Genomic DNA, 72,089 nt, shown 5'->3' with positions numbered 1-72,089 from the left:
CCTAAAAATTAGTGTTTTCCCATACACCACGTACACCATGCATACTTCATGTATGCCTTACGTATGTGGGTGAATCCTGTTGAATTAGGTGTCTAAGCCCATAACTATAAATGGGATGTACTTGACCCAATAGTAGCATGATCCTTTTGGGTTGCCTTCACATTGGTGACTAGACAAGATGACTGTTGAGTAGAGAGGTTGATTTATTATTAAGAATAATAAATTAGGGCATAAATATGATTTGTTTATATATTATATGAATAATATATTAATTTGGAATTATATTATTAATTAGTATTTAATCAGAAATTAATTTGGAATTAATTTTGGGATTAAAGGAACTGATTAAAAGTACAGGGGTTGTTTTGTAATTATTTGATAGTTGAGGCTTTAGGCCATTGGATCACCCTTGTTAGGGCTTGGCCGAAAATCCTAAAAGTATCTAGGAGTTTTTGTCCAAGGCCTAATGTATGGAGGTCCATGGACTTGCTTAGTGAAGGGATGTGTGGAAGAATAGATGAGAGGGTGAGATAAGTTAGTAAAAGGTTGTGAGAAATAATAAGATGTGACTTGTTGTGTTGTGACCAAATTACTATCGTGTTGCTGTGCTCATCCAAAGTACTATTATATTGTTGTGCTAACCCAAACTAGTATTGTACTGTTGTGCCTAGTCATCTAGGAAAACATTAGTTAGAAAAAGGTTGTTTGAGATAATGAGTTGTGACATGTTATGCTATGACCAAAGTACTATGGTACTACTGTGTTGTGCCCAAAGTAATATAGTATTGATGTGCCTAGATGTTTAAGGAATAATAGACGATGAACATTGTTGATAAAAGATCCTTAGGAAAGATCCCTCGAGATCATTATTTAAGGATTAGGAAGTGAGGATAACGGGAATGGATAACTGAGTTATTTGTTGTTGAAAAATATATTGTTAAAGATTATAATATTGTGGGTTGAAAATCCTATGTACTCCCTAGGTTTCCCAACTTGACTCACTCGGTTTCTGTATCACAGATAGCAGTACGAATGTATTTAATGTTTGGATTTGATGAGAGATTCGAGGAAATGAAGGCGATTATATTTTATAAGGCCAATAATGACTATGTTTATGCTTATGTCTTTTGTATCGGTTATAACATTCCAAGTTTCTAACAATCAATGAAAATTTTCATTGGAAATACTTTTATGGGAAAATTTTCATAATATAAAACATACTCTATTTAAAAATAAACATAAATAAAAAGGTCTTTCCTGACCATAAAAATAGGGATGTCACAATCAAACTGGTTGTCTTATTTCATTGATTATGTATATCATTGCTTAACTCTTCAAACACAATAGTGTTTCTTAAGATTATAGTTGCTTAGTGATGTTTAAAATACTTATTCACATGACTAATTAAGTGTTCTTTCCCATTCAATTTTGCATATTTGTAGGATATGACGTGCCCAGCTATTGAAAGCTCTTTATATACCTTTTTTTTCTTTGGATGCCCTCTTATACACTTCACTTCCAAGGTTTCTAGTGAAGGGTCTAGTTTATGGTTTGGGCTAGGCTATCTGATGTGTAGGTCTTAATGGTTCTTTTGTCATGTAATAGAGTTGTTTGGCTGTGTTTACGGCCAAATGTCTGTTTACGGTCGTAAACCTGTTTACGACCAATCTTTCCCCTATATAACGGGTGTGTCAGAGTCTGTCAGTGTTTTGTTCTTAGTCTATAGAGTTTACGTCCATTGTCCAAGTTGTACATGACATTTATTTGTTACAAACGTCTGCAAAGCTTGGTTTAATATTCTTCTACTCCATTTTTATCTTGTTTGATTGTTAGTTGCTTGATCGCTGGTTAAGATCCTTTTTTCAAGGGCCGTACAATTGGTATCAGAGCACGTACGGTGTCAAATCATCTTACAATCAAGTTCACGGTCAAAGGAGCTTAGTTTTGTCATTGTTCGATGCCTGATTTGGTGTCTTCGTAGCAAAAGGGGATCATATCTGCTAAAAATTCGTGTTTTCATCACAATCTGGGTATTTACGGTCAAGAGTTCACGGCCGTAAACTCCTATTCACGGCCGTAAACTAGCAATCTTCAATAACCATATACTGTGTATCTTCGGAAACCGTAAAAAGGCAATCTTCAAAGACCGTAAACTCGACTGTAAATTCAACCGTAATCAGCCAACCGTAAACTGTGTTTACGGTCATAAACTAGTGGGCCGTAAACTAGTCTTTTGGTATTAAAGTTTGTTTTTCAATTTAAAATTAAAAAAAAACAAAATAAAAAAACAAAACAAAAAAAGGATTCTCAAAGCACAACAATTCATCATGAATTGGATTCAATCATGGGAACAACCACTCGCATTCCATGCTTGTTATCTTTAGAAGGGTTCCCAAAATGGATATACCGGATCGAGAAATACAACAAGATGAAAGACTTTAAGGTTTGGTGAATCATTCTCAGAGGACCAGTCAAAATCACTACTGCTCTTGTGAATGGAAAAATAGTTGACAAAGTGTATGTTGATTACACTGATGCAGACTTCAAAAAGGTTAAGGAACATGAAAGAGCATTGGCTACTTTAACTATGGCTTTATCTCCTGATATTGCTCAAGGATTCAGAGAGTATGATTCAGCCAAGGCATTGTGGGAAGCTTTAATTGACGTCTATGAGGGTAATGAAGACATGAAATAGAATCACCAAGACATGTTAAGACATAAATTCAACATGTTTAATTATGTTCTTGGAGAAACTCTAGAAGCCCAGTTGCAACATTTTACCACACTCACCACTGAAATGAGTTCAACTGGGATTTAAATGACTAAGTCTGAGATAAACAAAAAGCTGCTGAATTCACTTCCGAAGGCATGAGATATGAACGTGGCTGTCATCAAGAAGACGAAAGATCTCAATCGTATTAGTCTTGCTGAAACTATGGCAATCATCAAAGCTTGTGATCTTGATGATAAGCAAAGAAAGATCAATCATGTGAATTCCAACTCGACTGCAAATCTTGGGATTTCTTAAAATAATGCCTTTTCATCTTTTACCTCCTCTCCAAGTCAAGCTTTTTCCATTCAACAACCTCAGAATCAAACCTTTGTTGCTCCATTAGTTGCACCATTTGTTGCTTCATCATCTGTGTCTCATCCACAAAGTCAGTCTTTTGTTGTTCCACAAGTTGTTTCCTCCTCCAAAGCACCAGTTATGGTTCCTGCTCCCAATCCCAAAGAAAGTGATGAAAACTTGGCTCTTGCCACTGGACTTGTCAATTGCTACAATGCTTTTGTAGCTGGATAGCTTCCACCTCAACTCTCATTTGCTGATCTGGATCAAATTCATCCAGAAGATGTGGAAGAAATGGATATTACTTGGCAGATAGCAATGGCAGTGTTCAGGGCAAAGCAATTTGCAAAGAAGACGGGAAAGAACAACTGGGGAATGAATACCGACAAGAAGGTTGGATATAACAAGGGCAAGCTTCGGTGTTACAATTGCCACGAGCCAGGTCATTTTCCTCATGAGTGTCCGAAGCCAGACATAACGGTAAACAATGATTGAACAATGGATCCAGTGGGAAATAGTCATGGAATTGCTGCTATCAACAGTGAGACTACTAATCTGGCAGTGGTTGCTCAGTCCTTTGACTGGGAGGACCAGATTCAAGCACTGAATATTTCAGAACCTGAGAGTGCTCAGTTTGCTCAAATCGATGATGCTCCAGAAGAGAAAGCTAAGGTTGATCCTGAAGAAGAGATGATGGAGTTGTAGTTTTCCTTTATGGTATCTTCTACTCTAGAACCTGAGAAGAAAGAGGTAAGTCGGTCTTCCTGTTCTCAAACATGCATTGATAATGTCAAAATTTTACTTGAGCATATAGAATTATTGCATAGAGAGAACGAGGACCTAAAATATGAAGGATATCAACTTAGAAAAGGACATAAACCTCTAAAAGCACAATTAGAAGCAAAAACAAATGACTTTAGGAAACTTCAGGAAGAGTATAGCAATAAGTGTGCAAATTATAGATATGTGACTGAACAACTTGCTGAGTTAACTGCTGAGCTTGACACATTGAAAAACTAATTTGAAAATGCAGATTTTAATTTCAGAAAATTTGATGTGTCAAGTGAAGTAGTTGCATCCATGATCGAACATAGTTTGCAATTTCAAAGTAACCAGCAAAAGGGTCTAGGATATGATAAAGTGCCTCCTCCTTTTAATCATAATTATCAGTTTAAGCCATTGACTGAAGAAGTGATGGACAGAGAGCCAGTTCTTAAATATGGATTTGTGTCAGGAGGTAGTATTAATGTTGAAAATACTATTGTTTCTACTTCCCATGTAGATCAATCTTTAAGTCAATCAAAGCAAGAAGCTGAAGGATGTGTTTCTGAAAATAAAAAAGTTTCTGAACCTGTTGTTTCTATTTCAAATGATAACACTTTTGTTTCTGATGTTAAAATAAATGATGTATCTTGTGATGATTCTACATCACAAAATGTTAACTCAAACTTTTTCGATATATTTGATGATTTGTTTGACAATATCGATGTTTCTGTTTCAAGCACATCCACTTCACCAATCATACAACCTGGTTCATCCTCACCTATCACACAATTTGATTCTTGCACATTTTCTTGTGGGAAAAATAAGGGTGTCAGTAAAGAAAGTAAATTAGACAAAGGCAGTACCAGTTACAATAATAATAAGCAAAGTTGTTTTAACTATGGCGGTCACATCGCTAGGAATTGTCCTAATAGGGCATTTGTGCATTCTTTGTCTCAAAGAGGAGAGAACGAGTCTCGAGGAAGGTCTTTAACTAGAAAGTCCTCGAGATCTCTCCCTCAAGATGATGATTGGAAGGCTAATCAAAACAAGAAAAGGGCAGTTTTTCAAAAGAACAAACTAGTTTTCAATAATAAAGTCACGAATAGTTTGCCAAAAATCGAAGAAGGCTAAGCTGAGATCGGTTTCGTCTAAGAGCAAATCTGGATATTCAACCAATTCTAGTCGAAAATCAAAATGCTCAAAGCAAAAAGGAAAGAACAATGTTTCAAAATCACCCTTGATTTTTAAAAAACCTAAATACCGGTGGGTGCCCAAATATACTTCCAACCAGTCATCATCATCCTCTAAAAGTATTTTCAATGATTATTCAAAATCAAAAAGTTTAAAAGATAAATCTGTGATTGTAAAGGGTCAACCTAGGATAGTAATGACATGGGTCCCCAAATATAAATGATCCCACTCATTTTGCAGGGACAGTTGCGGAGGAATGTCGTCAGACCTTGGTATGTCGACAGCGGCTGCTCCCGACATATAACAGGAGACATCTCCCAGTTGAATAGAATTCAAACTTTTAATGGGGGATATGTTTCCTTTGCGGGCGGAGAAGGTGGAAAAATCACTCAGAAAGGAACTGTGTCAAATGGAGTGCTGAGTTTCAAGAACGTCAACTATGCTCTCGAGTTAAAGCATAGCCTGTTGAGCATCTCCCAGATTTGTGACAAGGGTTATTCAACGCATTTCACTGATAAAGAGTGTTTGATCCTGAAGCCAGCCATTGTCATCTCAGATGAGTGGATTCTTGTTAAATCAAAGCGGGATGGAAATGCATACATCATCGACATGAATAGCAACATTCCTAAACAAGTTACCTGCTTCTTTTCAAAAGTCTCAGAACAAAATGCTATGATGTGGCACCGACGACTCGGTCATGTGAACGCTAAGAATCTGAATCGTCTTGGTAAAAATGAAATGGTGTGTGGCCTATCTGTTAGAGACTTCATAACATTTGAAAAGTGTGTGTCATATGCCTAGGGAAAACATCAAAGAAAACCACACCTGCCAAAACAGGTCAATTCAATTAGCCAGGTTCTCCAATTATTGCATGTGGACTTATTTGGTCCGGTCAATGTCCTAAGCATCAACAACAGATATTCATACTGTCTTGTTGTGATCGATGACTTCTCACGTTTCACGTGGGTATTCTTCTTATCCAACAAAGTTGGGGTATCTGATTTGATTAAGAAGTTCATTATAATGATAAAGAACCAATCTAATAACCGGGTGAAGGCGTTTCGAGCTGATAATGGAACAGAATTCAATAATATGGTTCTTGATCACTTTTTCACAGAAAAGGGAATCATGCGTCAATATAGTTCCATTCGCACGCCTCAACAAAACGGTGTTGTTGAACGGAGGAATCAAACATTGCAAGACGCTGCAAGAACGATGTTGTGTGACTCAAAGCTGGCAGTTTTCTTTTGGGCTGAGGCAATCAACATAGCATGTTATGTTCAAAATCGTGTTCTAATCAACAAAGCTCAGATGAAGACTCCGTACGAAATTCTATATGGTCACAAGCCATTTGTTAGTCACTTTCGCGTATTTGGCTTCCCTTGTACCCTTCTTCACCTGGAGTCCAACCCGAAGTTCAATGCCAAAGCTGATAACTACTATTTTATGGGGTATGCTGCTCACACTGTGTACAGGGTCTACAATAAAAGAACAAAGCAAATCCTAGAATCCTTCGATGTGCGCTGGTTGGTGGAGAATGAAACGGGTGCTAGAGTGGGTCCTGATTGGCTGTTTGATTACACATCTTTGTTCAAATCGTTCAATGTGTGTTCAGATAGTTTATGTGGTTCTACTTCTGGTTCGAAGAATGTACCTGAAGAAAAAGCCGAAGAAGTTGTTTACAGACCGCCGATAGTGTCTTCTGCAATTCCTATGGTGGAGTCATCTGTTCCAATTACTTGTCTAGAATCTCCAAGACAACAAAACGCTCCAGATGCTGATGCCCCACCTCTTACTCCTGTTGAAAGAGAGTTCATGTCTAGAGATGTTTCCATTGCTACTCAAACTTTTATGGAACTTCTCTTTCCTGAGCAAATTGCTAATGAGTTTTTGGCAGATCCTTCTAACGAGACAGGTTCGTCTGAAGTGAATCATTCGACAAATGATGGAGTTATCAACATTCACAATCTTCTCGTTTCAATCAATGACATCAGCCAACAGATACCTTCCCGTATTCAACACGATCATCCAATCGAAAATGTCATTGGCCAGCTGGGTGATGGTGTTAGAACAAGGAGTCAGAGTGGAGATGTTAAAACATGTCTCTATTCTTGCTTTATCTCTCAAATTGAGCCAAAGAATGTTGAAATGGCTTTGAATGAGCCCAGCTAGGTATATGCTATGCACGAAGAGTTAAATCAATTTGAAAAGCTCAGGGTTTTGACGCTGGTTGAAGTACCTAAGGGTAAAAAGTCTCTTGACACATGTTGGGTATATTGCAATAAGCAAGATGATTCCGGAGTCATAGTGTGTAATATGGCAAGATTGGTGGTTCGTGGGTTTAGACAGATCGAGGGTCTTGACTACACCGAGGTTTATGCTCCGGTGGCTCGCTTGGAGGCTATCTGTATCTTCATTGCATACTCTTCCTACATGAACTTCACGGTTTACCAGATGGATTTCAAGACAATGTTCTTGTATGGCGCGGTGAAGGAAGAAATCTACATTGACAAACCCCCTGGGTTTGTTAACTCGAAGTTTCCCAATCATGTCTACAAGTTGGACAAGGCGTTGTATGGGTTACATCAAGCTCCTCGAGCGTGGTATGCAACTCTCACAAAGCACTTACTCGAACATGGATATTCTCGTGGCACTATCGATCAAACCTTGTTCATCAAGCATGTGGGTAATAATCAGATTCTAGTTCAGATCTATGTTGACGACATTATCTTCGGGTCTACAAGTCCGCAACTATGCAAGGAGTTTGAAGGCGTTATGAAAAAGAGGTTTGAGATGAGTTCGTTGGGTGAAATGACCATGTTTTTGGGGCTTCAGTTCCAACAAAGATCAATCAGAATCCTGCTCCAACAACCAAAGTATGTGGAGGATATGCTAGAGAAGTTCGGGTTCCGAAACACTAAACCTGCACTCACACTGATGGCCGAAAGACCCCTGTTAACTCTAGATACTGATGGCAAATTCGTAGATCAAATTCACTACAAATCGATGATCGGTTCGTTGATGTATCTAACTGCAAGCAGACTAGACATTATGTTTGTAGTTTGTCAATGCCCACGCTATCAGACTAATCCTAAACTTTCACATCTTATTGCTGTCAAAAGAATCTTTCGGTATATCAAAGGTAGCCCATAATTGGGTCTTTGGTATCCGAAAAATTCTGAATTTGATTTAAATGCTTTTCCTGACAGTAATTATGGAGGCTGTGAGCTTGACAGGAAATCTACATCAGGTAGGTGTCAATTTCTTGGTGAGCGGCTGGTGTCGTGGCAGTGCAAGAAACAACACACCGTCTCAACCTTAACAGCAGAAGCTGAATATGTTGATGTGTAACATCCCCCTCTGGCACGTATCACAATATTGTCCGCTTTGGGCCACTCGACACGAGGAATTCCCAGTGGGTTAGATCTGATCCCACATCGGTTGGGAAGGAGAACTATGCACTCCTTATAAGGGGTGTGGATACCTTACCTATCACAACGCATTATAAAGTCGTGAGGGCAGCAGATCCTATAAGAACTCTGCAGTTAAGCATGCTTGGGCGGGAGTAGTACCAGGATAGGTGACCCCCTGGGAAGTCCTCGTGCCGAGTGGCCCAAAGTGGACAATATTGTGATACGTGCCAGAGGGGGATGTTACGTGATGTCTCTGCTTGTTGTTCTCAAGTTATCTGGATCCAACATCAGCTGTTGGATTACGGTTTGAACTATCTAGAAACCCTTATTTTTTTTGATAATGAGGATGCAATTCAGATTGCTTAAAACCCAGTGCAACATTCGAAAACCAAGGACATTGATATCAAAATTCATTTCATCAGAGATTGTTATGAGCGTTTGCTCATTCGGCTGGAACATGTTCCCACTGCAAATAATGTGGTGGATCTATTCACAAAGCCGTTTAACAATGCTCGATTCGATGTGCTTGTGAGCTTTTAGAAAATGATACGTTTTGAGGACAATTTTTTGCTTTAGGTTAGTTTAAATTTGTGCATTTTAATTTCATTCTCACCCATGCACAAATTTAGGGGGAGAAATAAGCAAAAACCAAACAAAAATTTAAATTCTCAAAACCCAAAAACATTAGAAAATTAGAAAATCAAAAACTATGTTGCCGATAGTTTCTGTTTGTAGGTAATGTGTTGCGAAGTGATATAATCATGTGATAACAGGCAATCTGAATCTGCGTAAGGTACTAAAGTTGAATTGTCTAAGCTCTGTGTTCGATGCGCTGGTAGGCACGGAAGTTTTTAAAATGGACTTGACTAGGATCAGATGAACTTAAGGAATCTAGAGACCTGACAAATCTTAACCTAGATAGTTCCATTTTGTGACATCCCCAATTTCACGGCCAGAAAAGACTGATTTGTTTATGCTTTGTTTTATAAATCAGAGTAATCGTTTAAAGAAAACGGTTGCGGAATTTGTTCCCAAAACAAGATATGATAATAACTTATCAAAACATTTCTCAAAGAGAATGTATTTTTATTTAATAATAAACATCGGGATGTCATGTTCCGATACAGACACATAAGCATAAACATATCATACGTTCATTTACACTAGTGATTTACATCTCTTTTAATCTCTCAGTGAAATGGGTCTTCGCATCGAAACCTGTGATACAAAGAAAACTGGGTGGATCAGGCTTGGGAGCCTGGTGAGCATATAGGGTTTTCAACCAACAATAATACATCTATTATTCAATCATCAAACAATCAACCCAAATACCCATCCTCATATCTCCTTTATTTCTTAAAGATTTACCCTAAGAACCAATTATCCTTCATTCATTCATTCCTAAGGATTTACCTAAGGAATTGACACGAAGTCCATTGCTGCCAAAAATTTATCCATTAGATACTAAATCCATAGCTATCCGATGCTAACTCCATAGTCACCAAGGTTTACTCAACAAGCACGAAGTTACATCGTCACCAAGGTTTATCAAATAGGCACGAAGTCACATCGTTACCAAAGCTTACTCAATAGGCATGAAGTCACATCGTCACCAAGGTTTATCAAATAGGCACGAAGTCGCATCGTCACCAAAGCTTACTCAATAGGCACGAAGTCACATCGTCACATCGTCACCAAGGTTTAGCAAATAGGCACGAAGTTGCATCGTTACCAAAGCTTACTCAATAGACACTACGTCTCATAGTCGCCACTATTTCATCTACCCATGTTCTACCCAATATATTTGTAGATATAAAATACATATACAGTTTAAATTATTTAACACCCGTATAAAAACATCAATTCCAAGCCCATCTCAAATAGACAAATAATATATAACACATAACACGTATTTCATAGCTAATACTTTATATTTATGTGTTAGAAGAACATAACCACACACTTACTTGATCAGAAGATGATCGGACAACACTACGGATTGTAGAAGTAGTATTCTTCAGTGAAACTGGAAGATCTTCACAAAAACCGGGCTTCTCGCGGGCAGAGCTTCGGCTCGGGAATTTTACTTCTCGGGATCTTCGGGGCTTCGGTACTTGCTTTGGATCTCGGGAATAATACCGGGGCTTCGGGATAATTCTGGCATGAAAAATGAGGTAAAACGGGAGAGAGAGAAAAGAAAATGAGCAAGAAGGCCGGCTTCCCTCGCAAAGTATTTATAGGGCTGAACCCTCGCATTATGCTGGGCGTAATGCTTAGCTACGTGGGGTGTAGTGCCAAAAAAATGTCATTGCTTACGTATGCGAGGCACTCGAGTCCGAGGGGTTCATGCACCGGGGTACGCTGGGCGTACGCCAGTACACTGGGCGTACTTCGGATAAGATCAATGACTCCTTCGGATATACATTCGAATTAAAGATTAAATATATATTTTAATTATTTAATAAACTTTAAAAATTCATATCTTCCTCATACAAACTCCGTTTTCGACGTTTTTTATATCCACGCGTAGGTGAGACTATTTTCTACAACTTTCGTTTAGACTCCGTCGGCTAATTTTGATTTTATTTTTATTATTTATTTTTATTGGCCGGGATAGGAAAACTCCATTATAAATTCATAACTTCTTCATCCGACGTCCATTTTCGTCTGTCTTTTTTATCATTGTACTGCTAATGACGAGATCTTCGATTCTCATTTAGATTGCTTCGGCTAGAAATCACTCGATCTCGAATTCGAGTTTCGGGTTGCATACTACTAAGCTGAAACTTAGAATAATCATAACTTCCTCATATGAAATCAGATTTGGGCGTTCTTTATATGTACGGAATCCTTGTAACATATAATACAACTTATTTAAGATTATTCCTTCAAAATAATCTTCCATCAAAAAGTCATTTTTGACGCTTATTATCCTTAAATTAACTAGGTTGAGCAGAGAGATATACACGAGAATCTTCGGATACATTAAATAATCTGTATTTAGAATTGTGGATTAACTTTTCCTCGATATGCGGACTTTGTCCTTAATTCCGGTATTAACGGGGCAACTGGGGAATTTCGATAAATTATGTCTGTAGAAAATTATTTTCTTTCTTTCTATCTGTTAGTCATATGTTGCTTCCTCTGCTAATTGCAAGAGATCCGACCTCGAATGCAACATATGCAACTCTGTCTCTTTGCGTCTTCTTCTATACTATTCTTCCTACCTTTATTAGCCATATGTTGTCTCCTTTGTGTTATTAACAATCCGACCTGGTACACAACATATGTAATCTTCTACTTCTCAATCCCTATAAACTCTAGTTAGTCATATGTTTCACTTTCTGCGTGATTGGAAGAGATCCAAACTGAGTGTACAACATATGCATTCAAAATCTGACTTCTTCCTTAATAATTGTCTGCTCATTTGAAGTAAGGAGTATTCTAGAAGACCTTGATTATTGGGGTATATCAGGAAGAGGGAAACACGTTCTAATACAATTAAAATCATTTTATAGGTTGTCTGTAGATCTCGTTGCTCAATTTAGGTGGACAACAATATCTTTGGTCGTCGTCAGTTGAATGGTCTTTTAGGAATATTATCTAAGTTCATAGGATCTAATGTATTGTCACTTATAGTACGTATGTCCTAAATTTGTCACAACCTTTCATGTTTAAGTGGACCACAATACCGACGATTGACCAGATATAGATATTAAGGTATAGGTATCGGTAAGTGGATTAAGGCTGTCTAACAACTTTGATCACAATATCACAAAAATATTATTAGCGTTAGTTGAGGTGAAATTAGTGTTAATTCATTTTAATTTCAATTTTATTTATTTTAATTTTTAATTTTTAATTTAATTTTATTTTTTTCATATATTAAAAAAAATAATAGTATTTTAGTTTGTTTTTTTTTAATTTGTTTCATTTCATTTTTATTTTTATTTTTTATTTTTAAGTCCTCAAAATGTTTTATTTTTAAATTTTTTGGGTATTGGGCTTTATTTTTAAAGCATTATGGGTTGCATCCTATAGTTTTTGGACCGAGTATATAAAGCTTTCAGGTCCAACCGAAAACTCTTTACCTCCTCATTTTGTTCCTCTCGGCCATAAAAACAGATTTTCTCTCTCTCTCTCTCTCTATAAAAAAAATTCGTGATTTTTCGTGAAATTGACTGATTGTACGTGTAGGTATTCTATTTTCGATCCTCATAATGCCATTCTCGCATCGAATTGACCTGTATTGAGGGTGTAATCATTTTTGGAGTTTACAGCCAGGAGCTTACGACCATGAGTTTACGGCAATGAGTTTACGGCTGTGAACTCCCTTTGACCGTAAACTTAGTTTTGGTCAACAAAATTTGATTTTTCTTCATTTGTTTCACTTAATAGCCTAATTAAACTGCAACATGAGTAAAACATCAATTTTAAATGTTTAAATAAATTGTTTTCTCACTTGGTTTGGTTTGTGCAGGTTGAAATGGCAAATCTAAAATTCGCTGACAGTCACAACTTGACAATTCTTTTGGCTGATCCTCCTGTTGCTCATGGAAAGTTCAAGTCAATGATACATGGATTAAGGGAATGTTGCCTGACCACTGCTCTTACTGTGAATCCAAAAATTTATCAAGGCATAATCAAAATATTCTGGAGGTCAGCTGACGTAAAGAAAGGAGAAGATGGATCTGTATTTGTTGAAGCTACTTTAAAGGGTTGCAAAATCATCATAACATAACAATTCATTAGGGACATTCTGAAAATCGTCGATCATTCTACCATCCCTATTGAGATTGAAACCGATTTAGTTCCGGAACTTCTCAACAAGATGGGCTATGAAAGCGAATTTCCTCCGACAATAAAGAAGCTGCTACCACCTTACTGGAGGTTCTTAGCTCATGTCTTTGTGAGCTGCATATCAGGAAGAAGATCGGGTGCATATGAGATTTCATTAAGAAACACATGAGCCATTGTTTCCCTTTCTGCTAGATTTGACTTCAACTTCTCCAAGTTCATCCTTGACAAGCTGATTGTAAACATCAAAGGAAAAACAAGGGACAAGTTCTTGATGTATCCGAGGTTCATTCAAGTGTTCATCAGCGAGCAATTTCATGCGATGGTTAAAGAAGGAGAAACTATAGACATGAAGTCTCTTGGGCAAAACACTGTCGGGCAAATCAAGCAAAACCAAAAGGGAAAAGTTACTTTTCAAGGAAAGTATCCCTTAGTGAAGTTTGGTATGTTTGCCGATTCAAGTGAGGTATCTGAGTCTCATGATTCTTCAAACCACGTAACTTCTGAAGACGATGTCATTTCCGAAGAAGACGTTATTCCTGTATCAGATCACGAAGATAATGTAGTTACACCTGTTGCTATAGTGGCTGAAGAGCATAACTTGCAATTTGTGCATGTTGAGAGTGACTACAATGAGGGAACAATGGAGGATGCAACTGAAAATAAAGGAGATGATGATGATTCTTTTATTGATATTGATCTTTCAAGTTATGACAAGGATGACATTTCTTTGGATTTTGGAGGCAATGATAACCTCCTGTCCAATGAAGACCTTGACTCGTTTTTTGACAGTATCTGTGACAACCGTCAAATTCTGGTCAAGTCAAAGTCAATTAAAGTCAACAAGTCAAACCGGTCGACTCAATTAACCCTTTGGTACTAGGGCTTACGTTAGGTAATTACTAAACAACTCGATATTCCAATGAGAAATCATTAATAGAAAAGTTCGTATATCTAGATTTCATTAACCTAAAACTGCGTTAAGTAATGAACCAAACCGATAAAACAATGTTGCGTACTCATCGGCAGTGTGTAAGATTCTTAAACATAGCTTAACAGGGTTTACGGACCTTGCGTTGCGAAGCCGGACACTCACAAATGTCACACACGAAACCTCTCTCAATCATTTTCACTCTATGTCTCTCTATTTAGAATCTCTCCCAAATCTCTCTAAGTATGTGAAATCTCTCCCAAATCTCTCTAAGTATGAGAAATCTCTCTAAGTATGTGAAATCTCTCCCAAATCTCTCTAAGTATGAGAAATCTCTCTAAGTATGTGAAATCTCTCCCAAATCTCTCTAAGTATGTGAAATCTCTCCCAAATCTCTCTAAGTATGTGAAATCTCTCCAAGAATGTGAAATCTCTCCCAAATCTCTCTCTGTATGAGAAATCTCTCCAAGAATGTGAAATCTCTCCCAAATCTCTCTCTATATAAGAAATCTCTCCAAGTATGTGAAATCTCTCCCAAATCTCTCTGTATGAGAAATCTGTCCAAGTATGTGAAATCTCTCCCAAATCTCTCTCAACTTCTTAAAATCACTCGGGGCATCTCGACTCTTAATTTAGTCGAAAACCGCTCGAAAACGGAAGTCTACGCGAAAAACGGCCTTAAGGAGCTGAAACCCCTCTTAGGAGCCGAAACTCCTCTTAGGAACCGAACCTCTTAGGAGCCGAACCTCTTAGAGCCGAACCTCCTGAGAACCGAAACCCTCTCAACCGAAATGGACCGAGCACTCAGTCTATTTTGGTCCCCTGATCATTTCGAACCAAGACTCTGCCCTTCCCACCTTCGGCCCGAGAGGGCTTGACCTTCGGTCCGAGGACCTGACTCTCGGTCCCTTCTGATGAGCATGTCTGCGAGACCTCTCGGCTCCCATGCATCCGAGCCTCACCTTCGGTCCGAGAGGCGACCTACGCAGCCGAACCCTCCTCTCTCGGTTTCTTCTCCTGCTCTTGGTTCTAAGCTCCTAAGGAGCCGAACCTTCGCATCCTCGGCCCAAATTTCAGAATTTGGCAGTTTTTGCCCGATTTTCAATATTTTTAGCATTTTGAGCCCGTTTTTCGAGATTTTAACGCGAGATTTTTACCCAAACTCGTATTTTAACATAATAAACCCCAAATATTCATATTTTAATTATATTTTGGGGAAAAATCCTTGCCTAAGAATAAAACCTAGTAGGTAAGATTTATGGGTGGAGTGTTGACTTTGCCTTAGTGTATGACACAAGCAACCTCCCCATACCTTCATAGTACATCCCCTAGTCACTATTCACCCATACCTAGTCGATCATTATCCTTTTCCCACTCTTTTTCAGCCATAATGTTAAACAAAAGCTGGAAAACCCTCCTCTCTCCTCACATTACTCCATTTTTCCACCAAGTGACAGCTTCATTTTCTCTCACTCCCTCTCTCTAAGATTTCGAGATTCAAGGCTTGTTTCCAAGCTTTTCTTCTATATTTGGTAAGTGTCTTCCTCTTACACTTTGATATTCTACTATCTTTCATCCAAATCATAGATTGCTTACACAAACATCGTCATATTTGTGTTAGATCTTCAAATCTTCAAGCACCTCTCAAGTGTCCTTGAGTTAAACACTTCTTTTCTCCATCATCCATCTACTGAAATCACTCAAGGTGAGTTCATACTCCTATCTTTTCATGTTTTTCTTAAGTTTTAAGGAGGGGGGGGGGGGGGGGATACACGTTAAAACACCAAGAACATAACTAACTCATCCAACAGCTTTCATCATAAAAGTTTAACTCCATTCACAAAATGTTTTGGCCAACTTAAACATTTTAGTTTTCGAAACTGTATTAGGTGCAAGTAGTTCCAGTATATACCTTTAAAATGATTACTTGCACACCTCCATACGTTTTTTCTACAATTTATGGAGATTTTTACAAAACTGCCTATCATCTTAAGAGAAAATCCGGACCAGTCTGTGATTATGGACTTTTTCACACAAGTTGGAGGTCATTAAAAATTATAAAAAAATTTATGAACAAACTAGACTCATTTTCCAAACTCTCAGAATTTACGGATTTTCATTTGGACCTTTGATGATTTTTCTATAAATTTTCTAAGAACAGTGAAAGAAAATGTTAACAACAAAAAAATGCTATCAATTTCATTTCACCTTGTAACATGTTGAGCAAGGTGTATATCATTATGTGAATATATGTTTTTGCAAATAGATGACATTTTGTCTTAGTATATAGTCACACATCAGAAAACAAATGCATTTTTACCTACAAAAGTATGGTAATTAATTAGTTGTTATATTACATGTTGCTTCACTTTAGTAAAAGGTATATATACATATCGGTAAGCAAAAAGGTTTTTACCTTCACAAATACAATAGTTAACCATAATAAACAAAGTTATAACTATTACATTTAAACGTTTTGATAAACCGTAATACGTATGATTTATGTTTCCATTAACACAACAAACACATTTCGGAATGTTTTATTCCCACAGAAAAAGGTTTTACACTCACGCACACCACACATAAACTTGTTAACTTAAATTGTGAGATATTCTTCTCAGTACTCCTAGAGTATGGGTTAAAATTCCTGATAGTTATAACCAGAGTCTCTTGTAGGGAGAACGTGATAGTTGTGTATAGATCTATATTGGGTTTGACACCCCACACCTTGTTGCTAGCTACAGTAGGACCTGCAGGTCTACGGGTGACAAGTGTCATATCAGTTTTCGACGCTTGAGAAATGTCGTGGCAGGTTCATTCAGTCATAGTATGGTTATAGCAACTCACATAGGAAGTTAACAACTCATAAAGTTTACGGGAATTTTTATAAATCAAAAGGGGTTTTATGTCAATTTAAAATCACTTTCTATATCAATAAGTACGGATATTATTGTACACTTTCGGTCTTGGTATTTAAGACTACACGTCATTCATTACGGGATTTTTCCTCAAATCTAAAAGGGTTTTATGCCGATTTAAAACCACGGTTATATCATTAAGTATGGAAAATACTTGTTTATTCTTGGTCCTGGGATTTAGGACCACATAACTTTTATAAGGAAAATATTGGATTTTTCTTGGTGACACACAACACATTACAAAGAACGGTTGCCAAACTCTTTATCTCAAAAAAACTTATGAACTCACCAACTTAATTGTTGACACTTTTTCAAAACTAATTGTATTTTCAGGAAATCAACGAAACCAAGTAACCACAAGCTTTTGAGGATGGAACGCTACGACGTGGAACAACTATTTTTATATCATGTCGTGATCAATAATTGAAATATGTAATACTTGAAACCATGCAATTCTTTTTTGATTATATTTATGATTGGTTGTATTTACTTTGAGCGCTATTATACTCGTTGTTGTGATACTATACATGAAGTCCTCCACCCCCGGAGGTTTTCGCCATCCTTGGTTTGGGGGTGTGACAGTATCCGTGGTATTGGTCATCCAACAACGGAGATAAGGGATACAGAAGATGTTCTTGAAACAACGCCTCCTACTTCCAACCAAATGGCTGATACTACAACACCTATGGAGATAACTTCAGGCATTCCTCCCCTTGAGGATGTTATTCCTACTACTGATCCATCTGTGAGTGAGCCGTTGATGACTCAGACCTCCCAGCCTCCGTTGAAAAGGAGAAGACATGATCCGAGGCAATGAGAATTCATTCCAGAATAATCTCAAGGCCATCCGACTCAACAACAAATACTCCAACAACTACTTTTGCTGTTGATTCATCTGTACCATCCCACGAAGGACCAAGCACCATTTTGAAGATGGTGGTTCATCAGCCTCCCCCCCCCCCCCCCCGGGGATCAGCTCCTCCTAGGCCTTTTCATGATGCAGCCTCTGAGAGGCTTGCTATGCATCTGGCCCAACCATAAAGCTCAGTTCCTTCCTCCCGCACTAAAGGAATTTCTATAGAGGAAAACCACTCAGGAGAGAATGATTCCACCATGCACGAACTTAGAAAGGAGACCGACATGCTAAACCAGAAAAACAATAAGCTTGATATTCATGTAGCTGATCTTGAAGCCGAAAAAGCTCAACTTAACATTTGTGTTGCAGATCTTGAAGCATATAAGATTCTGAAATCAAAGCAAATCTCTGATCTGCAAACACACCTGGGAACCATAACTGCATGCTATTTTGACTTGAAGAAGAAACTGGCAGAGGAACTTGGCGACAAGTTCAAATCATCCGTTCAAGAATTTAGTGCTGGCCAGTCATCTCAAGATCCCCCTGTTGACCTGCCCGCTAAAAGAAATCGAATCGTTGATCGTTTTGAAAAAGAACCAGTTCAAGCACCCAAAGTTGTTGCACTAAAACGCGCCAAATTAGCAGCATCCGCTAAGAAAAAGCAACTATTGTTCAAGAAGAGCTCAGATCAGAACGCTCCTGGAGATCAACCCAAAGTCACCGTCACTGATCTTGAAAAGAAAAGATTTGAACACAAGTACGGTGATAGAACAGGAATTGCCTCATGGGGTTTACATGACAGGTTAAACAAGTGGATAGTGTGACGCAAAAGCTCAAACGTGGAGTATTACAAAGACTTCCATGATTTCAGTTCATGGACAAGGGTTGATCTTTCAGAACTATCCAATGCTCCCTTTGCAAATCCATCAGGTGATCCACGGGCAACTCATTTCAAGCTTTTCTTGGAAGACCAAGTAAAGAAGGGATTTCCTAGCATGAAGACTGCTGAGTCCTTCATTAAAAGATTCCCTAAAGTACTGGATCCCAAGACAAATCAGCCTTTCCAGACTGTGATGTGGCCACCGACTAACCAAGTTAGGTAGAATCCTGTGTTGCAGAACATCTGTGATGGATCTCTTGCGAATATGCTTTACTGGGTGTATTATGAAACCACTGCGACTGCTATCATTAAGTTTCAAGATGGTTGCTTTCGCCTGTTCGACAAAAGAGACCTACTTCAATTCGGAAAGTGGGATATTCATCATTTGGCACATCATCAGATCAAAGTGGCTGAGGAGATCTTCGAGCATGCTGCTAAAGAATACACGGCAATGGTTGTAGAGATCATCGCAAAAGAGATGTGGCGTGGTGCGATTGGGGGGGGGGGGGGGGTCCGATGTGCTTATCGTTGAAAAACACTATGTCAAAGCTAGCCTCAAACCAAGGGGGAGATTGAAGGGTCTTGTTTATGGTTTGGGCTAGGCTATCTAATGTATAGGTCTTAATGGTCTTTTGTCATGTAATATAGTTGTTTGGATGTGTTTACAGCCAAATGTCTGTTTACAGCCGTGAACAGGTTTACGTAAACCTATTTACGGCCAGTCTTTCCCCTATATAATGGGCGTGTCAGAGTCTGTCAATGTTTTGTTGTTAGTCGATAGAGTTTACGGCCATTGTCCAAGTGTACCTTGACGTTTCTTTGTTATAAACGTGTGCAAAGCTTGGTTTAATCTTTTTCTACTCCATTCTTATCTTGTTTGATTGTTAGTTGCTTGATCACCGGTTAAGATCCTTGTTTCAAGGGCCTTACATCCAGTTTCTTTGTTTATCCTAAAATAGGCAAAAGAAACTCAATTTCATATCGTATAGCTTATCAAAACTGTTTTGTAATGTATGTCCTAAACTTTTCACAGATGATTATATTGAAAATGGCCAAATGTTGCTTTGATTATGAAGAAAACAAATTTAAAGGTATGTAAACAAATTATTTATTTCTTTCATAAATTTGCTAGATTTTATTTTCTGTCAAGTTCCACTTAAATCCTATGTATTAGTAATTTGTACTCTTTCAAGACATCCTTTACCCGTTAACAACTATTTTAGGCCAAACAAAAGTATGTCGCAACATAGTTTCTTCTGATGTGTCATCTGATTTTGCAGCTTCTCAAGTACAAGTTGAAACAACATATCGAAATGTGCCCATCTCATGGGCGTTCCGCACCAAATGATCCTAAGTAGCAGATTGTTGCGGTTGGCATCTTTAATGACATTGGAGGTAAAGTTACATGTAAATGAAATTACACAAAGTAGAATAGATCTATGATACTATTTCTTCGTTTTAGCCCTTTTGGGTTAAATGCACGAAAGAACAATGTACTCCAGACATTTGACTTAATTGTTAGCGGTAATCAATACATAGAATCACATACTACTTTCACCGGTTTATCTATTTGCCTCGAAAATTATATTTTTGTTATACACTTTTGAGAATTTGATATCTTAATAGTACGAATCATCAATTTTGGGCATGATTACAAGAATTTAAAACTCTCTGACTTTCGTTATTACCTAAAAAATATGATGGTACCAAGTGACAAGGTTTCTTTATTACCTAAAAAACATTAGATATCCTTTTGAAGACCCACCGAATCGTTGAATTTTTTAACAAAAAGTCAGTAAAAAAAACCCAGAAAATGATTGTATGTGAATTCATCCCCAATTTTCGATATATGTGTTTACATAGGTGTGTTTTCAAGAATATGAATTTGTTAATATGAAATTGTTTCAAGAATGTGTGTGTATGTGTGAATCTAAAATCGTTCTCCTGTCCTCCGGTCACCTATGGAGCTCAGTCATTTGTTGCGATTTCTGGTGAGGTGGCCCCCGATGAGGTAGCTAGCATAGGCGGTGGGTGTGCAAGGAAGAGTAAGTACAGCGGCTATGAGGGTGAGAACGAACCACTTGCAGGTCAAACATGATGGTGGCGTCTAGGAGGGTGAGAACAACAAACTTGTAGGTCAAAAATGGTGGCTACTTGCTGGTCGTTATTTTGATGAAGATGGCGGAGAACGAAGTTTATTTTCTACCGAGTAAATTATATGAATGGTCCTTATGGTTTGGCGTAGCTTTTGTATTTGATCCCTAATTTATTTTTGTAACTCGAAAGGGCTCTATTATATCCTTTTGTTACGTATTAGTCCCTTCCACACAGTAAAAGACTATATTGCCCTCGTCTATTTTTTTAATTAAATTATTATTAAAAATTCTACTTATTTACTATTTAAACAATAAAATAAATAAAATAGCCTTAGTCCCAAACTCACATTTACCACCATCCAAACCTATAATCTCTCTCTCTCTCTCTCTCTCTCTCTCTCATACACACACAAAAGAGCAACAGTCAACCAACGGACATAGGTTTCGGTAACCACCGGATGTCACTGAACATCGGACCCCAAACGCCGAAAACAACCTATGTTGCCTGAAACCTTCGTACGTCGTTGATCTGACCGGATGTTGTCGAACGACCAGACCAAACAACGAAAACAGCCTTGTACTCTAAAGCCTTTAGAAAACGCAGGACGTTGTCGAACCTCTACATCATAGACACTTGAAACCTCCATGAGTTGTCAATCTGTTTTTAAAGCCTCCGGAAATCCTCGAACTTCATCGCTCTAGACTCAAAAGTCGCCGATCTACATCATCGACCTTTTGCTTAGCTGATATGCACCATCTCAGCCTATTTACACCTCTGCCTTTGTATCTTTGTATCTGACGTCAGTACATTCATCGTCGCAGACACACCGACGAATAGAAACATCCTCTTTCTTGTCATCTGAATTTGTGGTTTAATTTCTGATTAGGATTTTTTTAATTTGATTTTTGTTTGAATGGATTTATGGGTTCAGTGTGGTGTTTTCTGGTGGGAAATATGATGATGATTTACTCCGGTGGTGATTAAATCTGATAGCACGAATGAGGTGGCGCTTTACTCCTGGCAGCACATGAATGGGTAGAAGTATGGAAAGAATTATTGGGTAGCTCATAAACAAAGGCACATAAACAAATAAAAATAAATTATAAAAGAAAAAAAATATAGAAATAACAAATAATTAAAAAATAGATAAACTAATATAGTCTTTTTATATATGATAGGGTCGGAGACGTAACAAACTCACATTGTAGGGACCGTTGATTTAAAAAAATAACTTAGGATCCAAACCGTACAAATTATCCCAAACAACAATGATTCATGTAATTTACACTTTTCTCCAAATGATTTCTTTGTAACAAATGAAAAAAAATGAATACTTAAATCCTACCCTAAATTAAATTCCTAACCTTAGACAACATCCTACTTTAAATCATCGTTTTGAGGTTCATTTCCCATTCAGAGATTTTTGCAAATAAGTTCGCCATAATAATGTTCCCTGTACGATTTGGATTTTTTGCTTCTTTTTTTTTTCTCTTTTTTTTTTGAAAGTAAAACTATTTTAGAGAGAAAGGTGGGTATGTGGTCCTTTTTGTATTTTTACTAACAACAAGATATTTTAGAAACGAAAGAAAAATAAAAAAATAAATACTATAATAAAGGTAAAATAGTCGATTTTAATTTTGGGATCAAACACACAACAAAGATGTTGAAAATGACAATTTATCCAAATTTAACAAGGTTTGGATGAATTTGATAACAACAATGCAAATGGTAGGGACCATTTTTGCAGGATATATAACTTCATATTGAAAAAAAATCAAAACTAATGGTTCCTCGGTTTTTTTCTACTGATTATCAGCGATTATCAAATATATAATTTAATTTAAAAAATAATCAAAACTAACCTTATTTATTAGGAAATGTATCAAAATGGAAAACTAATTTGAATATGAAAGTAACAAATTAACTCTATAAATTAAATCAAACCTTCAAAGAAATAGCAAACTAATTGTTATCTTAAACTTTCAAATACAAAACCCTAAATACTATTGTCACCCTCAGCAGCATCTAGGCAACTCACCAAAGTTCTTGAATCCCGACGAAAAAGAAGATTTCGGGTAGTTCTTCTCGGATTTGAAAGCATAATTTTTTCACCATCGTATAACTCACCAAAATACTTGATCTCTCTTCTTGCCGTTTTCATTCACCTCATGTCTTCTAGCTTTTTGTCTCTCTCTCTCTCTCTACCAAGTCATCAGGCTGGCAATACATTATTGTTGCCTTCACCGTTCCAACTCTCCTCTCTGTTTGCGCCCGAGTGTAGGTACTCTATATCTCTTTTTTTTTGTCACTCAAAATTACCATTCCCTTAGTATATATCGATAAGTCTTCATTTATATAAAGTGACACTCTTAAGACTATTGGTAATACAAAAAGTGAGGAAAATTTATGTGTGGGGTAATAAAGACAAGCAAGTATGCAGTAACTAAGAGTATGATTAAACCAAAATGAAAACAATTATTTATTATTATTGTTATTATTTATAAAAAGACATTTTTTACTTGTACCACATGCATTGGAAACCTTTATAACTTTTCAATTTCTTTCTAATAATTAATATAAATTGGTTAATAATATTAAATTAATGTAAAAAATTAAATTCAAATCATAAATTAACTAAACTACAATATTAAAATATCATATATTACTTTTATTTATAAAATTATGACTTTAACTTTTTAACATATTATAGTCAACTTATTAGTTTAAATATGTTATCGTATGTGAGCAATTATCATTTTAAAGTTATAACTTTTGTATAATTAATGATTTTATACAAAGTACTTAAGTTATTAATTTCAATATAATTTTAAACGATTAACTTAAATCAAAATTTCAGTTAAACTTGAAAAAAATCGAGGAATAGTTTTATAAAGAATTAAAAGTTATAAATTATAGTGTTAAACCTACATTGTAATCCTAAATTAAAAAAAAACCATGAAACGCTTTTTATAATCATTAGTAATTTTCAAATAATTAGCTTAAAAATAACTTATAATAAGAATAGATCAAATTAATATTATATAAAAAAATATAATATTAGCTTTAAAAACAAAAACAATTTTTGTTGTTTTAAATAATTATAATTAAAGAAACTAACAATATTCATTAAATAATTTTTAAATAAGTTAAAATTTTGAAAACTAAATTAAAATAATTAAGAGTTTCCAAATATGTTATTATAGATAACTTATAGCAATAATAGTTAAAAATAACATTATATACAAAAATTATATTAATAACTTTAATAAAACAAAAACAATGTTTGATGTTTTCAATTATTACAATGATAAAAATTAAAATCTTAAGGAAATCTCTTTCAAAAAAGATATTAAGCAAATAAACTTTTTAAAATTAATCATAACAACTATAAATATTATTAAATCATATATTATATTTAATTTTATTCATAAGTAACCTACAGATAGAAACCATTGAGACAATTGAAATTATAGAATTTTAAAAAATGTCTTTGTTGTCATATAATTCAAAACAAACAATGTTTATACCAACTTATTATAAGATTCTTTTATATAAGAACTAACAACAACGTTATTGATATATTTAAAAAACATATATTTATAATGATTTCAAATATATTGTTGTATTATATACAACACCTATTTATTCGCCTTGTGTGTGTGTATATATATATATATATATATATATATATATATATATATATATATATATATATATATATATATATATATATATATAGTTAGAAACTTATAAATAAATATTATACATACTAATTATTAGTTTGTTATTGTATTTGTATTCTTTCAGTTCATTTTTTTGCCATAATATTTTGATTAACGGTATTTTGTTATTGTATTTTGGCTTCGTTTTATAATTTTTTGTTTCAGTCCCCCTAGTTCCATTGATTCTGTTCTGCTCCTGGCCATTTTGGTAAAAAAGCGGCATTTCAAATAACGACCAAGTGGCCAACAAGTGATGAATTTGTTCCGGTCCACTAACTTAAATTATGTCTGCTTCAAATAGCCAACAAGTGGCGAATTTGAGCCATCAAAAATTATTCCAATGATTTTTCAAATTCTTCAACGATTATGTATATGTACGAAGCATTGTATCACCCAAAACACAATACTTCGATGATTATTAATTATCAGACAAAACAAGTACATATATAAAATATAACCGGACTGAAGTTCATTTTATTTTTGCTGAACCATGAACATGACACACCGTCTATATAGTATTGATCAATAAGCTTGAGGATTTGCATGGATAAAACCCTCAATAGCCTTAAAAGTTTTCTTAAATCCTTCTTTTGTCATATTGACAGCTTCCTCGGGAAGCTTAGTTTCACCTTTACACTTATGCACAATGGTGGACTTGTATACACATCCTCCATTAGGCGAAGGTATAAACTGCACATGATGAGTCATTGAATCTAGTTGTCCCATCAACACGTCTCCTTCAAAGATTGTGTAAACAATAGTGAAGTTGTTGGTATCAACAATATCAAGTTTCGACTTTCCGCTTGTAAATGGAAGACCTATGTTATATATCCCACAGTAAATTGGATAAAAAAAACAAAATATAAGTCAAATATACTAAAATAATTTAAAAGAGTACATATAAAAATTTATTTAGATCTACTAACCATCGCCAAAAGTGATTTCCCTTATAGTTCCAACGCCTCCGTCACCTTCGATGGTCACTAGGGTTTTGTATGTTTCTGGATCGACTTTTGGTGCAATGTTGTTAAAGTCACTATAGGCATTGAAAATTTTGGAAGCTGGAAGGGAAGAAGGGATCTCGAACTCAGAAGTAATGACAGCCATGATATTAAATCACTCCTTAAAATTTATTATTTTTGCTTCTTTGAAATGTGGTATTTTGCTTCTTTGAAATGTAGTATTTATAGAATTATGGGTTGCACTTGGATGGATAATGGTGTATTATTTTAATTTTAATTTATCAGATGACAAATATGGGGTAGTTGCATTAATTTTGTGAGTCAACATCTGTTTGAAAATTTCCACGTTCCATGACGGTGTACTGTTTAATTTAACAAATATCGAGTAATTGCATTTTTTGTGTCGACATTTGTTTGAACATTTCGAGAGTCCATTGTCGACGATTTTCTAAATAAATAAATAAAGGTTTTTTTTTGCCAAATGTCAATCTCTCATGAGTTTTGATACTTGTTATTTTGTGGTATCTTTGAAATAAATATTATTCACTTGTTAATTTTTGATTTATTTGAATTTTTAAAATTAAAGTCATTTACTTATATATGTAAAGTATTAAATATCATATATATGATATTAAATTGCAATAAATAAATTTCTTCATTTCTTATTTTAAAATTATACATTAAAAAATATTTTATGTTTACATTTTAATTTAATTTTTAATATTTTTTTAAATCAACTCGTGTAACACACGGGTTTCACACCTAGTGTATTAATAGTTCATATTTCTTTTTTGGTTTGTCTAGAATAATAGTCTATATTTCTAAAAATAAATATTTTTTTTTACCAAAATACATTTCATTTTTAGTAAATTTAGCATGAAATTAAATATAACAAAATGATGGAATTAAATGCAACAAAGCATATAATTGTCATTTCATTTAATTAGTGATAATTAATGTTTCTTTAATTTGTCTATTTTTCGTCTATCGACAATATTTTGGGACAGAGGGAGCATTACCTTACCACATCGTTAACCATTTCTTAAATAAAAAACCGTATAATATTCAATCAAGTATATACGTTGATAAAAATAATTTACAATAAAGGATAATAAAGGATATGTGAGGAAAAGGTAACACAGAAACTAAATCCTGTTTTTAGATGTTCGGAGATAAAGGATATGCTTGGTAACAAAATTTTGAAAGTTTTTAGAATTTAAAAAAGTAAATAAAAAAATAGTAATAATTCTGTGAAAATACGAATCTAAAACATTTTACTTTAAATAAATAAAGTTATAACATAAAAGTTAATTCAAATAGTTTTTTAAAACTTTTACCTTTTATATTTATTTCATTTTACATTTTTCTCTTTCAAAAGTTTAAACTAATTTTGTCTAGCAATTCTACATATGTAACAGTTATAACTTCAAACTTTTAGCCTGAACTAATTTTGTAAAAACATACCCAAAATTTTGTCAAAACATACCCAAAATATTGCACATGATATCTTTCCTTCTTAATAAAAGAGTTGTAACTATTACATATAGCATTTTCTCATAATTTTGATTTTTCTTTATTTTATTTTCAAAAAATGATATGTTTAATTTTCTATGATTTTATTTTCAAATTAAATAAAATGATATTGATTAGCATTTACAGAACAAATCAAATTCATAATCCCTAATTAATTGGTATTAATTTTAATTAATTCTTTAAAATCAGTCGTTTGACAATTATCGCATTCTATTCAATTTCAAAACTCAAACCAATCCATAAATCTCGCTTACCTTATTGCATTCCTTCAACGAAGATTCATCTAGGTACACAATTGAATCTAATACCTTACTTTATCATCCATATTTATACTAGGAAAGAGCAACATGAAATAGAAGTTATGGAGTAGAAGAAAAATCATCAGTTTCACCCATCATGTTCTACTTCGTATTCTTTTCCATCTTGATTTTAGTTTTTTCATTGGGTTCCTAGTAGATCTGCAAATCAAATCAATTTCAAATGAATCCTCATCTATGTTTTTCTAAAAAAAATATGTCTTATATAGAACGAGCATTTGCCGATTCTTAGAACTTCTCTATGAAGTCTGAATCATTGAGTTTGTATCTTCGTATCTGTCAGTTTTATATTTTCATTTCTATATATATATATATATATATATATATATATATATATATATATATATATATATATATATATTAAAAATCAATTTTTCTAGTTCTTTTTTTTTTACTTCTTATAACTTTCTTTTGTTTTATGGTTTTACTAGTTGTGAGACTCATGTATTACATGGGTTAATTTAAAAAAAAAAAGTTAAATATAAAGTCAAAATATTTGAGAACGTTGAATTTATAAGAAAATAAGAAAAATAATGAATTATTATAATTGAAATGTTTTTTATCTTTAAATTTAAATAAATAAACAAAAGAAACTAATGAGCTTTAATTTTGGGAATTTAGAAATTAAAAGGTAAGTTCATTAATGACATTGATATCAATTTATTACAATTATTATATTAAAATATTATATAGAATTTAATAAATAGAAAAACTCATAAAATAACACGTGGAAAAAAAAATTAATTCAAAATAACCACAAAAATGACATTTATCAAATTGAAAGATAGCATGACAAGTGTCAAAAAAAATTTTCATTTATTACAGAAGACATGTCTTTGGGAAGCTTCATATTTTCAAATCGTGATGTTTATTGCTATTAAATAACCAACGCCGCTTATGTGATTGGTCTTTTGTTGTATGATTTTTTTTCAAAATGTAAGCTCTTATTTCCTTTTTTATAGACCTGGTGTGTAAGGACTTTCCATGTTTCTATTTTGGGTTTGTTGTGGTACCACTCTTTGTATATACAATCCTTGTGAAATTAATATATATATATATATATATATATATATATATATATATATATATATATATATATATATACCCTTGTATTGATAATCTTATAGTTCTATATGTGTGCGATTGTTTAGGGGCAATTCCAAAACGATTTGAAAGGGTTGATGTTTGACAACAAAACTCTTTGAGTGTTCCTCTATCCAACAAATGCAGATTAGCCCCCATTTTTCCTTTCATTTTCGTCTGTAGTTAATTTAAATGTGAAATGTGACCTTAACTATATTTTAACTGAAATACTAATTACTTTATTATTTCAAGTAGATGATCAAATGAGCCTCCTAGCTTAATCTTATGACTTTGTTGTGTTTCAGGCATGAAATTTGCATTCCTTGAAGTAATTCAGATTTTTTATTGAAAGAAAGTTTGAGAAGGTTGTGCATATTTACTTCATTTTCGTTTGCATCTATATATGTTTGACTTTTAATGAATTTTTTTTATTAGATGGTTTGCAATTAAGATTCCATACTTAAAGGGATGGTTCATAAGCTATTACAACGTTTGTTTTATTTTTTAGGAAAATGATGAGTATGTTATGTACAAGTCCAATTAGTTCACAACATTATAGTGTTAGTCAGTTTCCTGTTTCTTTTCTAATTTGATTCTTACATATCATTGATTTGGAGTTTTTGTTCCTTTTTTAATACATATAGAAAAACGATGTTTATATTTTTTGTTCTTTTTGGTTTTTTATTAATTTTTGGTGTGGATTATGTGCTAACAATTTACAGATTTATGTAGGAGTTTTCGTTTATGATTAAAGATATAAATTGTTGTCTTTTTAGTTTTAATAGTGTGAGAATCATCAACATTTGGGGATGTCAAAGAGAGAGGAACATATCTGAAAATATTACCATCAAAGCACATAGATCTAGAAACTCGAGCTCCCCGTTTAACAAACAACTTTCCCTTTTAATCTTCAACACATGTTATGTACCCATACATTTGCATAAACAGAAAAATCTTCTAAGAACCAGCGAATAACAGTTAAAATATGGAATATTGAACCACTTGATAAAAAGCTTTAACCGATGGGTAATAAAACTGACTACAACCCACTATGATCGGTAGGAACACGTCGCAACAAAAACATGTGTATGGATCGAAACACGTTTGGATCTTTTCGGGACGGTTCATCCATTACGAATCATTATGATCCATTAATTACGATCCATTACAATCAATTAGAACACGCCGCAACAAAAAACAACATGTGTTCGCATCGGAATACATTTGGATCAGAATGCCATTGTGACTTACTCCAATCCACTCTGATGCCCTATGATGCATTTTGATGCACTCTGATCGATCGCAACGGATCATATTTAAACAATAACCTTCAAGAACAAAAACTTAAACATATTCCTTTTGGTTTTTTTGGGTTTTTCTGAAGCGAAAACAAAAAATAAAAAGATATATTTTTGGATTTTCGATTTCCTATGGCTTCAAAAATAAAAGAAAGAACAAAAACATATTTTTTGATTTTCATGTTTTTCAGGATCAAAGAAAAAGAAAAGATAATAAACGAAAATAAGAAGTGCTTTTGAGTGTTTTAGACTAAGAAAAAGTTAAGAAATAAACATAAGAAAAAGTTTTATGAGAGTTTCAAGAGATAACCAAACTCAAAAATCCAACCTCCAAACAACAAACTCGAAACTTGAAAGTCTGATGAGGTTCGATAGATTCGACACTCGCAACCTCTCGCAAAAAAAATTACCTCATATGTGTGAAATAATCAAACTTATGGAATTCCATTTGCATCAGAAATTGAGGATAAGTTGTGAGACTAATAGGTGCGACAAAAATGCTTTGCTTCCAAACACTTTCGTTGCAAACGGGCTCCGAAACTTCTCATTTTGCGAACATGTTTTTTATCCCAGAGGCGATATCTGATGACACACATTTCAGAACAAGTTACCATTAGTGTTGGCTATCACATACTTTTTGTCCTTGCTTCAATTCATTTTCGATCAGATAAAGATTAACATATTCTATTAAAACAAGTGAAATACACTTTAATGTTGCAAGTCAACACCCATTTGAATTAATATTGCGAACAACATTTTACCTTGACCCCAACTACATGTATTTTTCCAATAATAAGATTTCCCCTTCAAAATAGGCTTCAGTAATTATCATGAAAATTTAGGGGCCCATTTAAGTTGAGATAAACTATGTCAATAAAAGTTTCTCAATGATCAGTTTGATGTCAATTTATACTCACCTGATGTTTTAAATGGTCTTAAAGTCTCATGTATGCCTAATCATAAGTTAGTTTTGAAATTCGGGGTTCCAGAGAAACATTGATCAGAAAAATGGCTTATGTAATGACACTAAACTACACGTGATGTCTTAACAAACATGTTATCGAGATAGTTATCATATATGGAAGTAATATTGGAAACCAGACCTTTATTCCAAGAATGACATTAACTCCATTTGAAAAAAAATCTCATTTAAATTCCGAAGAAGGCAGTTTTCATTGGCCATTTGTTTTGCAATAACAATTAACAAAATCCTTAGTTTGAGTTCAGATAAACCCGAGACTCCGAGAGTATGTCTGAATCCTTCAAACCAAGGCGTTGATACCAACTTGTAACGTCCCATAAATAATGACATAATTTTTTCATTTTAGATTAATAAATCGTTAATACATAACACTTCCATAAAACCAAGTTAATCGAGATTTATCAAAACATCATCAAATCAAAGTAAATTACAGAATGCAGAAAGATGTGGTGTGTGCTCTGCAATCATCCCGAACTCCCTCTTTTGAAAACAGAAGTACATGAAACATAAATTGAAAAACATAAAAACAAAGCTTAGTGAGCTCCCCAAATTACCTCATACTATATATACACAAGTAAACACATAACGGGCCCCGCCCGGTATCGAGCCTCGCTCGGTATACAAATCTGTAAGTCGTCAGGCCCCGCCCAGTATACATATAAAACATATAAACATATCAAAACATAACATATGCGATAATCACAGAGATACATATCATACAGAATGGTCATCGGACCCTGCCCAACATCGGGTCGTACCTGGTAATCATAAAAAAAACACATACATATAACTAGCATACATTATACTCATCGGGCCCTACCTGGCATTGGGTCCTGCCCGGTAAACATAAACACATAACACATGCAAGATTCATGCAGACAACAAGTATACTAAGCATAATAAACCATGGGTTGACATTGGTCCAATGAATCCCCAAGCTAATCAATACCAAAACAACACCCAATTAACATTTGGGTTCCAATCCATAACCATAGGTCCAATAATCCATACTTGGGGTAAAAAGACCATTTTACCCCTTACCTAGTTTGGTCCACTACTAAGGCCTAAACTCACAATCTAAAAGTCCCAAAATCCAAATAATTAGCTAAGGCCCAAATATGGCCCATTTTTCCAAATTAAGCCCAAACCCTTACATGGGCCTTACCCTAAAGCCCATACATGTAACACCCCGATTCTCAGGGATTAATATTATGACTTCATTTTTTTTACGTTCAAGGTCTACTCGACGAGTCGGATGCCCTGACTCGTCGAGTAGCAGCGGGATTGGGCCACATAGTTAAGTGACCAGCTCGCCCGAGTCGGATGAGTGACTCGACGAGTTGGAGTTGGCAGATGAAACCCTAATTTTCGGGGTTTTGCTCCCTATTTCAGGGATCATTAGCACCCCCCCCCCCCTCAGTCCCCTACAACCCCTTAAGAGCCCATAAAACCCTATTTCGTGTGTGAAGCTTCATTTGAGTGTGTTTGAGCTTTGAAAGGTGAAGTTGGTGAAGGAAGCTTGAAGATCAAGCAGCTAGAAGCAAGAAACTCAGGTGGATCTACAAAACCCGCCTCCTCTAGTTTCATTTTGAGGTATCAATTCGTGAACTTAGCCTTATTTCCTTCTAGATCTCACTTGGGTGAAGTTAGGGCCTTTTTACCTTGATTATGGAGCTATAATTGGTGCATGAGCTAGATCTGAAGTTACAACTTCAGATCTGGACCCTCCTTGGGTTCTAAGTTCATAAAGTTCTGAGCCTTGCTATGTATGAACCCTTCCTAAGGAATTAAACCCCATTTCAATCTTCAATATTGCCTTTTGAGTCTTTAAAGCCATGCAAGCACGTAAAGGTGGCAACTTTACGTTGATATCACACCCTCTGAACTCAGATCTACTGTTTGGATCGATGGGTTAGCTCAGAATCGTTTGATTATGGGTATAGATTGCATGGACTCGGCGAGTTGGATAATTCGACTCAACGATTCAATGAAGGATTCGCGGTCATGGGTTATGATTGGACTCGGCGAGTCTGGGAAATGACTCGGTGAGTCTTCTGAGGCTTCCCGACTGATTAGATACACTGGACTCGGCGAGTTAGAAGTTACACTCGACGAGTCGGGTCAACATAAACGGTTGACCGTTGACTTTGACCAAAGGAAGGACCAATACCTTGAGAGGGCCATTTGGGTAAATTGGAATTTATTATGGCAATTATTGGTGGAATAGGTGTTGGTGTTCGAGAGTGTGACTTGGAGGAGTTTGATATTGTATCTTCGATCCACTTGCAAGGTGAGTTGTCCTCACTATACTAAGGGGTCCAAGGCACCAAGGCCGGCCTAATATGATATGTTATCCTAGCAGTGTTAGATGATGAGTATGAGTTAGTGTTGCATGCTAGTGGTTATGCCAGTTAGGTAGATCTGTAGGACTACCTGTGTTGTTATATGATTATCTGCATGCTCAGTAGATGTATTATATGTTGATATGTTATGTGGGATGTGTTGAGGTGATACTGCTCCGTGCAGTAACCAACAAACTCGGGAGCATACCAGATACGGGCTAAGGGAGACTCGTACTATGGGCTCGGTGGCAAGCCAGATGTGAGCTGTGGGCCCGAAAGGCAATCCAGACTCACACTGTGGGCCCAGGCGTAATCCAGTCGGAAGAGCATTCTAGATACGAGCTGAGGGAGACTCGTACTGTGGGCTCGGTGGCAAGCCAGATGTGAGCTGCGGGCCCGGAAGGCAATCCAGACTCACACTGTAGGCCCAGGGGTAATCCGGTCTGTAAAGTTGTGGACCCAGTACATACTGTTATTTATGTGTATGTGTTGTGTGCAGTTTATTGGTATTTTGGGGGAACTCACTAAGCTTTCGGGCTTACAATTTCAATTTATTGTTTCAGGTACATCAGGGGTTCGCGGCAAGGCGAAGGTGTGATCGTACAACTCCTCATGTTTTGCTTATGTTTCTGGGAAAACTCTGATATTAAACATTTTTAAAACAAGATTGTAATGTTTTGATGATTTTGAAATGTTTTTAAAAGTTCAAATTTTGCTTGATTTTATGGGTGTTACAATACAAAGCCCATTCCAAAAGAGTCCAGGTCCAAAAAGCCCAAAATGTCAACCGGCCAGACATACGCATGGTGTACGTCACACGTCCAAAAGATGGGTCTCAACCCAAGTACGCATGACGTACTAGCAAGGTACGCAAAACGTACAAAACAGTCACCCAAAACTCATTCCAATCCTCTTAATCCCTTAAGCCATGACGTCTAAAATTTAGAATAACATAATCTCATAGACTTAATCCATAAAGTCAAAGGCTTTAAGCCTTTTCATGGCTCAACAGGTCCAATCATGATTTCAAGCACTTAAAATTCACAAAGTCACCAATAACTCAAGCATAGGGGAAATTAATGCATCAAGACTCCAACTTTATATCAAATCCAACTCAGAAAAGGCAAGATCTAAAATCCTAGGCTCTTAGAGAGACTAAAACTCACAAAGAGCTCTCAAAAGACCATAACATGCATAGTTCAAGCCCTAACTTAGATCTTAGGATGTAGAAGGATCAATATGAGAACTTTATACCTTTAGTAGCTTGTAATTGTGATGAAGAATCTGCATCTAGAAGCTCAACTCCAATCAAGAGTTGATTACTAAGTTTCTACTTCTTCAAGGTACAAAACTTAACAAGTCAAGACCCAAGCAAATCTATATGAGAATACCATCAAGGTTGCAACTTTACACCTCCAAATGCTAGATCTATCTGAATAAAGCTTAATTGGATCCAAAAGCTCCAAGCCAATCAATGACTCTTCAAGAAGCTCCTTCTTCTTCCTCAAACACCAAATCACACTTAAGCCACTATGAAGCTCAAGAATCACTCAAATTGAGGCTAGGGTTTCATTCTTAGGGTTAAAGAGGATGGAGGGTGAAGGAAATAAGGGTTGGAGGTGAGTTAAGGATGGAGGCCCGAACCAACGCCTTTATTGATACCCTTGGTCTCTAAAACACAACCCAAACCCTTTCATTAGATAATCAACATCACCCACATCTAAATGGGTCTAAACATTTCTTCCCCATGGTTTGAAGCCTCCTGGTAACAGATATTCGGGTCGTGGTCCCAAATTATGAATCGACTTAAAACAGGATGTTACACTATAATTATCAATTATTTAGGATAAAAAGACCATTTTACCCCTTACCTAGTTTGGTCCAAGACTAAAGGCCCAAACCGAAAATCTAAAAAAAAAAAACAAAAACCAACGAACCATCTAAGGCCCAAACATGGCCAAATTTTCCAAATTGGGCCCAAACCCTTACATAGGCCTTACCCCAAGGTATACTAATTTTTCCTAGTCCAAACACTTGCATTCAGATGGCCCAACAAGACCCCAAGCATCTAAGCCCAAAAGAATGGCCCAAAATCAAAGCCTAAGATACAAAGCCCATTAGACTGAGTATGCGGGGGGGGGGGGGGGGGGGTACTCAGTTGTATGCTAAGGGTACACGCTAAATGGCTTGTACACCTAACGTACTCACCCATTCAGCCAGAACTCACTTTTAACCCTTAATCCATTAAGACATTGCTCTAAAATGTAGACCTGACTTCTTTGAGCTAGATTATCACGTAAAGTTGCTAACTTTACGTTCATGCATGTCTAAATGAAGCTCTTAAGCTTAAAATGACTTAATGGGTGACTTAATGCATGTATGAGACCCAATACCCCCATAAAGTTGGCACCTTTATGCTCAAGGAACTCCTAATAAGCCCAGATCTAAAAGAATAAGTCATTTAAACGTATTAACTCATCCACCAACCCAAAAAGGGACCAAAAGCTTAACAAACCAAGCCATAAAGAGATCTAAGCATTTACAAGCCAAGGTATGAACTTGATACCTCCAAAATCTTGCAAAAAGGGTGATGATGTTGCATCTATATACACCTCACCAAGAAAAGCACCTTCAATCTTCTTTACTTCCTTCACAAAGGGCAAAATAACCACCAAAATCTTCTCAAGAGCTCAAGAACACCAGAAAGAAGGCTTAAAGGGTTTTAGGAGGTTTCGGATTGGTAAAGAGGCTAGCCCTAGGGACTTAAGGTCTTTACATAGGGTGTACCACCATAAAATTAGGGTTTCATAACCTCCTCGTACGCTGGGCGTACGAGACCTCATAATCCTGTTTGCATCTGCTTAGTACACTAAGTGTACCATATGGTACGCCCCCACGTACTACTCCAAGGGCTAAAATGTAACATTTAAATAATAAAGGGCAATAATGAAACATATCAAGATCCAAGTGTTACAACTTACCTATGCACATTCCAGGTGTTGAAGTCAGACATTATAGAGTATGTTGTCGGCTATTGACTGTTGACCTGTTAAATGTTGAAGATTTTGGGTTGGAAATATATTTCTTGACCCAAAATAGGAGATAAATGGTTAGGTTTAAGAGAGGTGATTTGGGTTGTTTTGTCCAATATGATGTGTAGGTGAAACGTAAGGATGAAGATGGAGAGAGAGAGAGAGAGAGAGAGAGAGAGAGAGAGAGAGAGAAAGAGTGAAATAGGAGGGAGAGAAAAAGAAGGGGTATGGTGGTGGTGGTCGGTAGGTATTTCATTTTTTATTTTTTTATAATTATTTAAATAATAAAATAAATAAAGAAATGTAAAAACAAATAATAAGGGCAAAATTTTCTTTTCAACTTTTTCAGGGCCAAACAATGAAAAATGCTTGATTTTGGACCTTCTATGTAAATCGGAAACTTTTTGGACCTTATCCATAGTTTTTGAAAAACCACAAGGACCAACTTTGTAGTTTTGTCATTATTTATTTTGTCTTTTATTTAAAATTAATTCTAAATAAATAGAAAGGACATATAAGTTTTTTTTTATGTTGATGATGGACTATTTGTTAAAAGTTTTAAACCACAATGACCATTTATGAGACTTTTTGAACTTATAGACTAAGAGGGTCTTTGGCAAAGCCTAAAAAATAAGTTTTTTTTAACTTATTCCCGGTTCCACATCGGTATAAGTGAAAAAAATGTTTGGGTAAAACTTACTTAAAACACCTTATAGTTGTCCGATAAGTCATTTTTTGATAAGTCACTTATCAAAAACTTTTTATTTCACCATTCAACGAAATTGACAAATATACCCCTTAATCTAAACCTACATCGATACAAAAACATACGCTATGAGTTAATAATGTTATAGCGTTTTGACACCTCGTCAAACATTTTTTTAAAAACTCCATTTTAGTACCAATAAGTTAGAAAGTTAAAAATTATTTTAAATAAGGTGTGCCAAACGCCCTCTATATGTGGAAATAAAACCACGACATTTGTAAAATTTTCTCTAAGAACATGTGGCATGGGTATGTTAAGGGGGAAGTTATGGCTGAGGTGGCAAAGAAAATGGTGTTATAACACCATAAACACCACCCCTCGTACTAGTTAATGACATGTTATTTTGCTTTTCGTTGTAACGACGACACAATGCCACCCCACTTCTAGTTGTTATGACATGTTATAACATATACATACCAACTCCGCTTTTAATTTTTATTGTGTTGTCATTTGATGTGACAATTTTGGATGTTATAACATTGGATCATACTGGATGTTCTAAATAAAAACCAACTTTTTTTTAATGATGAACCGTAGAACCAGAAGAGAGATTGCAGCACCACTCTTTCAAGATACACCCTCCCTGTATGCTATTCACGTCGCCCACCTGCGCCTCCTTCGTCTCCGATTGACGTTGCCTGCACCTCCACACCCGACCTCGACCCTCCAACTCATTCGGCCTCCATCCGATGATTCCCCCTTCTTTCATAATGTTCACGCCTGTTGGACTTTAATCCAAACTTGCAACAGAAGACTTGGTCATTTATCTTTCCTAGTCCGTTGGTTTTATTTGATTTAGTCATCAGTATTTTTAGGAGTCAATAAGTAACCGGTTGGTTATTGAAATAGTGGTAGTCGTGATCCTAGTTTATTGGAAGTCTTTTATTATTTAAAGAGTTGTATGTTGCAGTCTTTTATAAGGGGAATACAGCAGAAAATTGCCCCAAAAATACCCTTGCAATTAATCCCCTGTTCTACTCTGTTCTTCCTTTCTTTTCACAGCAATCACAGCACCTGGTTTGCTTACAACGCCCACCCCTGGAGGTACACCGCTCGACCTATCTTCGATCTCTACTCTATTTTTTCTCAAGTCATCTTTTGATTTTATTAGCTTTTAGGTTTTGGTATTTGGTAAAATCTTTGTAATTAGTTTTTGGGAGTTTGACCTTTGTGTAACTCCTGTTATATAGCTCAAGTCAACAGAACTAAATCTTTTAAATTTGGTTCTATGCTTTTCATAATTGATCTTTCACCATCAGAGATTTTTCTTGTACACAAATCTTGTCGTTTACTCAAATAATGGTGAGCCATGGGATGGTGTTATTTGTGTAAATTTATGTTTATGTCACTGTGAAATACATATACAATTTGGTGAATTGCAAGATACAATCTACATAAACAATTTGATGTGGCTTATGTGGCAACTCTCTGATCAAGTTCTATATGTTTTTATAGATTTGTCATTCTATATGTTTTTGGTCAATTGCAAGATACAATATACGGTTATAGCACCTTGTACACATATTGTTTGTAGGAAATACCCGAAGGATATATTTGGCTTGAGGTTGAGAAAGCCATAAAAACCTATACTTCATAGTGACAATTGAATCTGGAAAGTCCTTATTTACTTGTTTGGCTGCTGGAAAAAAGGTTTTGAGATCAGTTTCATTGTATACCTTAATACCTGGGTGTCTAATAGCTTTTATTGTATATTATCCTTTGTTTACTGGTTTCAACATGTTCATTACAATGAGTTTATTTATCTAAGAGGGACCAAATAATGTTGATCACCAGTGCAGGTTTTGAACCTTTATCGTTGTGTTTTCAATAGCGATAAATACCTTGTATGCTTAAGGTTAATCCTTAAATCATCAAAGGTTATGTTCTCATTATCTCAATATTCATTACTATTATCGAAGATATGATTTTGGTGTTTGTAAATTGATCAGCACTGCCAAAGTATGCATGTATGTTTTTTTGTTTGTAGATTGCCCACCAATCAAATCACGCATTGAACCACCTGTTTTATTTATTTATTTATTATTTGTGTTTCATAATGGATGATATATATGATTAACTACTCCAATGAAACAAGCTTTTCAAAGTTTTTAATTTATTTGTATATTTAATCTATTTTTAATTAGATTAAAAATACAAACAAACCCTACTTGAAAGGTCTTTTAAGTTTAAAAAAAATTATTTTTTCTTAATTTCAGGTTAAGCAGTCAAACACTAAAAAAAACAAATCGTCTTTTTCTTGCAGACTGTAAATATTGAGTTCATATCTTCTTCTACAAATGTGGTTCGCAAACTATAAATGTTTTTACCTCTTAAAAACCGAACAACACCTTAGTATCAATAATTAAGTCATTTATACATCACCATAAATATGGAGAAACTCATAGGGTCATCCGGCATACATATTAGCCAATAAGCTCTTAATGGATTTTATCATTACAAATACACATCTTAATCAATTAGCAACTTCTTGAGTTCATGGGTTGGAATGGATGATTCTAGATGCAACTCAAGCTTGTTCCAAATCATTTGTTTTCAATTAACTTTCAAAAGCATTTCCATCAATCTATTCCTTAATTACTCAAACATTTCCACAACCTCGTTCTTCAATGTCTGATGATCCTTACTAATTGTTAAATCAAAACATTGGAATCATCAACAAAATCTCATAAGTTGCCATTGAAGCCATATATTGTGAATCCACAAAATGAATCTCATGGTTGTTTATGAATATCTAATTTGAGATTTGCTTTTAAATCATTGAAGTAGAGTTAATTCAATCATCAAACTCCATCAAGCATTCAAGCTAAATTACTTATGATTTCCCCATGGAAAGAGCTTCCAAAACCTCAAATCTCCACCGAACTCCACAACAATCAACTAGGGTTATTTCCAAACCTTAGATCGAGATTTAGCAAGTAAAGGTGAGTTTCAAAATTCCAAGCTACTCTTATCTTCAAACCATAGTTACTCCTTCAATCACTTCACTATAAAAGTATAAACTACCATGAAGGCTTGAAAATCGTCCAATGCAATTCCTCAATCTTCTCCAATTCAAAATTCTCCATAACGGAGGGAATACCACCCACTAGCATAAGTACTTCCACCTATTTGCACATTGGACCCCAAGTTTTGTATTTTCTTAAATGGACACCATTTGACTAGTTTTTTCAATAGAATTTCTTATGTTCACACATTTGCCCCATATTTTCCTACTCATAACAATATGGTGTTGACTAAGTCAAATTAATCCTTCAAGTATGCTTACTTGACATTCTTAGTAATTTTTATTTATTTAACAAAAATTTAACCATCCCATAAAACAAGATATTACATGCAGGGCTAACAAAATGGGCAAAAAGTTTTTACTATATGGGCTAAGAAGATGGGCTTGTAAATCCAGTTTTAAGTGGTGCTACTGCTACATATTTACCCGATCCCAATGAGTTCGGTTTCATGGAATAAATTACACGCCTGCCTTTTGAGGAAATAGTATTTAATGCTTTTTGGTTTACATTATCACCAACCAAATTTATTTCTTGATAAGATTAGAATCACCCTTTTTTTTATATCTTGTCTAATAAGTCCATCAATTCAATTCAATTGAGCTGTGACGGTATACTGTGAGGAGAGGAGAGCTAACATAGGGATGTACCGGCGCCGGTGTCTGAGAAATAAAAGAAAACCAGCCAGCTATTTCAGAGAAGATAAAGGAGAGAAATTCGAGTGACAGGCGACCCCTGACGGATATATATAGCGGAGACCTGAGGAAGATAACCTTACTTACTGAGTGCCAGATCGACTCCAAACTTACTGTTCTAAATTGATTTTAGTTTTCCCTCCAATTTCATTTCAGTTTTCGTTTACCCTCTCATTAATACCTAAAAGCAATGAATATGTACAATGAGGCCCTGCACCCTGTTAAAGTTCATCACTAGCCCAATAAGAACAAATATTATCTAGAAGAAATTAGTTTGTTCTAGAATGCTCTAGAAGATTCTAGAACATTATAGAAGACTATGGAAGACTCTGGAATATACCGGAAGAGTCTAGAATACTCAAGAACGACATGGAAGACCCTGGAAGGTTATGGATCATTCTAGAAGACACTAGAGCAACCTAGACCTCTCCAGAACATGATAGAACGTTCTAGAAACATATGAAAGCATGTAGAGTATGTTAGATAGTTCTAGAGTTATCTAGTATGTAGTAAGTGTATGCTAGTATCTAGAACCTTCATAAGAGGCCTATAAATAAGTATGGAGCTCATTTGCTCTAAACATTCCAGAAAGCCTCAAAGAAAGCAAAGTGTGTAGTAGTCAAACAAAGTGTAAGTTCTTCTTAAGTGTCATAATAAAAGTCTTGTTGTTTCCCACACAAAGAGTCGTGTTCAACAATCTGGTATCAGAGCCAGGTTTCTTGATAGTGAGAACGAGTTATTCTCATTGTATCGTGAATAGTTTGTGACTCTGCAAGTTTAGTATCGAAACTAGCTTGTTTGGTATTACCGAGGTACTGCCAACATGATGGGTGATCTCCAAGTCGTCGGAGGAATCAAGAAACTCAACAACAACAACAATAAAACGTGGGAAACGTGTATGAAGTCCTACTTACAAGGACAACATCTATGGGAGGTCGTTGGTGGAAGCGAAACTACGCCACCAGAGGAAGACGTTAATGGTGCTTTACGTAAATGGAAAATCAAAGCAGGCAAAGCAATGTTTGCCTTGAAGACCACAATCGAAGAAGAGATGTTGGAGCATATTCGGGATGAGAACACCCTGAAAGAAGCTTGGGACACGTTTGTGATGCTTTTCTCAAAGAAGAATGATACGAGACTACAACTTTTGGAGAACGAGCTATTATCAATCTCACAACGTGACATGACGAGTGCTCAATATTTCCACAAGGTCAAGTCGATATGTCGGGAGATTACTGAACTAGATCCGCAATCCGTCATTGCAGAAGCTCGAATGAAGAGGATCATTATCCATGGACTGAGGCCGGAATATAGAAGCTTTGTTACTGCTATACAAGGATGGCCCGTTCAACCATCACTTATAGAATTTGAGAATTTGTTGGCCAGCCAAGAAGCTATGGCTAAGCAAATGGGAGGCATCACGCTGAAGAGTGAAGAAGAAGCACTCTACACAAGTAAAAATCGGAGGAATTTCAAGCCACCTTCTAAAGAAGGATACAAAAATGCTGACAAAGGGAAGAGTCAGCCAGGAACCTCACAACCATGGAGATCTCAAAAGACCGACAATAAGAGTTCTCGGGGGAGGAGGTTCGAAGGCAACTGAAACAACTGTGGAAAGTGGGGCCACATGTCCAATGATTGTTGGTCAAAGAAAAAGTCTGTGGAAAGCAATGTTGTAACTTCCAAAAAGGAAATAGAGGATGAATGGGATGTTGAGCCATTATGTGCCATAGAAGAAAACAAGTTGGCACTCATGGCAATGATGGGAGAGTGTATCAACTATGAGAATGACTGGATCATTGATTCAGGATGCTTCAATCACATGACTGGTGATCAGAACAAACTACAAGACATGAAGGAGTACAAAGGGAGTCGCATGGTACTTACAGCCAACAATGCACGACTTCCAATTGCTCAGATTGGAAAAACAACGATCATGCCTGGTAATAAATCTGACATGGTGTCACTACATAATGTCTATCACATGCCAGGTATGAAGAAGAACTTGTTATCGGTATCGCAACTAACATCATCAGGCAACTACGTCTTGTTTGGCCCACAAGATGTGAAGGTCTATCGAGATCTTAAAATATCAGAAAAGCCAACAATGGAAGGACGGAGAGTGGAGTCCGTCTATGTGCTCTCAGCGGAGTCTGCATATGTAGAGAAGACTCGAAAGAACGAGACACCTGATCTATGGCATGCACGATTGGGACATGTTGGCTATCACAAGTTGAAGGTAATAATGGAGAAATCCATGCTTAAAGGGTTACCTCAACTTGAAGTCAAAACAGATATTGTTTGTGCTGGATGCCAGTATGGTAAAGCTCATCAATTACCATACAAGGAGTCAAATTTTAGAGCAAAGAAGCCACTAGATTTAATTCACTCGGATGTGTTCGGTCCTATCAAGCAGACATCAGTTAGTGGGATGCGGTACATGGTGACGTTCATTGATGATTATTCGAGATATGTGTGAGTTTTCTTCATGAAAGAAAAATCTGAAACATTCTCAAAGTTTCTAGAATTCAAGACAACGGTCGAAGGAGAAGTGAGAAAGAAGATTCGGTGTCTACGCTCAGACAATGGAGGAGAATACACATCGGAAGAATTCAATCGCTATCTGAAAGAATGTGGTATACGTCACCAATTCACATGTGCCAACACACCTCAACAAAATGGTGTAGCTGAGAGAAAGAATCGACATCTTGCAGAAATTTTTCGAAGCATGCTACACGTAAAGAATGTCCCAGGAAGATTTTGGGCTGAAGCAATGCGAATTGCTGCCCATGTGATCAATAAACTTCCCCAACCAAGGTTAGGTTTCATCTCACCATTTGAGACACTATGGAACATGAAACCTACTGTTAGCTACTTTCGAGTATTTGGTTGCGTCTGCTACGTATTTGTACCTAGCCATTTACGTAGCAAGTTTGAAAAGAAAGCAGTCAGGTGTATATTTGTTGGATATGACAATCAAAGAAAAGGATGGAGGTGTTGTGATCCAACAAGCGGAAGATGCTACACTTCAAGAGATGTAGTGTTCGATGAAGCATCTTCATGGTGGTCCTCAGAGAAGAAAGTATTACCAGACTCGGAAAATATTGAAGAAGTTTTAAAACAAAAGATGGAGGAGCAAACTGCACACATTTGGTCAAGTGTTGATACACCTGAAGATCCGAGCGACACTGATGTCATTGAGCAATAAGTAACTCAAACAAGTGATACCGGTGAAAGGGAGACGCCGCCTCCACAACTTCGAAGGACGGAAAGAATCTGAAAGCCTAATCCCAAGTATGCTAATGCGGCCATTTTAGAAGACGGTGTTAAAGAGCCGGAGACATATGAAGAAGCAATTAAGAATAAAGCTTGGCAGAAGGAAATGGAAGAAGAAGTTACAACCTTAGAGAGGAATCAAACTTGGGAACTAGTACCAAGACCAAGAGATATAAAACCCATTTCCTGCAAGTGGGTTTATAAAATAAAGCGTCGCCCAGATGGATCAATTGAAAGATACAAGGCCCGTTTGGTGGCTCGAGGGTTCTCACAACAATATGGATTGGACTATGATGAAACATTTAGTCCAGTGGCGAAGATAACTACTGTACGGGTGCTGCTAGCTCTTGCAGCTAGTAAAGACTGGAAATTATGGCAGATGGATGTAAAGAATGCTTTCTTGCATGGAGAATTAGACCGGGAGATCTACATGAACCAACCAAAGGGATTTGAGGATGAAGTTAATCCCAATCATGTGTGCAAGCTGAGAAAAGCTCTTTACGGATTGAAGCATGCACCAAGAGCCTGGTATGGTAAGATTGCTGAGTTTCTTACCCGAAGTGGTTATTCAGTTGCACATGCAGACTCAAGCCTATTCGTCAAAGAAAAAGAAGGGAAGTTGGCAATTGTGTTGGTTTATGTGGATGATTTGATCATTACCGGGGATGACGAAAGAGAAATCCATCAAACAAGAGAAAATCTATCGGTGCGATTCCAAATGAAAGAGCTGGGGGAGCTTAAAGACTTCTTGGGGCTAGAAGTTGATCATACAAAGGAAGGGTTGTTCCTCTGCCAACAAAAGTATACAAGAGATATACTTCAAAAGTTTGGCATGTTGGAGTGTAAGCCAGTATCAACACCAATCGACAACTAGTAGGTAGTCTTATCTACCTAACTTTATCTCGGCCTGTCATTGCTTATGCTATTGGAGTTATGAGTCGATACATGCAAAATTCGAAGAAACCTCATTTGGATGCTGCCCAACGGATCTTGAGATATGTCAAAGGTACAATTGACTATGGTCTCTTGTATAAAAGAGGAGAAGACTGCAAGTTGGTTGGATATTGTGATGCTGACTATGCAGGAGACCATGATACCCGAAGATCAACCACTGGGTATGTGTTCAAGCTTGGGTCGGGGCCAATATCATGGTGTAGTAAAAGACAACCAACAGTATCATTGTCAACCACGGAAGCGGAGTACAAAGCAGCAGCCATAGCAGCTCAAGAAAGTACATGGTTGGTACTCCTAATGGAGGACTTACATCAAAAAGTTGACTATGCAGTACCACTTCACTGCGATAACCAATCTGCAATTCGGCTGGCAGAAAATCCAGTATTTCATGCTAGAACAAAGCATGTAGAAGTGCATTATCACTTTATCAGAGAGAAAGTCTTGATGGAAGAAATTGAGACGCGACAGATCAAGACCGATGACCAAGTAGCTGACTTGTTCACCAAAGGGCTGAGTATTGGAAAATGTGAAGGTTTTCGCTATCAGCTTAACATGGTACGAAGAATGGGGGCTAGTGGTGAGGGGGAGTGTTAAAGTTCATCACTAGCCCAATAAGAACAAACATTATCTAGAAGAATTTAGCTTGTTCTAGAATGCTCTAGAAGATTCTAGAACATTATGGAAGACTATGGAAGACTCTGGAATATACCGGAGGAGTCTAGAATACTCAAGAATGACATGGAAGACCCTAGAAGGTTATGGATCATTCTGGAAGACACTGGAGCAACCTAGACCTCTCCAGAACATGATAGAACGTTCTAGAAACATATGGAAGCATGTAGAGTATGTTAGATAGTTCTATAGTTATCTAGTATGTAGTAAGTGTATGCTAGTATCTAGAACCTTCCTAAGAGGCCTATAAATAAGTATGGAGCTCATTTGCTCCAAACATTCCATAAAGCCTCAAAGAAAGCAAAATGTGTAGTAGTCAAACAAAGTGTAAGTTCTTCTTAAGTGTCATAATAAAAGTCTTGTTGTTTCCCACACAAAGAGTCGTGTTCAACACACCCGTTGGCATTGATGCCCCGGGCATAATCAGAGAAGATCTAGCAATAGGCGTTGGCTTCCTCCACCTTTTTTTTTTCACTTGAAGAAAACTTACATCAACCGACCCATCATGTCTTTTTTATTTTACCACAATCAGTTTGCTCACTTACGGATCCCACTTGAAGAGATACTCTCTGCCACCAACAACTTTTCTAGTGAAAATATCAGCAGACAAGATGGATTTGGATGGGCTTACAAAGGACAACTCTTGCGGTCAGGTGAATTGATTGACATCCTTGCACGGAGGTTAGATCGGGAATCCAATCAAGGACGTAAAGATTTATATATGACCGAGGTTTCGATGCTTTCTACACTCAACCATGAAAATTTGGTATCTGTCATTGGGTTTTGTGATGAAGACCATGAGCAGATCATCATATACAGGCACAAGAGCCATGGAAGTCTCGATGAATATCTAAGTGAGCCTAGGAATCTCACATGGATGCAAAGATTGCAGATATGTGTTGGAGTTGCGCGTGCATTGAGTTACATCCATTATGATAAGGGACCCGATTTTAGCGTCATACATCGTAATATCAAGAGCTCCAAGATTTTACTAGAGGATAACTGGAAACCCAAATTATTTGGTTTTCAACTTTCCATGAAAAATAAAGCAACTCGAAGACACAGACTTCTTCTTGACGATCTTAAAGGGACGGTAGGGTATATAGACCCAAGATATGAAAAGACTGGAGGCGCGCGTAACTTATAAGTCAGATGTGTACTCGTTTGGGGTTGTATTGTTTGAAGTCCTGTGTGGGAGGACAACATTCAATATTCCTGCTGAAAGGTGTTCAGCACATTCAAAAGAGGAAGCACTTGCTGATGAGATCTTGGAGCATGATCAAGCCGTCAAGCAACAATACAATAATAGAATGCCAGAGGAGGATGAGATCATGGAACAACCACCTGGTCCTGTACTAGATCCCCTAGACATGTTTACGTTTATCAATAGAAGATATAAGCACATAGCTGCATATGCCAGAAGGGGAATTACTAGCTCCATTGGCCATACTCCGTTATGAAGACAGTAAACTAGACTGTATGATCGATCCGGATCTATGGAAAAATAAATGGACCCACAATCATTCAACATCTTCTCAGAAACAACATATTACTGTTTGAAGGAGCAAGATCAGAACGTCCGGAAATAGATCAAATTGTCATAAGGCTTGAGAAAGCACTGAATCTTCAACAGAGACATGAAAATCGTGTAAGTGATCAGTTTTTTTTTTTTTTTTTTTTTTGTGTGTGTGTGTGTGTGTGTGTGTGTTGTCTTTCATCTGTCTTTTTTCACATTGAATTGGTTGCAGTTAACATTAAAGGAACGTTCAGATGTTGCCACTGAAGTTGAAGGTCCATCAACCAATCATTTGGAGGTAATTGATTTCTTTCTTAGAAAATGGAAAAAGAAATTGAAAGTATTAGGTATATTGATACACTAGACAGAGAGGCTCTTGCGTCTTATAAGTTATATTAAGGGTGAAACTCGTGTATTACACGGCTTTATTAAAATTAAAAATTTAATATCAATATATAAACATTAAATATTTTATAAATTAATACTTTTACATAACAAAATATAAAATTTTGAAATATTTATAAAAAAATCAAATCGTTTGGAGCATTAATGAGAATTAATTTTCAAATTAATATATAGAATTACTCATTTTCCTTATAAAGCCTGTTAGAATTTTATGGGATTTTATTTTAAGAAAATTAAAATCCTTAAAAAATGACAAGTGGAAAATAAAAATTCTAAAACTCCTACAAAATGACATGTGTCAAAATGAAGGAAAAGATGACATGTGGCAAAAAGATTTTCATTTAATATGGTAGATATAATGTCTTCTTACAGATTGAAACGAAATGTCTTTGCTAACCAACACTAGAATTATGTCTTAAACTATGGGATTGAAATGTTGTTGTTGTGAGACTTTTTAGCTTTAAGTTATAGCATTCACTCTCATACGTTAAAATACACAATTCAATGCCCATAATTTCCCCTTCAAATGCAATGTTGTCTTGCAGTGGGAGAGCCTGGAACACTTGAAGATTGGATTTCATGATATAGAGTTGGCCACTGAGAATTTTTCTCAAACACACTGCATTGGATCAGGTGCATATGGTAAGGTGTATAAAGCAGAAGTTAAACATGTTGATGGCCAAAATTCCTCGAAAATAGAAGGGAAGAATGTATGTGATCTCCCCAAGATACGCACCACCGTAGCTATAAAATGCATCTTTAAAAGAGAAGACACACAAGATGAAAAAGGATTATGCGCAGAAATTAAAACATTTACCAGTTGCAAGCATCCCAACATAGTCTCTTCTTGGTTTTTGTGATGAAAAATCTCAGATGATTCTTGTCTACGAGTATGTATCCAGGGGAAGCCTTGATGATTATTTGAGGGGAATTCATAACATGATTAATCTTAAATGGGTACAGCTTCTGCAAATGTGTCTTGATATTGCAGAGGGACTAAATTACCTTCACAATGAACAAAGCATAATACACCGCAACATAAAGAGTGACAACATTCTGTTGGACGATAATTGAGTGGCAAAGATTGCTGACTTTGGGCTCTCCAAATTGGGTCCCATATCTGAACAGGTCAGTTACCTGGAGACAAATGTTGCAGGTACAAATGTGTACTTGGATCTAGAATATGAGAAGACGTATAGGCTGAAAAAAGCATCAGATATATATTCCTTTGGAGTAGTTTTATTTGAGATCATGTCTGGAACTTTGGCCTATGATACAAAGTCCATGAAGGAAAATGACAAGGGGCTTGCATCATTTGTCAGACAACACTTTACACTTCCAAATTAAAGGGAACACTAAAGGATACGTTAGATCCAAAGCTAAAGGAAGAATTTGATGATAACGTTTTTACTCTTCACAAAGGGCCCAATCAAGATTCCTTGGATACATTTTTAAATATCTCATATCAATGTTTAGGATCCAGAAACACAAGCCCAACGTCCAAAAATTGCAACTGTCATCAAGGAACTCAAGAAAGCATTATACTTTCAAGTACGTAACGTAACGGCCTGTTTTGAGTTACTCATTAATATTTGCAACTGAGGCGAATTTATGTAGTAGCTAGGTGGTCGGAGGACCCACCTAATTTTTTAAGTTTACTTACAATTCTCTACTATTTTTTTTTTTGGAACTGCCTATAAATGTTTTCTAGTACCTACCATATCCCATAAAATTTTAGAGTTTCTATAGATTTTTTTTTATTTTTTATTTTTATAAAAAAGTAAAAAAAATCACCTAATATTTTAGAGTTCTATTCTAGATTTACCTCTAATTTGATGGTTGTACTTAGATAGTAAATTTTGGGTCGTACTACTTCAAAGTAATTCACACAATGTCTGGTACAGTAGCATGCACATATTGTTGGTTTAATCCAGAGGGTATTTTGGGAAATTTAAGTTTATTTAGTAGCTTGACACTTTCAAAAGGCCATGTTGGCCATATTTCCTTTTCTTTAGGCGTAATCAAGAAGTAGGTTAGTTGCCCCATTAGTTTAGGAAACATTTTCCTTATTTTCCTTTTAATATGTAGTCGATTTCCCAGTCAAGTATTCGTATGAAAAATCAGAAAATTAGCCCCACTCTGTTCTTTTCAATCCTGCAGTAAAGTGAGTAGATTTTGCCCCCACCTGCACAGGCCTTTCTTGTTCTTTTTGATTACCCTATGAATAAAGCTCTTAACTTTCCTGTGTAAAAGACAATATTTTGGTATCAGAGCATAACCTGGTGTATGCCCAAATACCAACCTCGTACCCTCAACATGGGAGACAGAAATGAAAGGAACGAGAAAGACGGACCCATCACGCTTTACTACCCCATGCTCTCAAGAAGCAATTATGTTGCGTGGGCAATAAAGATGCGTGTTTTCGAAAACACGCTCAAGGCGTCTGGGACGCTGTTGAACCACGCACCCCCAATACGGTTGTCGAAGTGAAGAAGGATAAGATGGCCTTGGCGGCCATTTATCAAGGCATACCGGAAGATTTGTTACTCTCGTTGGCAGAGAAGCAAACGGCTAAGGAGGCATGGACAGCACGCAAGACTATGTTCATGGGAGCAGATAGGGTTAAGACTGCGAGAGTCCAAACCCTCAAGGCGGAGTCCGAACTGTTAAGCATAAAAGAAACTGAGAAGATTAACGAGTTTGCTGTGAAAGTGAACAATGTAGTAAGTAACATAAGAGCTTTGGGTGATGTTGTAGAAGAAGATTATGTGGTAAAGAAATTACTCCGTGCGGTACCGTCCAAGTTTGTTCAAATAGCCTCTACTATTGAACAGTTAGCTGATTTAGACAACATGTCAGTTGAAGAAGTAATTGGATGATTGAAAGCTCATGAAGAACGGGTAAAGGGGCACAACGGGCACACAGAAAACACAGAAGGAAAACTTTTTTTGACTCATCAAGAGTGGTCTGATAGAAAAAAAAAGAGATGAGGATCAGAAGTCATCCCAGCGAGACAAACGACCCAATGCCAGTTCCCGTGGCCAAGGGAGAGGTAGTGGGAGGAGTGGTACCTGGTCTGGCCGTGGTGGGCGTCACGGTGGTGGCGCTTATCACAATAGAGATGGAGGGCGCGGATCATCAAACAATAGTGACAAAGAGAAGATACAGTGTTACAACTGTCAAGACTTTGGGCACTACATTTTCCAATGCAAAAATCAACGTCGTGAAAGGAATCTAGAGGCCAACTTAACACAAGTACCAGATAATGATGAACCAGCTTTGTTGTTGTCCAGTGGCGGAGCCAGGGTCAACGTAAAGGGGTATCCCGAACCAATGGGTTCGATTTCTTGGTTTTTCAGTTTTCCAGACTCGGTTTCGGGTTTAAACGCAAACCCATTCAAAGGTTTAACTTGTTGAGAAATGAGAATCTTGTGTTGCTTATATAACAGATGTATATGTTGGAATAGTGTCTAAGGCTGCAACTATATTAGGCAAGTATTTGACCCGGTTGTCCATGGTCCTTTTGGGTTGCCTTCACCATAGCAACTTGATAGGATGATTTATTAAGAGAGAGTAAATATTATTAATATATTATGAGAATAATATAATGAATAATATATTTGTTATTTGATTAATATAAGTCATAGAATTAATTAGAATTAATTTGATGACTTAAAGAGATTAATTAAATAAAGGGGTATAAACTGTCAATTGTTTGATAGTTAAGCTTTAGACTGTAAATCCATTGGGATATGCTTTGGACGAATTCTAAGAGTGTTAGGATAGCCAAAATCGTCCAAAGGCTTATCTATGGAATGGATTTGGATAGCCTTAAGAGAAGATTATCCAATTAGGGTTTAGGTTGTAACCCTTAAGGAGTCTACAAGTATAAATAGACCCCATAACATAGGGAATTCTACACATCTCATAAAGTAAGAGAACCCTGGCCGAATTCCTCCCCTCTCCTCTCTCCTAAATCATTCTTCTTGCTATTGGTGTTTGTAAGCCATTAGAGGAGTGACATTTGTGACTCTAGAAGCTCCAAGACCTCAAGATCAACAAGGAACTCAAAGGTATGATTCTAGATCTGTTTCAATGTTGTTATTTATCCTAATTAGTCATTAGAAGACTTGGATTCAAAGCATGTTTATTAGAAAGCCTAGATCCAAGCATTAGGGTTTTGCATGCGCACATATGAAAGTTCTTATGGCTAAAACCCATCAGTCGTATCAGAGCCTAGCTTGGTTTTCTTTAAATTGTTGCTTGATTAACTGAAACAAACCTGCAAAATTCGATTTTTAGGTTTCTGAGTCACTGACTCGGCGAGTCCCAAGGTGGACTCGGCGAGTAGGCCTGACTCGGCGAGTCCCCTTGTGCACTCGGCGAGTCCAGGCGTCAGGAATGGCCAGATTCGGGATTTTTTCATAATTATCTTATGGAAACTTACCTTAATCATAATAGATCAATCTAAATCCGATTTTTTGATATATATATGACTATTATCTTGATCTAGTTAAAGGTATTTATCAACTAATAAAATATTTAATTTCCTTATATGATAATTAATTAATTATTTTAATTATTTTGGTAATTATCTTGAATAAAATCAAATATAGATAATTAGGATATTAATTGTTAATTGGAATTATTTGTTATTTGATCCTCCATGTTTTAAATGTTTAAAACCTACCCTCAAGTTTTGAAATTTATATTTGTGATTAAAAGTTTTAATTTAGACAACTTAAATTTCAAACCCTAGATTTTAAAAGTTTTAAAATACAACCCTATACTAATATGATATTACTAGAATAATATATATATATATATATATATATATATATATATATATATATATATATATATATATATATGTATAACTAAATGCTAGTCTTACCATTAGTAGGCCTCATTCACGAAGCCGATCTATAAGGTGGGTATAAGGTTGCGGCCTATAAAATGGCGCTTAATGGGTGTACACTCACACCCACCGCTTGCTTGATTGGTGGAGGGTCGTTAGCCGAACGGGTAGGATAGGGCAACCTCATCCTCTCATTAAAAGTATAATAAGAAATACAAAGTAACTACACATTTTTTTAAAATTTCCCAATCCTAGTTACTTTAGGAAAAGTGAATTGATGCAATCCCATGAAATTACACTTTGCACCTTGCTAAGATGTTAGTGGAGCGTGTGTGGTTTACCGGCACACTAATTGGTTCTAAGAGAAGGTGGCAAAGGGTGATTCATTGTTTATCATAGTTCGATGGAGCGTGTGTGGTTTACCGGCACATCGAATAGGTGATCGTTACAATGAAGGCACCATGTGAATTTGCATGGTAATTCACACCCGCTTTGTGATCCTCGGCATCCCAGTCACAAACAAGAGGGGCATATCGAGATTTAAACATGCCATTGAATAGTTTCAATGAATCTCATCCGAACCTAGGAATTCTCAAAAACACTTAGGACTAATAGTTTAAGTTTTGTGATGGAGAATTAGTGAATCGTCATTCACTTACCTTCAATTTATTTGCATGTTAGATTACGGCATCCCTTTTCTAGTATGTAAATGTTATTGTTGGATCCTAGCCCTAATTTTTCTTATTGGGTGATAATTAGGGATTCTTATTCTAATCTATCTTTGTCCTTTTCTAATTGTAGATGTCGAACGCAAACAACGCTGCTGCTAGTTCTTTCACGTTGATGAGCCTTTGCCAAAAGGTCACCTTCGATGGAACAAACTTTAGCGAATGGATAAGATACATTCGCACCATTGCTCGCTATGAGGATAAGGAGTATGTCCTCGATGAGAAGCTCGAGAAAATCAACCCCGAAGTTGCTACTCCCGCCGAAATCACCGCCTTTGAAACTCATGAGCGAGATGCAACGAAGGTACATTGCATCATGATCGCCACCATGAACTCCGAATTCCAAAAGTCCTACGAGGACATGTACCCGTACAAGATGCACCAAGACTTATTGGAGAGATACCATCAAAACGCGAGACAAGAGCGTTATGAGATTTTCACCAACATGATTTCCGCGAAGATGGGTCATGGAGAATCTCTTACCGTGCACCTGCAAAAGATGCAAAGGTATGTCGACCGCCTTCGCAAGTTAAATGTTGACTTCGGTGAAGACTTGGCGATCGACATGGTGCTTCACTCTTTGTCTCCAATGTACAACCAATTTAGGATGACCTACCACATGAACAAAGAAGAGGTCACCCTAAGCAAACTCCAAGGTCTCTTGAGGGTCGCTGAGAGCAACTTCAAGGACAAGTCTGTTGCACCTACTCCCAATCCGTCCGCTGCTCCTGTCTTGGCTATTGGTCAAGGGAAGGGAAAGAAGAGGAAAGCTTCATCGAAGAACTATCGCAAGGTGAAAGCCCGAGATGGTGCCTCTTCTAGTGGGACCAAAGTTGATCCCGCTAAGCCCTGCTCTAACCCGAAGGAGGCAGAGTGCCACCACTGCCACAAGATAGGACATTGGAAGAGAAGCTGGCCGGATTACCTGCAAGCGATCAAAGAGGGAAAGATCAAGCCATCTTTCGCAGGTATATACACAATCAAATCTAACGATTCTAATCATGCTATTTCTTGGGTTCTTGATACCGGTTGTGATTATCACATTTGTTCTAATGTGCAGGGACTAAGAAGAAGTAGGGATGTGGAGCAAGGAAGGATCAATCTAATCATGGGGAACAGAAGATCGTCGCCTGTGACCAAGATTGGAGTGTATTCTTTAGTGCTTAAAAATAGTTTGGTTTTAGATTTGAACAATTGTTGCTATTCGCCAGAAATGGCTAGAAACATCATTTCATTTCATGGTTTATATAGACAAGGATTTAGATTTTCTTTTAATAATGAGAATGGTTCTATTTTGGCTTATCTAAATGGTGTCTTTTACTTTGAAGCTATACCATGTAATGGAATATATGAAACCGTTATGATTGTTGATAACTTAGGAAATAATGTTTTGAATATTGATTCTTCCACTAGTATGGATAAAGTATCCTTGTGGCATTGTCGACTTGGACATGTCAACAAGAAACGCATAGCCCAACTCCAAAAGGATGGAGTGTTGGAGTCATTCGACCTTAGGGAAGATGACACATGCGAGTCTTGTTTGCTTGGAAAGATGACTAAGTCACCCTTCAAGAGTACATGTGAAAGGGGCGAGGGTCTATTGGACCTAATACATACCGATGTATGTGGACCGTTTAGATCAACCACGAAGGATGGGAACCGCTTCTATGTGACTTTTACCGATGAGTATAGTAGATATGGGTATATCTACTTAATCAGGCAAAAGTCAGACACCTTTGAAAAGTTCAAAGAGTTCAAGAATGAAGTGGAGAATCAATTGGGCAGAAAAATCAAGATGCTTCGATCCGATCGAGGAGGAGAGTACCTAAGTCTTGAATTCCACGATTATCTCAAGGAGTGTGGAATAGTTTCACAATTGACGCCTCCTAGGACACCGCAGTTGAATGGTGTGGCAGAAAGGCATAATCGAACCTTATTAGATATGGTTCGCTCTATGATGAGTCGTGCTTCACTACCAATCTCTTTTTGGGGGTATGCCTTAGAGACTGCCGCCCATATCCTTAACCGAGTCCCTACTAAGAAGGTTGCCAAAACACCTCACGAGATGTGGACAGGGAAAGCTCCCTCGTTGGCACATATCAAGGTTTGGGGTTGCGAGGCTTTCGTAAGACGAGATACTCACGACAAGCTTGAACCTCGAAGTGAGCGATGTATTTTCATCGGCTACCTGCAGACATCCTTTGGATATCTCTTCTATAGACCGAAGGACAATGTTGTCTTCGTTGCGAGGAGAGGAGTTTTCCGAGAGCGAGAACTCATAAGCCAAGGAGACAGTGGGAGGCAAATCGAACTTGAAGAGATTGAAGAGTCGATAGATGAAGGAACCTCTACCGCTGGCATTCAACCCGAGGAGGAAACTCCGGTTGAACCGATTGACGAATCCTTACCTCTTAGACGTTCCGATAGAGTTAGAGTTCATCCCCAGTTTTATGGCTTTCATATTACTACCGAAGGGGACACGTATATTAGTGATGGTACACTAGTAAATCTTGATGAACCTAATAGCTATAAGGAAGCCATGGCAGGCCCGGAGTCTGTAAAGTGGAAAGAGGCAATGGATAGCGAGATCCAATCCATGTATGATAACCAAGTTTGGAATTTGGTTGATTACGTGCCCGGACGTAAGACCGTTGGGTGCAAATGGATCTTCAAGAAGAAGACCGACGTGGATGGGAACGTACACACATATAAAGCGCGATTGGTCTCGAAGGGCTTTACTCAAACTCCCGGAGTTGACTATGATGAGACCTTCTCATCAGTTGCGAAGATTAAATCTATTAGAGTGATGCTAGCAATTGCCGCATTTCATGATTATGAGATTTGGCAAATGGATGTCAAGACCGCTTTCCTTAACGGAAAGTTGGCTGAGGATGTTTACATGGCTCAGCCAGAGGGGTTTGTGGATCCGAAGCATCCGGATAGAGTGTGTAAGCTTGAGAAGTCCATTTATGGACTTAAGCAAGCGTCTCGCAGATGGAATCTTTGCTTCGATGAGAAAGTCAAAGTGTTTGGATTTGTACGAAGCGAAGACGAATCTTGTGTATATGTCAAAGCCAGTGGGAGTATAGTAAGCTTCCTCGTTCTATATGTCGATGACATATTACTAGGAAACGACATTCCGACTCTGCAGGAGGTTAAGTCCTGGCTCGGGAAGTGCTTCGCTATGAAGGACCTCGGAGAGGCTTCTTACATTTTGGGAATAAGGATAGTAAGAGAAAGGAGTAAGAGACTAATTGGACTTAGTCAGAATACTTACTTAGAGAAGGTACTAAAATGTTTTAGTATGGAAAACTCAAAGAAGGGAGAACTACTGATACAAAGTAATGCCAAATTGAGTAAGACTCAAAGTCCGAGTACCGAAGCTGAGATAGCGGAAATGAGCCGAGTACCATACGCTTCCGCAGTTGGCTCAATCATGTACGCTATGACTTGTACTCGCCCTGATGTAGCCTTCGCTTTGAGCATGGTTAGCAGATATCAAGGGAATCCTGGCAAAGCACATTGGATTGCGGTGAAAAACATCCTTAAGTACCTTCGGAGGACGAAGGAATGGTTCTTAGTCCTCGGAGGGAATGATGACTTGAAGGTGCGAGGGTATAGTGACGCCAGCTTTCGGACCGACAGGGACAACTACCGTTCGCAGTCGGGCTGGGTCTTTACCCTAAATGGAGGAGCAGTGACATGGAAGAGTTCCAAGCAGGAAACCGTAGCTGATTCAACGTGCGAATCAGAGTACATTGCAGCAAGCGAAGCGTCGAAGGAGGCAATATGGCTAAAGAACTTCATCGGTGATCTTGGAGTTGTACCTGCCATAAAGGAGCCTATGGAGATTTTCTGTTATAACGAAGGCGCGGTTGCCTTGACCAAGGAACCGAGGGATCATGGTAGATCAAGACATATCGACAGATGGTATCACTTCATTAGACATCGTGTAGAAAAAGGACAACTCATAGTTAGGAGGATATCATCAGAAGATAACCCAGCAGATCCGCTTACGAAGGGACTGAGTAGGGTTAAGCACTTGCAGCATGCTAGGAGTATTGGGCTGAAGGATGATATTAGCATAGATTAGATAGTATTAGAAACGTGTAATAGATAAATGTAATTGACATTTGATGATTAAATAAAGGAGTTTTATTTATGAGTAATGTTACTATCTTATGTTAGTTGTTTAGCTATTGTTTCACTTTGCATGTTTTGACTTCCAGAATAATTGAGTTTATTAGGAATAATCGAATTGTTCAAATGGTCCACAATCGTTCATATGTTGGGAGTAGATATGAATGAAGATTGTCATGAATTGATGTGTAGAATGTCTAAATGGTGTTAGACATAGCAAAGGATTGCTACAATGTTCATGAGTGCTTATGAACTAGTTTTGAGCATTGGAATAAACCCGCGCTTGCTGGAATCACCTTGTGGAATACGATATAAAAGGTGATCGCAAGACGATAATATCATATAGTCTTAAAACCTAGATATATGGTTTATTATTTGTTAATTGATTGTACATTGATAATACGAAAACGCATCAGTAACTTGGTGTTATAAAACGTATTGTTGTGTATAGTTGGTTAATGAATAAGTAAATGCATATAAGTCGAAGTTTATCTGTAACTTTTATCTAAGAAGGTAAAAGCGATATCTCGGCCGCTCGATGATTTGATTTGACTTATGTGTCGGGCCCGGTCAGAACTGAATTGATGTGTTCGATTAAGTTCTATGTCGAATAAATCAGAGATCGAGAAACCTAAATTCTTGACTAACCATTCCATAGGATTGTCAGCATGATATCTAACAGAGGATTGTACGTTCCCTTATCTAAAGGACAAGATTGATTAGATCAGAGTTGACAGCGTCTTTGAGAACTACGATTGCAGACCGAATTGTACTTGTGCATATAGTTACTAGACTTATCCAAGTGGGAGACTGTTGGAATAGTGTCTAAGGCTGCAACTATATTAGGCAAGTATTTGACCCGGTTGTGCATGGTCCTTTTGGGTTGCCTTCACCATAGCAACTTGATAGGATGATTTATTAAGAGAGAGTAAATATTATTAATATATTATGAGAATAATATAATGAATAATATATTTGTTATTTGATTAATATAAGTCATAGAATTAATTAGAATTAATTTGATGACTTAAAGAGATTAATTAAATAAAGGGGTATAAACTGTCAATTGTTTGATAGTTAAGCTTTGGACGAATTCTAAGAGTGTTAGGATAGCCAAAATCGTCCAAAGGCTTATCTATGGAATGGATTTGGATAGCCTTAAGAGAAGATTATCCAATTAGGGTTTAGGTTGTAACCCTTAAGGAGTCTACAAGTATAAATAGACCCCATAACATAGGGAATTCGACACATCTCATAAAGTAAGAGAACCCTGGCCGAATTCCTCCCCTCTCCTCTCTCCTAAATCATTCTTCTTGCTATTGGTGTTTGTAAGCCATTAGAGGAGTGACATTTGTGACTCTAGAAGCTCCAAGACCTCAAGATCAACAAGGAACTCAAATGTATGATTCTAGATCTGTTTCAATGTTGTTATTTATCCTAATTAGTCATCAGAAGACTTGGATTCAAAGCATGTTTATTAGAAAGCCTAGATCCAAGCATTAGGGTTTTGCATGCGCACATAGGAAAGTTCTTATGGCTAAAACCCATCAGTATAGGGGCTATGTTTCATTTTAGGGCCGATGTGGGACAATTTAAGAATTATAAGAAATAAGAAAGAAGGTGAAGGGATATAGGATAAAAACTGATAAATAAAAAAACTTACCATATGTCAAGCCCAAGATTCGAACTTCGAACCTCCGGAAAAACACCATGTCGTCATAACCAACTGAACCAACTAGAGCTTTTGTTATTTTTTCGCAAAACACATTTATATTAAGGAACGCAAAATAAACGAAATTTTTCGGAAAAATTTATACTACTAAATTTTTTTGAGGGGTATCTCGGGATACCCCGGGATCCAATGTGGATCCGCCAGTGTTGTTGTCTGCATACAACTCTGAAAAGGTGTTCCATGAGGTATTTCTTAATGAAGAAAAAGTCACGCCAAAGCTAAGATCAGAAGGGAATGAAACAAGCAAATCTAAGGTGTGGTACTTAGACAATGGAGCCAGTAATCATATGACAGGAGAAGAAGAAAAGTTTCGTGAAATCGATAAGACCATAAAAGGATATGTCAGGTTTGGGGATGGCTCCAAAGTTCGAATAGAAGGCAAAGGAGCAATATTATTTATGTGTAAAAATGGTGAACAAAGACTACTTCAGGAGGTGTATTATATCCCAAGCTTATGCGGCAACATAATAAGCTTGGGACAGTTAGATGAAGAGGGTGACAAGATACTCATGCATGGAGCATTTTTGTGGATTCATGACAGAACCGGGAGGCTACTGATGAAAGTCACAAGATCAGCAAACCGTTTGTACAAGATAGCCTTGAATGAGATTGAAGGGAAATGCTTACGCAGTGAAGAAAATGAAAGAAGTTGGTTATGGCATAACCATCTAGGGCACGTGAACTTCACTTCACTTAGATATATGTCAAAGACTAACATGGTTCGTGGGCTGCCATGTATTCGAGCCCCCTTGAGTCCATGCGAAGGATGTTTAGTTGGGAAACAAATATGAACCTCACAGCCAACAGAAGCCAACTTCATAGCAACAAGAAGACTCGAGTTAGTGCACGGGGACTTGTGTGGTCCAATCACACCAGTCACACCATCAGGAAAAAGGTATTTCTTACTTCTTGTAGATGACTTCACTCGTGTTATGTGGATTCATCTCATGAACACGAAAGATGAGACTTTGGGTGTGTTCAAGAGATTTCGGGCGCTTGTAGAAAGTGAAACATGTGACAAGATCAAGACTTTTAGAGTAGACACGGGTGAAGAGTTTGTGTCCAAAGATTTCGGTAACTATTGTGAAGAAACAGGTCTGAATCGACACTACACGACACCCTACACCTCCCCCTCCCAACAAAATGGGGTCGTGGAGAGGAGGAATAGAACAGTAATAGAGATAGTTAGAACAATTCTGAAGTTCAAAAGGTGCCAAAGAAATTATGGGGAGAAGCAGCAAGACATGCAGTGTATGTGCTTAACCGTGTGTCAACAAAGGCATTAGAAAACACAACCCCATACGAGTGTTGGACCGGAAGAAAACAAAATGTTGAACACCTGCGGGTGTTTGGCTGTATTGCTCATGCAAAAGTCATGAAAGGCCATCTCAAGAAACTTGAGGATAGGAGCAAGAAATATGTATATCTTGGAACAGAATTCGGAAGCAAAGCATACAGACTGCTTGATCCCAGCACTGGAAAGATTTGTGTGAGTAAAGACGTGTGCTTTGAGGAAGACAACCGGTGGATATGGGAGAACTCTGAACGATTTAAAGAACATTTAGGTTGTCCATTGGTTGTGGAATGATACAACGAGGAGGCTGGTGAACAGGTACAATATGATGCACCTTCAGAAACTTGGGGCTTTAGTGAAGGTGATACCACAATGGACTTCTTCAATATAAGTGAACAAGCCCACTTCGAAAATGAACAGAGCCCAACAGAACAGGCCCACAACTCCAATAAACACTCTTTCGTCCTCACCATCTAACCTTAGTACACCCACAAGTTCAACATGATCAAATACCACCACCTCAGAATCAACAGGTGGCGGTGCACCAAAGAGATACCGTCGGTTGTCGGATATCTACAGACAAGAAGATGAACTCCTGCTCACTTTGGATCACGAAGAACCAAGCTCTTTTGAAGCAGCAAAGAGTAATGTCGAGTGGGTAAAAGCCATGAAGAGCGAATTGAGTGCCATTGAGAAGAACAAGACATGGGAATTAGTGAAGCTACCATAGGGTCGAAAACCCATTGGTCTCAAGTGGGTCTTTAAACTGAAACGGTACCCAAAAGGAAACATCTTAAAGCATAAAGCTCGGCTAGTAGCGAAGGGGTATGTTCAGAAACAAGGGATCGATTTTGAAGAAGTCTTCGCTCCAGTGGCCCGACTTGAAATAGTGAGAGTACTTCTAGCTCTCGCAGGCAAGAATGGATGGCGAGTCCATCATTTAGATGTGAAATCAGCATTATTACACAGGAAGCTGGAGGAGGAAGTGTATGTATCGCAGTCGGAGGGTTTCGTTAAGAAAAACTCGACAGGTATGGTGTACAAACTGTCCAAGGCGTTGTATGGTCTTCGACAAGCCCCTCGGGATTGGAATGCACGCCTTGATAAGTACCTGAAGCAGATTGGTTTCAGAAGATGTGTTCATGAGTATGCAGTGTACATAAGAAAGTCGAAAGAAAACGTGTTAATAGTAGGGGTCTATGTTGATGACCTCATTGTAACCGAAGGAAATGAGGATGAAGTAAACACATTCAAGAAACAAATGAACTGGGAATTTGAAATGAGCGACTTGGGGTTGTTATCATACTACTTGGGTATCGAAATGACTCAAGAAAAGAATGGAATCAGGTTAAAACAAACAGGATATGCTAAGAATTTGTTGAAAAAGATGGGCATGGAAGAATGCAATGGAGCAAAGGTACCCATGGAGCACAAACTGGAATTAACAAAGGATGAAGATGGTGAACCCGTAAATGCTACTGAATATAGAAGTATTGTTGGTGGTCTGAGATACTTATGCCACACTAGACCTGACATAACATATTCAGTGGGAATTGTAAGTCGTTTCCTTGAAAGGCCCACTAAACTTCACCATCAAGCTATGAAGAGAATTCTAAGATATGTACAGGGAACTCTCAATCTTCGACTGTTTTACCCTCAAAGCTCTAGAAAGAATGAAGTGATTGCATTCTCAGATAGCAATCACACCCGAAACCTGGTTGACAGAAGAAGTACAAGTGGAATGGTGTTCTACTTGAATGAAAGTCCAGTGACATGGAGTTCCCAGAAACAGAGATGTGTTGCACTGTCATCGTGTGAAACGGAGTTTATGGCAGCAACTATGGCAACATGTCAAGGAGTCTGGCTTCGTTGTTTGATCCAGGAGATAACATGGAAAAGCTAGGCCCAGTAACAATCCACATTGACAATAAGTCAGCTATTGAACTAGTAAAACATCCCGTCTTCCATAGGAGAAGCAAGCACATAGACACCCAGTTTCACTTTATCAGAGAATGCATTGAAAGGGGGGATGTTGTTGTAAGGCATGTTGTAAGTCATGAACAGAGGGCTGATATCCTCACCAAACTGTTGGCAAGAATCATGTTCAAGGACATGAGAGAAAAGCTTGGAATGGAGACTCTGGATTAAGGGGGAATATGTTGGTTTAATCCAGAGGGTATTTTGGGAAATTTAAGTTTATTTAGTAGCTTGACACTTTCAAAAGGCCATGTTGGCCATATTTCCTTTTCTTTAGGCGTAATCAAGAAGTGGGTTAGTTGCCCCATTAGTTTAGGAAGCATTTTCCTTATTTTCCTTTTAATATGTAGTCGATTTCCCAGTCAAGTATTCGTATGAAAAATCAGAAAATTAGCCCCACTCTGTTCTTTTCAATCCTGCAGTAAAGTGAGTAGATTTTGCCCCCACCTACACAGGCCTTTCTTGTTTTTTGTGATTACCCTGTGATAAAGCTCTTACCTTTCCTATGTAAAAGACAATACATATATTGATTAAAATATTTAATGACCAATATATTGAAATTTACTATTTTTAAAGATAAAATAATTTTGTTGAGCAGTGTTAATGAGTAAAATATACTTGTTGAAAACTGTGCAATGAAAAAATTTCTTGTTTCTTGTTAATACACAGGGACATCCTCAATATTCAATTGCTGCATAAGACAAAAGAATTAGTATTACATTAGTTATTAGTTCATTTGCTCAAAATATATATACCAACTTATCACTCTTGGAGCACTTGATTACAAGTAGTCAAACATTTTATCTTTCATGTCAAGATGGTAAATTTAAATAAGGTTTTCATATGAGTTAAATTACAATTTGTTTTTCAAATTGATTATTGTGTCCCAATACTATATATTATTCACAGGAAAACCACACAGGTAATCTCAAGATTTCACTTGAAGACATAAAATAGGCTACAGACCACTTCAGTATACACAATTTTGTTGCAAAAGGAGGGTTAATTTGGGGCAGTATACAAGGGAGAAGTTACAAACGCGAATGGAGGTCACACCGCGATTGGATAAAGATAGTAATCAAGGAAAAACTGAATTTTTGACTGAACTTGAAATTCTTTTGGAGTACAAACATGAGAATATCATTGGCTTAGTAGGCTATTGTAACGAAATGGGTGAAAGCATCATTATTTATGAGTCCGCGTCAAGAGGAAGTCTTGATAAATACGTGAGGAGGGACGATGGCCTTAATTACCTAGATGAAACGACTTCAGATATGCATTGATATTGTGACCGGTTTGGATTTTCTTCATGAGGATACAGTAATACATAGAGACATCAAAAGCTCTAACATTCTACTAAATGATGAATGGAAAGCAAAATTTGCTGATTTTGGGATTTCCTTGATAATTAACTCCAATAACTTGTTAGGACAGAAGTATACAATCAATAATTCTAATTGAAATAAAACAAACGAATTCAAATATATTTAATATACAAGAATCAATTTACAGAAAACATACTTGTTTGATGATTACACAGAAATTTAATCATGAAAATGTAGAGATTGAAGCCTGCCTTGCAGTGTCTTATACAAGAATCAATTTACAGAAAACCTACTTGTTTGATGATTACACAGAAATTTAATCATGAAAATGTAGAGATTGAAGCCTGCCTTGCAGTGTCTTATACAAGAATCAATTTACAGAAAACCTACTTGTTTGATGATTACACAGAAATTTAATCATGAAAATGTAGAGATTGAAGCCTGCCTTGCAGTGTCCTAAGACGGAAATTTCGTTGGTAGGGATCTGTCACGAGGATACAACAATCAACCAAGGCCATTTTGACTAGCATCCAACCCAATCCCTCTAGTCTAAGCCTTTGATCTAATTAGTAAACAATTAGTAGCAGACTTTTTAAGGGAGTATAAAGTTCCTCTTTCTTCCAATGTGGGACAAGTCCCATAGAGAGAGTTTTCCATTTAATAAAGTTCCAGCATAACTAAGGATACTGAACCTTAGCAAGAGAATCTGATGTGTATTCACTAGGTGTGGTTTTATTTGAGATGTTGTGCGGAAGATTGGCTTTTCAGGAAGATAGCGGGTTTCTAGGTTTATTGGCTGAACGAAAATGCAAGGAGGGAAAACTTGATGAGATCGTGTTTGAAGTATAAAGGACCAAATTGCGCAAAAAATAATTCACTACATTTCAAAGCATAGCCTTTCAATGCTTACAACACGAGAGAGAAGAGAGACCAACAACAGGTGAGGTGCTACGACGAGTTAAGCAAGCACCGGAATTTCAAGTAAGTTTTCATATTCGTTGGTAATTAATATATGTTAAATATGCGGATAAAATTAAAGGTATTAAGGCTAAACTGTAGAAAAAGTTTGTGCAATCCTTTACAAGTATTAAACTCTGTTTTTTCATTACTAATAAACAAAGAAAGTTTATTTTTAGCAAATAAGCTAGGAGGATAATACCTTGAAAGTTGAAACCATGTTTTGTTGGATTTTTTAGTTTATTTTTGAAGTAAAATAATAAATAAAAAGATTTTTCTAGATATAAACAAGTGTTTTGATGCAATATATAACTGAAATATGTATTTTTAATTGTTTAACTATTACAGGAGGACTATGAAATATGGGAACCCAAATTGCCTAATGATTATAAAAAAATAATCCCCGAGATGTACAATATTACTAAAAGGGAAAAGGACCTGTATGACTTGCTCTCCAAAGGCATCTTCCTTCAAGAAGATCAAGTGGTAATTAACACATAATTCTCATGCCCAATCGTTTTGTGTTCTCTACATGCCTCACAATCTCATATCATTTTGCTCTTTAGAATCAATAAAAACCAATACATTGTTTCTATTTGTTGCTGTATGTAAATTTACTAAATTGATTTTGTCACTTGAATATATGCTGAATAACCGGAAACTCCTTCAACCTATAATTTAATTACTCTTACACATGATCGATTATGCACAACTGCTTACCAAATGCCACAACAAACTAAAACTACGTGCATTTATAAACTAGTTTTCATTGATGTATGCTAGTCGTTAATATTTTTTTATGTAATTGATCTTTTCATACAAACTATATATTGAGATCATTATAATTAATGTGGAGAACAGTCTGAAATCATACATACATTTATTTACATATAATAGAAATTGGGTTTGATTTGTTTTGTTTTGTATGATAGTTGTTTTCTCTAGGCCGTAATGGAGAAAAAAATGAAATGATATCAGCAAAAAGGCTCTCGTACATAAAACATTGTCCACATATATGGCGATCAGTCCTTGAATCCAAGTATCATTCTCTTTTTTTATGTATGTCAGTATGTGTGTGTGTGTGCTTATATTTTTCTTGTAAACATACACCATTCTTAGATCAACTAAATTATATATTGCTATATATATCTTTCTGGGAAACTAAAGGCATTACTAATAAAAAATGACAAGCATTAATATGTTGCAAAATGTCCAGGTTTCAGGTTGTAGCGGAGGTGTTAGATAAATTGAATCTAAAGATTAAAATCAAGACAAGAGCTAAACCTTTATCTCAAGACGTAGTTTATGGGGTTTATTTAGTCTTCAAATTTTCTAATCCAAAAGCAGTTTTAGGTAAACCTTTGTATGTGAACCTAAAGTACAAAATTCGGAGAAAATCTTCACATGCATATTTTGCAACACGGAGAGACAACGACTCGATGATGATCGAGTTAAGGAAATGAGATGTAAGGAGATGAGAGGTAAATATGATATAGGAGATGACCATTAGGATAATATCTTTAGGGAAGATTAAATGAATATAATGGGGATAGGTAATTGGGTTAATTGTTTGATGATCTAGTCGATACTTGTATTATGAATTGATGATTAAACATAATAATTATATTATTGTGGGTTGAAAACCCTATGTGCTCACCGGTTTCCAAACCTGACCCACTCAATATATTTGTATCACAGGTATCGATACGAAGCTATATTACACTGAGAGATTAAATGAGATGTAAATCACTAGTGTAAATAAGGTTTGTTTATGCTTATGTTTTTGTATTGACCATGACATCCCAAATGTTTTAACATGAATAAAATACATTTCTTCGAAAATGCTTTGATAGTATACTTATCATGTTTTCTAGGAACAAATTCCGTAACAGTTTTCTTTAAATGACTACTCTGATTTTAAAATAAAACATAAACAAATCGGTTTTTTCTGGCCGTGAAATTTGGGGATGTCACACTAGAATGAATATTGATGAGGATATAAGCCTATTTATTGGCAAGGATAGGAACACACTAATTTTGATAGTCAAAGACAATCATTAATTAGGCCCTAAACGGTATCCAACCAATCGCAAGACGTTATATGGACACTTCTAGAATCTTCAAGCTTGAGGGATGTGCATGGCCGCGACCATGCACCTAGGAGCAAATTCTCAAGAACCAACAACACCATCTTAGCTCCACTAACGCATTCTCCGGCTATTGTTAGAGTGCATTCAGAAGCTAAGCAGCTCCTTTATAAGGCCAAGGGCGCATTCAGCAACACGACAACGTCGTTACAAGTGCCCAACTCTTTTACTAAGTGCTGAAAACATTTACCAAGTGCCCAACGCATTATTCAAGTAGCACACTTTTTCCTTACTGCCATCGCTTTCTCCTTCCTTGCATCAGTTTCTCCTTCTTGACAACGCTTTCTGATTCCTAGAAGCACATTAGTCAAATGCTCTAACGCATTTAAGACTTAACATCATTTTTTCAATGGAGCATTCTCTTAGGGAGCATACTTCCACCAAGAATCATTCTCTTGATCAAGGGTATATTCTCTCTCCGGCTATTAATGTCAAGTCTTCACACCCCAATGTAGAGATGTGTTCTCACTTACTATAATATTATGTCTTATACTCATCTTTTCATCTTTCATTATCATGTCGGCATCATATCATTCCCTCCCCCATCTTTCATTCCAACTTTGTATGTGTATTATATACTCAAACCTAAAATGCAAGAGCCTTTCTATTTTTTCTAATATCTCCCCCATCTTTCATTTCAACTTTCTGTGTGTATTATATACTCAAACCTAAAATGCAAGACACTTTCTATTTTTTTCTAATATTAAACAACCTAAAAAGGTGAATTTTTATTAAATGATTATCATGAAATTTTTAAAATTCTCAAATGACTATTAAAACTATATTTGTTCTTTTTTTTTCTCGTAAAAGTAGGGATGAGAGTGGGTCCAATCCCGGACCAGTAAACCCGGACCCGGAAAACCCAAGAACCAGTTAACGAGATTTTTTAGGACCGAGACCGGAAACCAGACCGGTATATAGGATCCAGTTCTGGTTCGGTTCCGGGTAAGGTACCGGGTAAAGTGGGTATAGAACCGGAAAACCCGAAAATATCAAAGTGGGTCGAATGGAACCGGGTAAAGTGGGTCTAAAACCGAAAAACTCGGAGAACAGGGTAAAGTGGGTCGAATGCATGTTTTATAATTTCACAAAATACAAAAATAAAACTAAGAAAAAAAAATTCTCTGCTTTAATATCCCAACTTTGTGAGACTATAAATCAATGAATATGAAACCAAAAATGACAAAATTATAGTCTAAAATCATGTACAAACTCTATACTACACTTTGAAAAAAACCGCATGTTATTCCGACTTCAAACGAATTAGATATGCATGTTTTAAATTTATCACAAAATACAAAGAAAGGTGAAAAACATAAAATTTTCAGCTTTGATATCCCGACTTTGAAAGACTATAAGTCAATAAATAAACACCAAAAAATAACAAACTTATAGTCAAAAATCATGTACAAACTATAAACTACATTCTGGAAAAAATCTCATGTCAATCTGACTTCAAACGAATGAGATATGCATGTTTTAAAACTATCACAGAATATTAAAAAAAAAAAAAAAAAAAAAAAAAAAAAAACTGAAAAACATAAAATTTTCAGCTTTGATATTCCGACTTTGAGAGATTATAAGTTAATGAATATAAACCTAAAAATGACAAAATTATAATCTAAAATCATGTACAAACTATAAACTATACTATGGAAAAAACCTCATGTCAATCCGACTTTAAACAAATGAGATATACATGTTTTAAACTTTTTATAGAAACCGGTTCCGATTCCTAACACGGTTCCGGTTCGTAAAGCCGGTTTACCCGGACCCGGAACCTGGATAGAGCCATTCTTTAAACCCGGGACCCGGACCGGTTTTACATATTCCGGTTCTAACAGTTCCGGTTCCGATCCGATTTTGCGGTTCTAAATCTCAACGCTCCGTAAAAGTGTCCACACTAAAAGTCTAAAAGTGCTCTTATAGCATTGGCCTATAAAAACGCATACTTAGCATATGAAGTTCCGTAACATTGAGCGGGCCATATAGCCTATATCATTATCTTATTAAGGGAACTTTTTGGCTAAGCTACATAAATAAGGGATGAAAAGCAAACTATGCACCGGAAACAGACAAAACTTAACGGCGAACTCTTCATTCAATTTGTCATTCTCTCTCAACGGCCAACGTCCAATCACCAATCTCCGGCGATCATTACCGGTAATCTGCCAATGCCACCACTATTTTTCTATCCCCCTTATTCGTTTGTCTGCTATCTTTAAAATCCATTGGATATCTCATAATATTGATCGATTTAATGGGAAATGCACGATCTTTATTAATAATTTCATTGGGGTTTCTCATATACCTGTTCGAATTCTCCGTATCTGATCCGGATTCGAGCCACAATTGTCCCAAAACCAACACGTCTTTACTTCATTTCACAAGCCAGTTCGTTATGTCTCAGCATCAGCTAAGAGGGTATTTTAGTATAATTGATGATTGTTCTTTTAAGGTTAGCAAATTCGATATGCTCTCTGGGGGGTCCGATGTTTATTGGTGGGGTGCTGTTGGCGATAATTATGAGAATTTAACATCTGGGTTTGTTATCTCTGATGAAAAACTCAACACAACTACTTATAAAAATGATAGCTTTAATGTTACTTTGATGAGTAATGTTACTTGGGATGATATCAAGGTCGTATCTGTTTGGAAGAAATCAATGGCTTCTGATTTCGGACATTTGATGTTGAAGGAAATGACCGAATCCCCCTCCCCCTCCCCCTCCCCTGCTCCTGCCCCTGCCCCATCAACCATTAATTTTACTGGAAGTTCTGTTGTTGAGATTGATGGAGAGCCTACTATGTTTGATAATTGTAAAGTTTTATCAGATACTTATAGGTTAAGGTGGACATTGAGAGAAGATGATAATGTGATTGATATCGGACTGGAGGGAGCAATTGATATTGGAAACTATATGGCTTTTGGATGGGCAGATCCGTCCAACAAAAAAGATTATATGCTTGATGCTGACGTGGCAGTGACTGGTATTACCGAAGAAGGAATGCCTTTTGTGGATGATTATCATATCACTAAGTATAGTGCATGTATGAAAAACAAGAATGGTAGAGCTGAAGGTGTTTGTCCAGACATCTTGTATCATAATGATGAAAAGGTCAACAACACAATATTGGTTTATGGACATAGGAAAGATGGTGTCTCATTTATTCGATATCAAAGACCAATAAAATCTATTGACAAAAACTACGATTGGGATGTAGATCTAAAAAAGAACATGACATGTATATGGGCTTTAGGTTCAATCAGGCCACCTGATTCCATCCAACCTCTTTACCTTCCTGAAAACCATGGCAAGACTTATGGTCATGTTGATGTCAATATTTCAGAGAGTGTTAACGAATGCTCGGGCCCACTTGATGCAAAAAACAAACAAGATCAAGATCTTGTAATAGCCGAAAAAAACGAGCCACTAGTTGTTACTTTAGGTCCAGCTTTACATTACCCAAATCCACCAAACCCTTCTAAGGTTCTTTACATTAACAAGAAAGAATCACCTCTTGTGAGAATCGAAAGGGGTGTTCTTGTAAAGTTCTCAATACAAGCTGGTCATAATGTGGCATTTTACATCACTTCTGATCCAGTTGGTGGAAATGCAATGAGTAGAAATGTATCCGAAACGGTTTATGCAGGTGGACAAATGGCACATGGAGTACAATCAAAGCCTAAAGAGTTAGAATGGTCACCCGATCGAAATATCCCTAATGAAATCTACTATCAATCTCTTTACACCCCAAAAATGGGGTGGAAAATAGAAGTTGTAGATGGAGGGCTTAGTGATATGTATAACAACAGTGTTTTCTTAGATGATCAACAAGTTACATTCTATTGGACACTTTCAAAGAAATCGATATCTATTGCAGCTAGAAGTGAGAAGAAAACCGGGTATCTTGCTATTGCATTTGGAGAAAAAATGAAGAATAGTTTTGCCTATGTGGGATGGGTTGATGGAAATGGAACTGGACGTGTGAATACGTATTGGATTGATGGAAATAATGTACAAAGTATACATCCCACAAATGAAAACTTGACATATGTAAGATGCAAAAACGAACAAGGAATCATAACTCTAGAATTCTCCCGACCTTTGAAGCCAGAATGTCATGGAGATAAAAAGGTGGAATGTAAAAACATTGTGGAGCCCACGTCTCTTCTTAAAGTGATATGGGCAATGGGGACAAAATGGTCAGCAGATAATTTGACTGATAGTAATATGCATTCAAGCACAAGTAGTAAAGCAGTTAGGGTTTCACTTTTACGTGGTTCAGCTGAAGCTGATGAGGATTTAAAACCTGTTTTAGCTGTGCATGGGTTCATGATGTTTCTTGCATGGGGTATGTTTCTGCCAGGTGGCGTTTTGGCTGCTCGATATATGAAAAATTTTAATAGTGATTTCTGGTTCAAGATTCATGTTTATTCACAGTGTTCAGGGTTGACAATTACTTTCCTTGGGATTCTTTTTGCTGCAGCTGAGGTTCGGGGTTTACATCTTAACTCATTACATGTCAAATTTGGAATCTTGACTTTAATATTGGGTTTTATACAACCGATTAACGCGTACTTTAGACCTAAAGAAGCGCCTGATGGAGAACAACCGTTGCGTCAAAGGGTAGTTTGGGAATATATGCATGGTTATGCTGGAAAATTGGCTGTTTGTATTGGGATTATTTCTATTTTTACTGGGTTGAAGCATTTAGGGGATAGATATAATGCTGAAAATGTTAAGGGGTTGACTTGTGCTTTGGTGATTTGGGTTTTGGTGGGAGTTGTTAGTGTTTTATACTTGGAATATGTTCGGGGAAGGAGTTTAAGAGAGAGAAGTGGAGGGAGAGGTAATTTTGTTTTGGGTGATGGTGAAGATGAGGAAACCGATCTTTTAAGTCCAAGCACGATAGATGAAGGAAATATGGAAAGAATTATGGGTTCTTCAGTAAGAAAGGAAATTCAGCTGGAACCTTTGGGTAGATAGGATTTTTATATAAAAAAAAATAGGCGTTTTTAGCAGATTTTGTTTTTCTAATTCATTGATGCAAACTGCCTTTGTTCTTGGAAGGCTTCTAGTGTCAACTTAGAACCATGTTCGATTCTCTGGAGACAAAATGATATGTAGTGTGGTTTTCAATGCTACTCAGGTACTGTTTTTTATTACCTTAGTTAAGGTCTTACTAATACTGCAAAACTTTGACTTTTTCTATTTGGTTTTTGATATTCTTGCAGATTGGTATGCATTTGTGCTGTTGCAGGTCAATTTTCTTCTAAATCTCCAGGTAACTATTTTGGTCCTTGATAACTCTTTACTTGTAAATATGCTTTTCATGCTGGTTGTATTTCTATGGAATATGTGTTGGAGGAGTTGATTTAAGGAATTAACAGTAATCAGTAGGAAACTTTGGATAATCTTAACGATCATGTAGGAC

The 72,089-nt window shown here is 36.6% G+C and overlaps 2 protein-coding genes, 1 long non-coding RNA gene and 1 pseudogene across 4 annotated transcripts in view; 3 read left to right on the top strand and 1 right to left on the bottom strand.

Annotated features, from left to right (window-relative positions):
- Nucleotides 1–25,021: 25,021 nt before the first annotated feature.
- On the bottom strand, nucleotides 25,022–25,810 carry LOC145068680 (root allergen protein-like). The gene is made up of 2 exons (XM_079015682.1): nucleotides 25,564–25,810; nucleotides 25,022–25,455 (listed from the first exon to the last, which is right to left on the bottom strand). Exons 1-2 carry the CDS (start codon nucleotides 25,742–25,744, stop codon nucleotides 25,160–25,162), a joined length of 477 nt encoding a protein of 158 aa, XP_078871808.1. The 5' UTR covers nucleotides 25,745–25,810; the 3' UTR covers nucleotides 25,022–25,159.
- Nucleotides 25,811–41,493: 15,683 nt separating this feature from the next.
- LOC145055060 (uncharacterized) lies at nucleotides 41,494–42,273 on the top strand. Its single transcript, XM_079003347.1, has one exon. It carries the CDS (start codon nucleotides 41,494–41,496, stop codon nucleotides 42,271–42,273), a length of 780 nt encoding a protein of 259 aa, XP_078859473.1.
- Nucleotides 42,274–47,080: 4,807 nt separating this feature from the next.
- On the top strand, nucleotides 47,081–48,818 carry LOC145068672 (uncharacterized). Its single transcript, XR_013689042.1, has 3 exons — nucleotides 47,081–47,220; nucleotides 47,321–47,386; nucleotides 48,039–48,818. It is a non-coding gene; the product is annotated as an uncharacterized LOC145068672 (long non-coding RNA).
- Nucleotides 48,819–68,708: 19,890 nt separating this feature from the next.
- Nucleotides 68,709–72,089, top strand: part of LOC145088678 (cytochrome b561, DM13 and DOMON domain-containing protein At5g54830 pseudogene) — a 10,541-nt pseudogene continuing 7,160 nt past the window's right edge. Inside the window, exons 1-2 of the transcript XR_013701192.1 lie at nucleotides 68,709–71,804; nucleotides 71,890–71,939. The product of XR_013701192.1 is annotated as a cytochrome b561, DM13 and DOMON domain-containing protein At5g54830 pseudogene (transcript). The remainder of the gene's footprint in view (nucleotides 71,805–71,889; nucleotides 71,940–72,089) is intronic.

This window comes from Lactuca serriola, chromosome 1 (genome assembly GCF_051521515.1).
Source record: "Lactuca serriola cultivar US96UC23 chromosome 1, Lser_US96UC23_V15, whole genome shotgun sequence".
NCBI lineage: Eukaryota > Viridiplantae > Streptophyta > Magnoliopsida > Asterales > Asteraceae > Lactuca > Lactuca serriola.
This window is presented reverse-complemented; position numbering and strand designations above follow the sequence as displayed.

What these genes read in the sequence shown, in the direction of transcription:
- LOC145055060 (XM_079003347.1), top strand. Translation starts at nt 41,494, where the DNA reads ATGATGGGTGATCTCCAAGTCGTCGGAGGAATCAAGAAACTCAACAAC.
- LOC145068680 (XM_079015682.1), bottom strand. Translation starts at nt 25,744, where the DNA reads ATGGCTGTCATTACTTCTGAGTTCGAGATCCCTTCTTCCCTTCCAGCT. An exon ending in GGAAATCACTTTTGGCGATG is followed by an intron (nt 25,456 to 25,563) that starts GTTAGTAGATCT and finishes TATATAACATAG; the next exon opens with GTCTTCCATTTACAAGCGGA.